Source organism: Triticum dicoccoides, chromosome 5B, assembly GCF_002162155.2.
Source record: "Triticum dicoccoides isolate Atlit2015 ecotype Zavitan chromosome 5B, WEW_v2.0, whole genome shotgun sequence".
NCBI classification, from domain to species: domain Eukaryota; kingdom Viridiplantae; phylum Streptophyta; class Magnoliopsida; order Poales; family Poaceae; genus Triticum; species Triticum dicoccoides.
Window position 1 is genome coordinate 116501762 of NC_041389.1, and position 67613 is coordinate 116569374.

General features: G+C 45.1%; 3 protein-coding genes across 4 annotated transcripts; all 3 read left to right on the forward strand.

The window, feature by feature from the left end:
- Positions 1-31633: 31633 nt before the first annotated feature.
- LOC119307711 (asparagine synthetase domain-containing protein 1-like) lies at positions 31634-37347 on the forward strand. Of its 2 annotated transcripts, none has more exons than XM_037583787.1 (15): positions 31634-31790; positions 31902-32016; positions 32104-32253; positions 32631-32834; positions 32916-33047; positions 33244-33621; positions 33718-33785; positions 33975-34089; positions 34224-34329; positions 34889-34982; positions 35941-36116; positions 36230-36329; positions 36411-36527; positions 36633-36689; positions 36986-37347. In XM_037583787.1, exons 1-15 carry the CDS (start codon positions 31692-31694, stop codon positions 37091-37093), a joined length of 2019 nt encoding a protein of 672 aa, XP_037439684.1. In that variant the 5' UTR covers positions 31634-31691; the 3' UTR covers positions 37094-37347. The 2 variants fall into 2 exon arrangements, with proteins under 2 accessions (XP_037439684.1, XP_037439683.1); XM_037583786.1 differs by having other exon boundaries at positions 32631-32830; positions 32912-33047.
- A 307-nt stretch (positions 37348-37654) lies between these two features.
- LOC119307713 (transcription initiation factor TFIID subunit 8-like) lies at positions 37655-41607 on the forward strand. The gene is made up of 2 exons (XM_037583788.1): positions 37655-39287; positions 41108-41607. Exon 1 carries the CDS (start codon positions 38076-38078, stop codon positions 39162-39164), a length of 1089 nt encoding a protein of 362 aa, XP_037439685.1. The 5' UTR covers positions 37655-38075; the 3' UTR covers positions 39165-39287; positions 41108-41607.
- A 1373-nt stretch (positions 41608-42980) lies between these two features.
- Positions 42981-49320, forward strand: LOC119307714. Its single transcript, XM_037583789.1, has 8 exons — positions 42981-43451; positions 43944-44133; positions 44266-44376; positions 44477-44631; positions 45194-45436; positions 46684-46761; positions 48534-48644; positions 48762-49320. Exons 4-8 carry the CDS (start codon positions 44500-44502, stop codon positions 48843-48845), a joined length of 648 nt encoding a protein of 215 aa, XP_037439686.1. The 5' UTR covers positions 42981-43451; positions 43944-44133; positions 44266-44376; positions 44477-44499; the 3' UTR covers positions 48846-49320.
- Positions 49321-67613: the final 18293 nt, after the last annotated feature.

Below are 67613 nucleotides of genomic sequence, written 5' to 3' on the forward strand. Positions count from 1 at the left end.
TGTCGCCAAAGGGTGAGTGCTGAAAGATATCCGCAGTGGTGAATTCCATGATCGGCGCCCAATCGGATTCGACTGGCAGGGGCGCAGGAGGTTCGGAGTCCGGCAGGGAGTCCGGCACCTCGGAGTCATGAGCTTTATGCGGGACAAGGTCAGTGTTCGGCTCCATCGCCGTAGAAGTTGCAGCTCCCGAGGCGGTGTCCAGCCATCCGTCCTCGACCTGTGTGATCGGCTCTGGACTATGGGTCGGAGCGGATTCGTGTGCGGCCTCCAAGGTGTTGTCCGGCGGCAGAGTTAGGTCGTGCCCATCGTGACAGCGCGGCACACTCGGCTGTGGCTCTGATCCATCGAAGATCAAGTCCCCGCGGATATCGGCCGTGAAGTTTAGGCTTCCAAACCTGACCTGACGGCCAGGGGCGTAGCTTTCGATCTGCTCCAGATGGCCAAGTGAGTCGGCCCGCAGTGCGAAGCCGCCGAATACGAAGATCTGTCCGGGGAGAAAAGTCTCACCCAGGACTGCGTCGTTGTCGATTGAAGAGGCCATCAAGCCTATCGGTGATGACAGAGAGGAACTCTCAATGAAAGCACCAATGTCGGTGTCAAAATCGGCGGATCTTGGGTAGGGGGTCCCGAACTGTGCATCTAGGCGGATGGTAACAGGAGACAAGGGACATGATGTTTTACCCAGGTTCGGGCCCTCTTGATGGAGGTAAAACCCTACGTCCTGCTTGATTGATATTGATATTGTGGATGTTACAAGAGTGGATCTACCACGATATCAAGGAGGCTAAACCCTAAAAGCTAGCCTATGGTATGATTGTAAGGGTTGTTGTTGTTATGTCCTACGGACTAAAGCCATCCGGTTTATATAGACACCGGAGAGGGCTAGGGTTACATAGAGTCGGTTACAATGGTAGGAGATCTACATATCCGTATCGCCAAGCTTGCCTTCCACGCCAAGGAAAGTCCCATCCGGACACGGGACGAAGTCTTCAATCTTGTATCTTCATAGTCTTGGAGTCCGGTCGATGATGATAGTACGGCCGATGATAGTTCGGCCGATGATGGTAGTCCGGCTCTCCGGACACCCCCTAATCCAGGACTCCCTCAACACCCCTTAGGTGTCCCCTCGCTTTGTTGCTGCCTCGCCTTGCTTCGACACGCGTCCAAGCTAGCGAGGTGGTCAGCGCCATGTAGGCTGGCAAGCTGCTGAGCTGGCGTGGTGGCAATGCCTTCACAAAGACCTGCATGCCACCACGCAGGTGCTTGCTGAGCTGGTCTCGGGCCTTCATGTCGCCATGAAGGTGCACGCCTGGCTGGCTGGGCTGGCAGATGCACAGGAACGGGGGTGGAGTCTTGGCGGGTGTGGGCCTGGCCGTGGCCCCGCTGTTATCCTCGGCAAGGGTCTTACCCAGGGCCCTGGCAAGAGTCTTGCCGTGACAATGTGGTCGTCCCCGGCAAGGATCTTGCCGGAGGCCTTGTGGGTTTCAGGGATCGTGCCGATGATCGCCGTCTTCTGGTCCTCATCTGATCTTGTGTGTTAATGATCTTCACAAAGATCCGCATGCCACCATGGAGGTGCCTCCCGAGCCTTGGTTCCAGTGTGGTTCATGATGTTGGAAACCTCGGGCTCAAGGGTGGCGCGCTCCGCTGGTGTTGGGCAAGTTGCCCTGGCAAGGGTCTTGCCGGGGGAGCTCACCTCGCCCTATCTGCTTCTTGTGTTTCTGGCCTTGGTGTTGCCGTCTTGTGGCTTCAACCTCCCTCCTTTGCCCTGCTAAGTGTGGCCGCAGGCGCGGCTCTGACTGCCCATGCACATGTAAAGGGGTGCAAAGTAGAGCCCCTACTTCTGTACACTGACAACAGGCAATTCATATCTAGGGGGAGAATCTTCATCATCACTTTCATTAATATCATCGGTTTCAATAGTTTCATTCTCTCTAACCCTAGCAAGTTGTTCATCATTAAATTCACCTAGTGGTACAATATTATCAAGCAGAGTAGTATCATCATAAGCATCATGCATAGCAGAAGTGGCATCATCAATAACATGCGACATATCAGAATCAATAGCAGGTGTAGGTGTCGCAAGTTTACTCAAAACAGAAGGTGAATCAAGTGCAGAGCTAGATGGCAGTTCCTTACCTCCCCTCATAGTGGAGGGATAGATCTTGGTTTTGTTGTCTTTCAGATTCCTCATAGTGATCAACAGATATAAATCCCAAGTGACTCAAAGAATAGAGCTATGCTCCCCGGCAACAGCGCAAGAAAAAGGTCTTGATAACCCACAAGTATAGGGGACCGCAACAGTTTTCGAGGGTAGAGTATTCAACTCAAATTTATTGATTCGACACAAGGGGAGCCAAAGAATATTCTCAAGTATTAGCAACTGAGTTGTCAATTCCACCACACCTGAAAGACTTAATATCTGCAGCAAAGTATTTAGTAGCAAAGTAGTATGGAAGTAACGGTAACAGTGGCAAAAGTAACAGTAGCAATTTTGTAGCAATCGTAACAGTGGCAACAATAAAATAACTTAGCAAAGATCAATATGAAATGAGCTCATAGGCAATGGATCAATGATGGATAACTATGTCGGATGGCATCTGTCATGCAACAGTTATAACATAGGGTGACACAGAACTAGCTCCAATTCATCAATATAATGTAGGCATGTATTCCGAATATATTCATACGTGCTTATGGAAAAGAACTTGCATGACATCTTTTGTCCTATCCTCCCATGGTAGCGGGGTCCTAATGGAAACTAAGGGATATTAAGGCCTCCTTTTAATAGAGAATCGGACCAAAGCATTAGCACTTAGTGAATACAGGAACTCCTCAAACTATTGTCATCACCAGGAAGTGTCCCGACTATTGTCACTCCAGAGTTGCCGGATCATAACACGTAGTAGGGTTTTTTTAGAAAAGGAGGAAGACCCCCGGCCTCTACATCTGGATGATGCATACGGCCATTTTATTAATTATTAACACAAGAACTTACAAAGTCATACAACAGTAAGACTAAAGCCACCATCTAAGCAACATCTGTCGCTGCTCCTATCAAGTTGATGAAGGGGCGTTGATAGTCTAGGCCAAATACCAAATAGACCTCGCAACAAAACCTAACATCTAAGACCTGAGGTCCCAACCAGGACGCCTGCCGGGTATGGGCACCCACCAGTCCGGAGTGCTTCTCAACCAGGACGCCTACCGGGTATGAGGCCGCCGCAGCCACCTGCCACCAATCCATCTTTAGAGTTGTACTGCTGCATCAACCTTGCCCGGTCTAGCTGCCGCCGACGCCAGATAGCGTCGACCTCCTGCGCGTGTCCATCTCCACACATCTGACGCCGAGCCTCCGCTGCTCCATGCCGCCAAGAACCGCCGCCATGAATATGTAGAGAGAAACACCGCTCACCGAAGAAGCCATCCGCTAGTCCCTCGAGCCCGAGTGAATCTCCAAGAATGCTGCCCCCAAGGGGGTAACGACACCTGAATGCCATCGTCATCCAATCAACAGATCTAGGGTTTCCCACGGAGGCAACACAAGCAAGTCAACAAAAGCTGAAGTGGCAAAGTCTTCAACAAGATAACAACGCAGAAACACCGCCATCGCCCGCCATGACCCGAGTCATAGAATGGTTTTCACCGGCAGCCTCGTCTCCCCACTCGACGCCAGGACTGGATGCAAGAATCCACAACCATCTAGCCGACCACCTCCGGCAAAGAAGATGGCCACCACCTCCATGCCCAGGGCCGGAGCCCCCGACGTCCTCGTGTCGTGGGCCTAGTCCAGAGGCCGCTTGCCGCGCCGGAACAAAGGGTGTGCATGACAGCTCGAGGAGCCACCACCTAGATCCGAAAGGGATCTAGATCGGGCACTCTTGCCACCGACGTGATCTCTTCATCACCGCCGCCAGCATGACAACCCTGGTCGCCACCGGCCTGCAATATAACTTGCAGGATAGGATCAAGAACACTCATATATTCATGAAAACATAATAGGTTCTGTTGGGGATATAACTCCTAGGTATGACCCGCCTAGGAGGGGCCGGGTCATGCCATCAGTGACTTAAGCATGAAGCTTGCAGTTCATGGATCAAGCTTGGTGAATGATGTCTACTATGCAACCTTCTTCTTGTAGACTCGTGTTGGGCCTCCAAGCGCAAAGTTTTGTAGGACAGTAGCAAATTTCCCTCAAGTGGATGACCTAAGGTTTATCAATCTATGGGAGGCGTAGGATGAAGATGGTCTCTCTCAAACAACCCTGTAACCAAATACAAAGAGTCTTTTGTGTCCCCGATACACCCAATACAATGGTAAATTGTATAGGTGCACTAGTTCGGCAAAGAGATGGTGATACAAGCGTAATATGGATGGTAGATATAGGTTTTTGTAATCTGAAAATATAAAACCAGCAAGGTAGCAAGTGATAAAAGTGAGCGAAAACGGTATTGCAATGCTTGGAAACAAGGCCTAGGGTTCATACTTTCACTAGTGCAAGTTCTCTCAACAATGGTAACATAATTAGATCATATAACAATTCTCAACGTGCAACAAATAGTCACTCCAAAGTCACTAATAGCGGAGAACAAACGAAGAGATTATTGTAGGGTATGAAACCACCTCAAAGTTATTGTTTCCGATCAATCCATTGGGCTATTATTATAAGTGTCACAAACAGCCCTAGAGTTCGTAGTAAAATAACACCTTAGACACACATCAACCAAAACCCTAATGTCAGCTAGATACTCCAATGTCACCTCAAGTATCCGCGGGTTTGATTATACGATATGCATCACACAAGCTCAGATTCATCTATTCAAACCAACACAAAGAACTTTAAAGAGTGCCCCAAAGTTTCTACCGGAGAGTCAAGACGAAAACGTGTGCCAACCCCTATGCATAAGTTCACAAGGTCATAAAACCCGCAAGTTGATCACCAAAACATACATCAAGTGGATCACATGAATATTCCATTGTCACCACACATAAGCACATGCAAGACATACATCAAGTGTTCTCAAATCCTTAAAGACCCAATCCGATAAGATAACTTCAAAGGGAAAACTCAATCCATTACAAGAAGGTAGAGGGGGAGAAGCATCATAAGATCCAACTATAATAGCAAAGCTCGCGGTACATCAAGATTGTGCCAAATCAAGAACATCAGAGAGAGATCAAACACGTATCTACTGGTACATACCCGCAGCCCCGAGGGTGAACTACTCCCTCCTCGTCATGGAGAGCGCTGGGATGATGAAGATGGCCACCAGTGATGATTCCCCCCTCCGGCAGGGTGCCAGAACAGGGTCCCTAATGGTTTTTGGTGGCTATAGAGGCTTGCGGCGGCGGAACTCCCGATCTTGGTTTTGTTCTGGAAGTTTGGGGATATATAAGAGGTGTTGGCATCGGGAACAAGTCAGTGTTGGGGAACGTAGTAATTTCAAAAAAATTCCTATGCACACGCAAGATCATGGTGATGCATAGCAACGAGAGGGGAGAGTATTATCCACGTACCCTCGTAGACTGTAAGCAGAAGCATTATGACAACGCGGTTGATGTAGTCGTACGTCTTCACGATCCGACCGATCCAAGTACCGAACTTACGGCACCTCCGAGTTCAGCACACGTTCAGCTCGATGACGATCCCCGGACTCCGATCCAGCAAAGTGTCGGGGATGAGTTCCGTCAGCACGACGACGTGGTGACGATGATGATGTTCTACCTAAACTCCGCAACGATATGACCGAGGTGGAATATGATGGAGGGGGGCACCGCACACGGCTAAGGAACGATCATGAAGATCAACTTCTGTGTCTATGGGGTGCCCCCTGCCCCCGTATATAAAGGAGTGGAGGAGGGGGAGGGCCGACCCTCTCTATGGCGCGCCCTAGGGGAGTCCTACTCCCACCGGGAGTAGGATTCCCCCTTTCCTAGTAGAACTAGGAGCCCTTCCATGTAGTAGGAGTAGGAGAGAAGGAAAGGCAAGAGAGAAGGGAAGGAAGGAGGGGGCGAATTCCCGTAACTCTCCGGTACTCCGAAAAATACCCGAATCACTCGGAACCTTTCCGAACTCCGAATATAGTCGTCCAATATATCGATCTTTACGTCTCGACCATTTCGAGACTCCTCGTCATGTCCCCGATCTCATCCGGGACTCCGAACTCCTTCGGTACATCAAAACTTATAAACTTATAATAAAATTGTCATCGTAACGTTAAGCGTGCGGACCCTACGGGTTCGAGAACTATGTAGACATGACCTAGAACTATTCTCGGTCAATAACCAATAGCGGAACCTGGATGCTCATATTGGCTCCTACATATTCTACGAAGATCTTTATCGGTCAAACCGCATAACAACATACTTTGTTCCCTTTGTCATCGGTATGTTACTTGCCCGAGATTCGATCGTCGGTATCCAATACCTAGTTCAATCTCGTTACCGGCAAGTCTCTTTACTCATTACATAATGCATCATTCCGTAACTAACTCATTGGCTACATTGCTTGCAAGGCTTATAGTGATGTGCATTACCGAGAGGGCCCAGAGATACCTCCCCGACAATTGGAGTGACAAAACCTAATCTCGAAATACGCCAACCCAACATGTACCTTCGGAGACACCTGTAGAGCTCCTTTATAAGCACCCAGTTACGTTGTGACATTTGGTAGCACACAAAGTGTTCCTCCGGTAAACGGGAGTTGCATAATCTCATAGTTATAGGAACATGTATAAGTCATGAAGAAAGCAATAGCAACATACTAAGCGATCAAGTGCTAGGCTAACAGAATGGGTCATGTCAATCACATCATTCTTCTAATAATGTGATCCCGTTAATCAAATGACAACTCATGTCTATGGTTAGGAAACACAACCATCTTTGATCAACAAGCTAGTCAAGTAGAGGCATACTAGTGACACTATGTTTGTCTATGTATTCACACATGTATTATGTTTCCGGTTAATACAATTCTAGCATGAATAATAAACATTTATCATGATATAAGGAAATAAATAATAACTTTATCATTGACTCTAGGGCATATTTCCTTCAGTCTCCCACTTGCACTAGAGTCAATAATCTAGTTCACATCGCCATGTGATTTAACACCAATATTCATATCTGTATATGATTAACACCCATAGTTCACATCATCATGTGACCAACACCCAAAGGGTTTTACTAGAGTCAATAATCTAGTTCACATCGCTTATGTGATTAACACCCAAAGAGTACTAAGGTGTGATCATGTTTTGCTCGCGAGAGAAGCTTAGTCAACGGGTCTGTCACATTCAGAGCCGTATGTATTTTGCAAATATTCTATGTCTCCAATGCTCTTCATGGAGCTACTCTAGCTAATTGCTCCCACTTTCAATATGTATCCAGATTGAGACTTTAGAGTCATCTGGATCAGTGCCAAAACTTGTATCGACGTAACCTTTACGACGAACCTTTTTTTTCACCTCCATAATCGAGAAACATATCCTTATTCCACTAAGGATAATTTTGACCAATGTCCAGTGATCTACTCCTAGATCACTATTGTACTCCCTTGCCAAACTCAGTGGTAGGGTATGCAATAGAACTGGTACACAGCATGGCATACTTTATAGAACCTATGGCCAAGGCATAGGGAATGACTTTCATTCTCTTTCTATCTTCTGCCGTGGTCGGGCTTTGAGTCTTACTCAATTCCACACCTTGTAACACAGGCAAGAACCTTTTCTTTGACTGTTCCATTTTGAACTTACTTCAAAATCTTGTCAAGGTATGTATTCATTGAAAAACTTATCAAGCGTCTTGATCTATCTTTATAGATCTTGATGCTCAATACATAAGCAGCTTCACCGAGGTCTTTCTTTGAAAAACTCCTTTCAAACACTCCTTTATGCTTTGCAGAATAGTTCTACATTATATCCGACCAACAATATGTCATTCACATATACTTATCAGAAATGTTGTAGTGCTCCCACTCACTTTCTTGTAAATACAGGCTTCTCCAAAAGTCTGTACAAAACCAAATGCTTTGATCACACTATCAAAGCGTTTATTCCAACTCCGAGAGGCTTGCATCAGTCCATAAATGGATCGCTGGAGCTTGCACACTTTGTTATCTCCCTTTGGATCGACAAAACCTTCTGGCTGCATCATATACAACTCTTCTTCCAAAAACCCGTTCAGGAATGCAGTTTTGACATCCATCTGCCATATTTCATAATCATAAAATGCGGCAATTGCTAACATGATTCGGACAGACTTTTAAGCATCGATACGAGTGAGAAAATCTCATTGTATTCAACACCTTGAACTTTGTCAAAAACCTTTTTTCGACAAGTCTAGCTTTGTAGATAGTAACACTACTATTAGCATCTGTCTTCCTCTTGAAGATCCATTTATTCTCAACGGCTTGCCGATCATCGGGCAAGTCAACCAAAGTCCATACTTTGTTCTCATACATGGATCCTATCTCGGATTTCATGGCCTCAAGCCATTTCGCAGAATCTGGGCTCATCATCGCTTCCTCATAGTTCGTAGGTTCGCCATGGTCAAGTAACATGACTTCCAGAATAGGATTACCGTACCACTCTGGTGCGGATCTTACTCTGGTAGACCTACGAGGTTCAGTAGAAACTTGATCTGAAGTTTCATGATCAATATCATTAGCTTCCTCACTAATTGGTGTAGTCGTCACAGGAACCGGTTCTTGTGATGAACTACTTTCCAATAAGGGAGCAAGTACATTTACCTCATCAAGTTCTACTTTCCTCCCACTCACTTCTTTCGAGAGAAACTCCTTCTCTAGAAAGGATCCGAATTTAGCAATGAATGTTTTGCCTTCGGATCTGTGATAGAAGGTGTACCCAACAGTTTCCTTTGGGTATTCTATGAAGATGCACTTCTCCGATTTGGGTTTGAGCTTATTAGGTTGAAACTTTTTCACATAAGCATCGCAGGTCCAAACTTTAAGAAACGACAGCTTAGGTTTACTGCTAAACCATAGTTCATACGGTGTCGTCTCCACGGATTTCGATGGTGCCCTATTTAAAGTGAATGCAACTGTCTCTAATGCATAACCCCAAAACGATAGTGGTAAATCGGTAAGATACATCATATATCGCACCATATCCAATAAAGTGCGGTTACGACGTTCGGACACACCGTTACGCTGTGGTGTTCCATGTGGCGTGAACTGTGAAACTATTCCACATTGTTTAAAATGAAGGCCAAACTCGTAACTCAAATATTCTTCTCTACGATCAGATTGTAGAAACTTTTTTTTCTTGTTATGATGATTCTCCACTTCACTCTGAAATTCTTTGAACTTTTCAAATGTTTCAAACTTGTGCTTCATTAAGTAGATATCCGCATATCTGCTCAAATCATCTGTGAAGGTCAGAAAATAACGATACCCGCCACGAGCATCAACACTCATTGGACCACATACATCGATATGTATTATTTCCAACAAGTTAGTAGCTCGTTAAATTGTTCCGGAGAACGGAGTTTTAGTCATCTTGCCAAAAAGGCACAGTTCGCAAGCATCAAATGATTCATAACCAAGTGATTCCGAAAATCCATCTTTATGGAGTTTCTTCATGCGCTTTACACCAATATGACCCAAACGGCAGTGCCACAAATTAGTTGCACTATCATTATTAACTTTGCATCTTTTGGCATCAATACTATGAATATGTGTATCACTACGATCGAGATCCAACAAACTATTTTCATTGGGTGTATGACCATTTGAAGGTTTTATCCATTTAAACAGAACAACGATTATTCTCTGACTTTAAATGAATAACCGAATTGCAATAAACATGATCAAATCATATTCATGCTCAATGAAAACGCCAAATAACATTTATTTAGGTTTAACACTAATCGCGAAAGTATAGGGAGTGTGTGATGATGATCATATCAATCTTGGAACTACTTCCAACACTCATCGTCACTTCCCCTTCAACTAGTCTCTGTTTATTCTGTAACTCCTGTTTCGAGTTAATAATCTTAGCAACCGAACAAGTATCAAATACTCAGGGGCTACTATAAACACTAGTAAGGCACACATCAATAACCTGTATATCAAATATACCCTTGTTCACTTTGCCATCCTTCTTATCCACCAAATATTCAGGGCATTTCCGCTTCCAGTGACCATTTCCTTTGCAGTGTAAGCACTCAGTTTTAGGCTTTGGTCCAACTTTGGGCTTCTTCGCAGGAGTGACAACTTACTTGTCTTTCTACTTGAAGTTCCCTTTCTTTCCCTTTGCCCTTCTCTTGAAACTAGTGGTCTTGTCAATCATCAACACTTGATGTTCTTTCTTGATTTCTACCTTTGTTGATTTTAACATCACGAAGAGCTCGGGAATCGTTTTCGTCATCCCTTGCATACTATAGTTCATCATGAAGTTCTAGTAACTTAGTGATGGTGACTAGAGAATTCTGTCAATTACTATCTTATCTAGAAGATTAACTCCCACTTGATTCAAGTGATTAAAGTACCCAGACAATCTGAGCACATACTCACTAGTTGAGCGATTCTCCTCCATCTTTTAGCTATAGAACTTGTTGGAGACTTCATATCTCTCAACTCGGGTATTTGCTTGAAATATTAACTTCAACTCGTGGAACATCTCATATGGCCCATGACGTTCAAAACGTCTTTTGAAGTCCCGATTCTAAGCTGTTAAGCATGGTGCACTAAACTATTAAGTAGTCATCATATTGAGCTAGTCAAACGTTCATAACGTCTGCATCTGCTCCTGCAATAGGTTTGTCACCTAGCGGTGCATCAAGGACATAATTCTTCTGTGCAGCAATGAGGATAAACCTCAGATCACGGATCAAATCCGCATCATTGCTACTAACATCTTTCAACACAGTTTTCTCTAGGAACATATCAAAATAAACATATGAAAGCAACAACGCGAGCTATTGATCTATAACATAATTTGCAAAATACTACCAGGACTAAGTTCATGATAAATTAAAGTTCAATTAATCATATTACTTAAGAACTCCCACTTAGACAGACATCTCTCTAGTCATCTAAGTGATCACGTGATCCAAATCAACTAAACCATGTCCGATCATCACGTGAGATGGAGTAGTTTTCAATGGTGAACATCACTATGTTGATCATATATACTATATGATTCATGCTCGACCTTTCAGTCTCCGTGTTCCGAGGCCATATCTGTTATATGCTAGGCTCGTCAAGTTTAACCTGAGTATTCTGCGTGTGCAACTGTTTTGCACCCGTTGTATTTGAACGTAAAGCCTATCACACCCGATCATCACGTGGTGTCTCAGCACGAAGAACTTTCGCAACGATGCATACTCAGGGAGAACACTTCTTGATAATTTTTAGTGAGAGATTATCTTAAAATGCTACCGTCAAACAAAACAGAATAAGATGTATAATAGATAAACATCATATGCAATCAAAATATGAGACATGATATGGCCATGATCATCTTGCGCCTTTGATCTCCATCTCCAAAGTACTGTCATGATCTCTACCGTCACCGACACGACACCATGATCTTCATCATCTTGTCATCACATGGTCGTCTCGCCAACTATTGCTCTTGCAACTATTGCTATCACATAGCGATAAAGTAAAGCAATTATTTGGCACTTGCATCTTTATGCAACAAAGAGACAATCATAGGGCTTCTGCCAGTTGCCGATAACTTCAACAAAACATGATCATCTCATACAACAACTTATATCTCATCATGTCTTGACCATATCACATCACAACATGCCCTGCAAAAACAAGTTAGACGTCCTCTACTTTGTTGTTGCAAATTTTACGTGGCTGCTACGGGCTTAGCAAGAACTGTTCTTACCTACGCATCAAAACCACAACGATAGTTTGCCAAGTTGGTGTTGTTTTAACCTTCGCAAGGACCGGGCGTAGCCACACTCGGTTCAACTAAAGTTGAGAAACACACACCCGCTAGTCACCTGTGTGCAAAGCACGACGGTAAAACCAGTCTCGCGTAAGCGTACGCGTAATGTCGGTCCGGGCCGCTTCATCCAACAATACCGCTGAACCAAAGTATGACATGTTGGTAAGCAGTATGACTTGTATCGCCCACAACTCACTTGTGTTCTACTCGTGCATATAACATCAACGCATAAAACCTAGGCTCGGATGCCACTGTTGGGGAACGTAGTAATTTCAAAAAAAATCCTACGCACACGCAAGATCATGGTGATGCATAGCAACGAGAGGGGAGAGTATTGTCCACGTACCCTCATAAACCGTAAGCGGATGACAACGCGGTTGATGTAGTCGTACGTCTTCACTATCCGACCGATCCAAGTACCGAACGTATGGCACCTCCGAGTTCAGCACACGTTCAGCTCGATGACGATCCCCGGACTCCGATCTAGCAAAGTGTCGGGGATGAGTTCCGTCAGCACGACGGCGTGGTTGACGATGATGATGTTCTACCGGCGCAGGGCTTCGCCTAAACTCCGCAATGATATGACCGAGGTGGAATATGGTGGAGGGGGGCACCGCACACGGCTAAGGAACGATCATGAAGATCAACTTCTGTGTCTATGGGGTGCCCCCTGCCCCCGTATATAAAGGAGTGGAGGAGGGGGAGGGCCGGCCCTCTCTATGGCGCGCCCTAGGGGAGTCCTACTCCCACCGGGAGTAGGATTCCCCCTTTCCTAGTAGAACTAGGAGCCCTTCCATGTAGTAGGAGTAGGAGAGAAGGAAAGGCAAGAGAGAAGGGAAGGAAGGAGGGGGCGCAGCCCCTCCCCCTAGTCCAATTCGGACTAGGCCTTGGGGGGGGCTGCCCTAGGCAGCCCCTCTCTCTTTCCCGTATGGCCCAATAAGGCCCAATACTTCTCCCGGCGAATTCCCGTAACTCTCTGGTACTCCGAAAATACCCAAATCACTCGGAACCTTTCCGAACTCCGAATATAGTCCGATATATCGATCTTTACGTCTCGACCATTTCGAGACTCCTCGTCATGTCCCCGATCTCATTCGGGACTCCGAACTCCTTCGGTACATCAAAACTTATAAACTCATAATAAAACTGTCATCGTAACATTAAGCGTGCGGACCCTACGGGTTCGAGAACTATGTAGACATGACCTAGAACTATTCTCGGTCAATAACCAATAGCGGAACCTGGATGCTCATATTGGCTCCTACATATTCTACGAAGATCTTTATCGGTCAAACCGCATAACAACATACTTTGTTCCCTTTGTCATCGGTATGTTACTTGCCCGAGATTCGATCGTCGGTATCCAATACCTAGTTCAATCTCGTTACCGGCAAGTCTCTTTACTCGTTACGTAATGCATCATTCCGTAACTAACTCATTAGCTACATTGCTTGCAAGGCTTATAGTGATGTGCATTACCGAGAGGGCCCAGGGATACCTCCCCGACAATCGGAGTGACAAAACCTAATCTCGAAATACGCCAACCCAACATGTACCTTCGGAGACACCTGTAGAGCTCCTTTATAAGCACCCAGTTACGTTGTGACGTTTGGTAGCATACAAAGTGTCGGGGATATACCCCGCGGTGTAAACCGGACGGAAGTTAACCCGGCCGGTCTGGACGACTCACTGGTAACCCGCCTGGTCTTGGCGGTTCATTAGTAACCCGGTCGGCGGATCAGAAGGATGATGAGGCCCATGGCCCAGAAGGCCGGTTCACGTTATGGTGGGCCGGTTTAAGAGAAAAGGCATGAGGAATATTTGTCTTACAAGGAGTAAGACCTGGACTTATATCCGGTTTGTATTAGAGATAGGACTAGTCCTAATCCTAATAGGACTCCACATGTAAACCGCCCCTTCAACATATATAAGGAGGGGCAGGGCTCCCCAGACAAGGGACAAGCGAGAAGAAACAATCTTAGGGCTAGACACAAAGAGGAGAGCCGGTTTATGGCGACTCCCTCGTGATGATAATGAGACCTAGCCTCAAACAGCATGTAGGGTTTTTACCGGATGATGTTTCCCGGGGCCCGAAGCTGTCTAAATCCCTGTCTTGTGTTGCGTCTCTCGATTCTGCTCAACCCCTCTCAAGCTACCACATAGGTGCGTTGGCCTCGCGACGAAGTCCTGACACTAAGGACATCTAACGTGTTAATTCCACGATAGTTGGCGCCCACCATGGGGCCAGACGCACGGTGGTGTTGAGTTCTTGAAGGGATCTTTTTCAGGGATCGAGAAGCTATTACCCATTGGATCAGCAAGAGCCAACGTTGAAGAATCCACGTTAACTGTAAAGATCATTAGTCAAGATTGAAGGAGTTTTCAACGGCGGTGCATGGAAGATTGGGCATAAAAATTTAGGGTTGCGTCTGTGTAGCGCCACGCCCCCAATCACCAAGACAGGCAGGAGATCGGTCTCGCCAGAGATAAACCGCCGACTATTAAAGCTGGCAGGTTCCATTGACAGAAGTAATCAGAGAGAGCCGGCAGGCGTCATGTGTGTCATCTGCCAGTACAAACGGCGATTAGGACAGCAGCTTGCGGCCACGTGACTTCGCCAGATCAATCTACATGAATCAAGTCTCTGCTGATTGACCAAAAACCCAAGGCCTGATGGATTCCCGAGTTATTCCACGTGAAAGATCCCTCAACTAGTACAACCACTACACACACGGACTCCAAGGAAGGATTAAATATAAAAAGCAAACCCCGATATTGATTTGGATTCAGAGAACTTTCTACGGAGCTGTCGCTGTGAGATGCTGCCGTCGTTTGTCACCGCTGCGAGCTGCCCCGACTGTCGCATCCGCCACGCTGCCGAGTCACCGTCGCTATCGCGTTTTTGCCTCGAAGCCGCCTGATGCCTCTGCTCACGAGCCGCCCCCGTGCACCTCCGTCTGATTGTTTCCATCACATCAAGCATCAATGGATTCAAATACAATACTAGTGTATATCTTCGACTAGTACATCACCAGAAGCCAAATCGGTTTTTCTTGGTCAACTCTGATTGATACATGCATACAAGGAATCTACTTAGGAAGCCAATTCGGAATTCAAAGGAAGGAAAAGTTACAACTGATACGTGTATCATTGAAAAAAAAAGAGTGGCCACGAGCCATGACCCAGGAGCGGATACAACTACGACCGGCACTCTGCTGCCGCGATTGCACGTCGCTGGTTTCGCCATAGTGATTTTCATGGTGGGTTTATTTCTGGCCAAAACGAATCAGGTGCTATCCATTTAAATTTATTTTATTAGCACATATTTTTTTCCAAAGAACAATTACTTTGGCCTGTAATATTTTTACGCAGGACGACTATTAAAAGAAAAAGGTGATGTTATACCGTGGATGCACGTTCGACGGTATTGCATGGCTTCACGGGCGCGCGTGTCATGGTCCAGTTTACATCAAACGCACCAGCTGACTCGCCCGTCGCACCGCCTTACAAGCGCCACAGATGACTCACCCGTCCGCCCTCGCGGCCGGTTCACGTGTCTGCACCGGCTTACAACGCCGTGGCTGACTCGTTGTCCACGCCGGCTTACAAACGCCGCGGCCGATTCACCCGTCCGCACCGGTTTACCACACCGCGGCCGGTTCGCCCGTGAGCGATTTAAACTTCACCTAGCGATCATCAATTTCATGGCGGATTATTTCGGCTTGGCTCATCAGGTGATATCCATCTAAAATATATTTTATTGGTACATATTTTTTGTCAAGGAGTAGTTTATTTTTTGGTCTGCAATATTGTGGATGCAGGACAATTGTTCACTACATCAAAACGACATGGTTAACTCGCCCGTCCGCGTCGGTTTACAACACCGCGGCCGGTTCTTCTGTTTGAGCCACCTCTGATGCTGCGGTCATCTTTGTCGTCCGTCTCTCGCGGCCTGGTCTACATCAACATACCGGGCCGCACCTGTCTGTATGAGCTGTTTATTGAGTATGAGCAAGTCATAGCTTGGGTAGCCCGGTTTTCTTACAAATTGGAGGCAAATTATCATATATTATCAGCCGCTGTCTGCACTGGATGTTTCAATGGGCAGGCACACAAGTCACCGCCACTACAGTTTGGTTAAACTTCAAATCGCCAATTGGAAGGAACCATTGGCCGAGTTGCTGACACGGCTCATACGGGATCATTTATAACCCGCCGCAGTCACCTCAACCTTCTGTGGATTTACATCGTGCTATCAACACCAATGATATGCAAGTTATGTCGGTTTATATCATGGTCAAATATGAAGAATTTCAAGCCAACTCCTCGAGTCACCTTTAGACTCGGGGGCTACGATGACATGACTCAGCAAATCTTGCCAGTTTCAGCAAATTTAAGAACCCCAGGACGATGGAGGGAAAGATAACCCGGTCCAGGAGGCTACTGTTATTTGAAGGCCGTCGGAAAATTTCCGGCTTAGAAAGTATATGACAGTTACAAAATCCCGGCTCAATGAAGAAGATCCGGGTCATCAGAAAGGATTTCGGTTTAAAATCCGGCTCAAGGGAAGTCAGTCTCATTGAAGCTCTCAAATATCTGGTTTACAATCCGGTTCAAGGGAAATCTGTTCTCCCACAAAGCTCTGAAGCGCCAAAATCCGGTTTAACAATATCCGGTTCAAAAAGGAATTAACTTCTCGCAAGTTCGAGTTTAAAGACCGTCAGAAAATTTCCGGCTGAAAATGAAGATTCCGGTTTAAAATCCGGGTCAAGGGAAAGATGTCTCCCACAAAGCTTTGAAGCTCTCAATATCCGGTTCAAGATCCCGGTTCAAGAAGAATTTATCTCTTGCAAAAAAGTTAAAAATTACCGAAGAGGACCTGCTGCCATGATGCGCGGTTCAAACATGGATATCCTGCCTTATTGGCCTAACATATTATTGATCACATGGGGGCTTCTGCTTCATAAAGCGGGGTCTCTGTTCTTTTTTACATCATGCGTGGTTACACGGAGGTTCTGTCTTAAAGCGGCCTCCGGTTTACCTTTTGGGTTAGCTTTTCAAAGCACCATGTTATGTCATTTGGGGGCTTGGTAGTGTCCGAACCAATGCAACACCTATTGATAGGCGAAAGCCACCAGATCACTTGGGGACATGGTCAAGTCTGAACCAGTCACGCCTCTTGATCGACCTAAGGCCACAGAGTCACTTGGGGGCTTGGTCGAACCGGAACCATTGCCACGCCACTTGATCGGCATAATGCCACGGTTTCAGTTGGGGACCTGGCTGACTTGAACCATAGCTACACCTTATTGGGAGCTTGGTCGTGTCCGACCATGGTAACACCATCTGATCGGCTCAGTAAAGCCTCTTTTTGCAAATGGTTTTATCTTTGCCTTTGCTTCTGTTTTTCTTTTGATAAAATATTTTTTATGTTGTGTTTTCACCCAACATTATTAAATCCGGTCCAACTGTCAGTTACAAATTGATGGAACACGGTCAAATCTTAATCCAGAGGCTATCTGCCCGGTTTGATTTTCTATTACCATCCTATTATGGGGTAAACCGGCGTTCATTAACCCGGCTTGACTTTCAATTACAAGTTGTCAATACAAGATCAAGTTATAATCCGGAGACTATCAGCCCGGTCTGGTTTGACTACGAGTCGCCAGTATTATATATGGTTAAACCGGTGTTTATCACAACCCGGTACGGTTTATCATCAACCGGCACAGTATGAAAGAAGTTATCATTACTCAAGATTGGGGTTATCACTCTTACTACAAAAAGTTGGTAAAACCAGCAATGTGATTTAATATCACAGGTATGATATATTTCATATTTAATTATTCTTAAGTGCAGCCTTGGTTATAAACCGAGGTTATATGTTGGGCATTATGACCCATCCGGCGGTAAACCGCCAGGACACTTTAAACTTGTTGTATGCAGAAACAAGTTGAATAAAGCATAATTATAAATCACCGATGGTTATTAATCCGGCCTGGCTTTAAGACGATAAGTCGCCAGTATATGATGGGAAATTATCCGGTGTTTATTAAACCGGCCTGGCTTTGGACTATACGTCGCCAGTATATATTTGGATTGCGCCATTGGAATCATGCGCTTATAAATGATTGGGTTATATTATTCAAATAGCCAAACTTGGCTGAATTTTCATTATGATATTGGATGAATTTTTCATACCGGATTATATTATCTTGAATAGCCAACATGGCTGGATTTTTATTATGGTTATTAATATTATGATTGAGGTTTTCAAAGTCGCTTTAGCGCAATGGCTATTATTTTAATCAAAGGATATGATTTATTCTATGATGGAAGGAATAGTCCCGAGTTGCTGCAGGCTTACAACCCGGCACTTGGGGGCTACATTATTGAAATTAAGATTACTTGTGAGTCTCATGTCGCTGCAAGCATGCACCATGACACTTGGGGGCTAATGCAAAGTCATTTTTTGCTCATCTTATTGAAGACCCGACTCATCATATCATAATGAGCCGGCCCTTGGGGGCTACCAATTGCTCCTGTCAACAACTCAAGGTACACAAGTTAAATCCATTATATTGAAGGGTCCACTGCTCAGTGGGTAAAGCACAAGGCTCTTAACCTTATGGACGTGGATTCAAGCCCATGATGGGGGTTACATCATATGATGTTATTTTCATTGAAGTATATATCAAGTCCTTGCTCATTATTGCATAAATGACTCGGCCCTTGGGGGCTACACTGGTTGAAGTTTTATGAGTATAAGGCAATTTCAAGTCCCTGGTTGCTGCAAGCATGACAACCCGGCACTTGGGGGCTACATAATATGGAGTGTTCAGTTTTTACTAGTGACTGGGATGAACAACATGGATTTCTTCATCCGAGGCAGTATTCATATTGAAGCAAGTCTTAAACCATCACTTTGTTCTGCTCAAGACTTGGGGGCTACAGGTAATATGCATATAAGGAGAAATATTTTCAAATTCTCAGTTTTGAGCAAACCAGATTGACCCGGTGTCACCAATTAATCATTACGACCCTGTGGCTGCAACCCGGCATCATCAACAATCATAACCCGGCGTCTATAAACGGTCATAATCCGGGATCATCAGTTTTTATAACCCGGCCATTTTGGTAATGTTAAACTGGCAAGTTTTTACATCTTCAAACAGGTTGAATATCAGATGAGTATTTTAAGACCAATATTTCTTAAACCGGCGCTTTGGAAGCCGACTCAAGTGGATTATTCTTCACAGTATTTTTCTATAAGAAACCAACATCAGCAATTTGAGTATGAAGCTGGTTATTAACCCGGATTTTCTAGAAGGAGGAAATGACAAGGACTTAAGGACGATCAGGTGCCGGTCTACAAGAATTCTTAACCCGGAGTACAACCTGCCAAATTTGTTCTGGTGTTTATTTTGCAGCATAAGTTTACCATGGATAAATCCAAGCTAAACTTGGGGGCTAATGTCGGGGATATACCCCGCGGTGTAAACCGGCCGGAAGTTAACTCGACCGGTCTGGACGACTCACTGGTAACCCGCCCGGTCTTGGCGGTTCATTAGTAACTCGGCCGGCGATCAGAAGGATGATGAGGCCCATGGCCCAGAAGGCCGGTTCACGTTATGGTGGGCCGGTTTAAGAGGAAAGGCATGAGGAATATTTGTCTTACAAGGAGTAAGACCTGGACTTATATCCGGTTTGTATTAGAGATAGACTAGTCCTAATCCTAATAGGACTCCACATGTAAACCGCCCCTTCAACATATATAAGGAGGGGCAGGGCTCCCCAGACAAGGGACAAGCGAGAAGAAACAATCTTAGGGCTAGACACAAAGAGGAGAGCCGGTTTACAGCGACTCCCTCGTGATGATAATGAGACCTAGCCTCAAACAGCATGTAGGGTTTTTACCGGATGATGTTTCCCGGCGCCCGAAGTTGTCTAAATCCCTGTCTTGTGTTGCGTCTCTCGATTCCGCTCAACCCCTCTCAAGCTACCACATAGGTGCGTTGGCCTCGCGACGAAGTCCTGACACTAAGGACATCTGACGTGTTAATTCCACGACACAAAGTGTTCCTCCGGTAAACGAGAGTTGCATAATCTCATAGTTACAGGAACATATATAAGTCATGAAGAAAGCAATAGCAACATACTAAGCGATCAAGTGCTAGGCTAACAGAATGGGTCATGTCAATCACATCATTCTTCTAATAATGTGATCCCGTTAGTCAAATGACAACTCATGTCTATGGTTAGGAAACACAACCATCTTTGATCAACAAGCTAGTCAAGTAGAGGCATACTAGTGACACTATGTTTGTCTATGTATTCACACATGTATTATGTTTCCGGTTAATACAATTCTAGCATGAATAATAAACATTTATCATGAAATAAGGAAATAAATAATAACTTTATCATTGCCTCTAGGGCATATTTCCTTCAGTCAGGGGGTCCACGAGGCAGCCATGAGGTAGGGGGGCGCCCAAGGGGTAGGGCGCGCCCTCCACCCTCGTGGTGGCCTTAGGACTCTTCTGGTCCATCTCCGATGCTCCGTAGGCTTCTTCTGGTCCAAAAATAATCTCCGTAAATTTTCATGTCAATTGGACTCCGTTTGATATTCCTTTTCTGCGATACTCAAAACAAGGAAAAAACAGAAACTGGCACTGGGCTCTAGGTTAATAGGTTAGTCCCAAAAATCATATAAAATAGTATATAAATGCATATAAAACATCCAATATGGATAATATAATAGCATGGAACAATCAAAAATTATAGATACGTTGGAGACGTATCAAGCATCCCCGAGCTTAATTCCTGCTCGTCCTCGAGTAGGTAAATGATAAAAACAGAATTTTTGATGTGGAATGCTGCCTAACATATTTATCCATGTAATCTTCTCTATTGTGGCAAGAATATTCAGATCCATAAGATTCAAAACAAAAGTTTAATATTGACATAAAAACGATAATACTTCAAGCATACTAATAAAGCAATCATGTCTTCTCAAAATAACATGGCCAAAGCAAGCTAACCCTACAAAATCATATAGTCTGGCTATGCTCCATCTTCATCACATAAAATATTTAAATCATGCACAACCCTGATGACAAGCCAATCAATTGTTTCATACTTTTGATGTTGTCAAACCTTTTCAACTTTCACGCAATACATGAGCGTGAGCCATGGATATAGCACTATGGTGGAAGAGAATATGGTGGTTGTGGAGAAGACAAAAAGAGGGAGATAGTCTCACATCAACTAGGCGTATCAACGGGCTATGGAGATGCCCATTAATAGATATCAATGTGAGTGAGTAGGGATTGCCATGCAACAGATGCACTAGAGTTATAAGTGTATGAAAGCTCAAAAAGAAACTAAGTGGGCGTGCATCCAACTCGCTTGCTCACGAAGACCTAGGGCAGTTTGAGGAAGCCCATCATTGGAATATACAAGCCAAGTTCTATAATGTAAAATTCCCACTAGTATATGGAAGTGACAACATAGGAGACTCTCTATCACAAAGATCATGGTGCTACTTTGAAGCACAAATGTGGTAAAAGGATAGTAGCATTGCCCCTTCTCTATTTTTCTCTCATTTTTTTCTTTTTTGGCCTTTTTATTTTTCATCCGGAGTCTCATCCCGACTTGTGGGGGAATCATAGTCTCCATCATCCTCTCCTCACTGGGACAATCCTCTAATAATGAAGATCATCACACTTTTATTTACTTACAACTCAAGAATTACAACTCGATACTTAGAACAAAATATGACTCTATATGAATGCCTCCAGCGGTGTACCGGGATGTGCAATGACTCAAGAGTGGCATGTATGAAAGAATTATGAACGTTATGAACGATGGCTTTGCAACAAATACAATGTCAACTACATGATCATGCAAAGCAATATGACAATCATGAAGCGCGTCATAATAAATGGAACGGTGGAAAGTTGCATGGCAATATATCTCGGAATGGCTATGGAAATGCCACAATAGGTAGGTATGGTGGTTGTTCTGAGGAAGGTGTATGGTGGGTGTAAGGTACCGGCGAAAGTTGGGCGGTACTAGAGAGGCTAGCAATGGTGGAAGGTGAGAGTGTGTATAATCCATGGACTTAACATTAGTCATAAAGAACTCACATACTTGTTGCAAAAATCTATTAGTCATCAAAACAAAGTACTACACGCATGCTCCTAGGGGGATAGATTGGTAGAAAAATACCATCGCTTGTCCCCAACCACCACTCATAAGGAAGACAATCAATAAATAAATCATGCTCCGACTTCATCACATAACGGTTCACCATACGTGCATGCTACGGGAATCACAAACTTCAAGGCAAGTTCTACAATCCACAATTACTCACTAGCATGACTCTAATATCACCATCCTCATATCTCAAAACAATCATAAGGAATCAAACTTCTCATAGTATTCAATGCACTTTATATGAAAGTATTTATTATATCCCTCTTCGATGCCCATCATATTAGGACTGAATTCATAACCTAAGAAAATTACCATGATGCTTAAGACTCTCAAAATAATATAATTTAAGCATGAGAGTTCATCAATTTCTTCAAAATAAAACCACCGCCGTGCTCTAAAAAGATATAAGTGAAGCACTAGAGAAAATGACAAACTACTCCGAAAGATATAAGTGAAGATCAATGAGTAGTCGAATAATTATGCAACTATGTGAAGACTCTCTAACATTTAAGAATTTTAGATCTTGGGATATTATTCAAACAGCAAGCAAAATAAAATAAATTGACATTGCAAAGATAGCACATATCATGTGAAGAAGCAAAAACTTAGGCTCAACCAAAACTGACCGATAATTGTTGAAGAAGATAGGTGGGATGCCAACCGGGGCATCCCCAAGCTTAGATGCTTGAGACTTCTTGAAATATTAATTAGGGATGCCTTGGGCATCCCCAAGCTTGAGCTTTTTTGTCTCCTTAATTTCTTTTATATCACGGTTTCCCTAAATCTAAAAAACTTCATCCACACAAAACTCAATGAGAACTCGTGAGATAAGTTAGTATAAATCAACGCAATAACCTTATCATTCTTTACTGTAGCAAATCACTAAAATTATTGTTTGATATTATCTACTAAATTCCTCTGCATATTTAACACTCCTATCCTCAAATATAATCATTAAACAAGCAAACATATGCAAACAATGCAAACATAACAGCAATCTGTCTAACCAGGACTGTCTGTAAAGAATGCAAGAGGATTCATACTTCCCTAACACCAAAAATTCTGAAAAATTACCACACCGTAGAAAATTTGTTGTTACTCATTGTGTAGAAATTTCAAGATTTTACCATTTTGTGACTATTCACCAATATTCAAAACATAACAGCAAACTTTCTGTTTTTGAAACAACAACGTATAGACTTGTAAAATAAGCATGGTAAAGGCTATACTTGACTTTTTTATTGTACTAAAATATATAAAATATGTCTCTGAATAACAGCAAGCAAATAAAAATAAAATAAAATGATGCTCCAAGCAAAACTCATATCATGTGGTGAATAAAAATATAGCTCCAAGTAAAGTTACCGATGAACGAAGACGAAAGAGGGGATGCCATCTGGGGCATCCACAAGCTTAGGCTCTTGGTTGTCCTTGAATATTACCTTGGGGTGCCTTGGGCATCCCCAAGCTTAGGCTCTTGACACTCCTTATTCCATAGTCCATCAAATCTTTACCCAAAAAAACTTCACAACACAAAACTCAAGAGAAAACTCGTAAGCTCCGTTAGTATAAGAAAATAAAATCACCACTTAGGTACTGTTGTGAACTCATTCTAAATTTGTATTAGTGTTATATATACTGTATTCCAACTTTTCCACGGTTCATACCCTCCGATACTACTCATAGTTTCATCAAAATAAGCAAACAACACAACGAAAACAGAATCTGTCAAAAACAGAATAGTCTGTAGTAATCTTGAAACTTTCCATACTTCTGTAACTCCAAAACTTCTGAAAAACTAGGACAATCTAGGCAATTTGTATATCAATCTTGTGTAAAAAATTCAGATCAAAAGCACGTTCCAGTGAATTTTCAAATTTCCTGGACTGAGCGTAGAAGTTTCTGTTTTTGCACATAATCAAGTCAACTATCATCCACACTATCCCAAAGGCTTTGCTTGGCACTTTATTGAAACAAAAGCTATAAAATATGATTACTAGAGTAGCTTAATTATGTGAACATACAAAAACATTAAGGGCAAATGTTGGGTTGTCTCCCAACAAGTGCTTTTCTTTAATGCCTTTTAGCTAGGCATGATGATTTCAATGATGCTCGCATGAAAGATAAGAATTGAACATAAACAGAGCATCATGAAGAATATGACTAACACATTTAAGTCTAACCCACTTCCTATGCGTAGGGATTTTGTGAGCAAACAACTTATGGGAACAAGAATCAACTAGCATAGGAAGGTAAAACAAGCAAAACTTCAAGATTTTCAACACATAGAGAGGAAACTCGATATTATTGCAATTAATACAAGCATATATTCCTCCCTCATAATAATTTTCAGTAGCATCACGAATGAATTCAACAATATAACCATCACATAAAGCATTCTTTTCATGATCCACAAGCATAGAAATTTTACTACTATCGACATAAGCACATTTATTCTCATCAATAGTAGTGGGAGCAAACTCAACAAAATAACTATCATGTGAGGCATAATCCAATTGAAAATTAAAATCATGATGACAAGTTTTATTGTTATCATTATTCTTTATATCATACATGTCATCACAATAATTATCATAGATGCTGAAAGGACATGCGGTGCCCCCATGTGTGGTTTTGGTAATTGATGACACTCTCTGTGGACTAATGGTTGCATTGAGTTATATCTGAAGGATTTTTCCATAGGCTCTTCTTGAAGTCCATGAGTTGGTTTCAAGGAGTTTATGAGTTGACCAAGGTGCCATTAAGGAATTATCTAAAGATTGGTCATGTGAGTGTTGTGCTTATTGCAAGCATGTCTTGAAGAAGAAGATTGTGTGATCATTCATGTTTACCTTCAGGACATCATCCAAATGAAGATAGTTGGCAAGATTCAAGGTTGATCAAGACAAAGTCAAGAGTGAATCAAGTTGATCAACTCACAAAGCATGGAAGATGTACCGAGAGGGATCAAGTGATCCCATGGTATGGTAAGCACAGTCCATTTTGCTTTCTGTACTAACCTATGGTCTATGTGAGAGTTCTATGTGAGGTTAGGTACGTGTTCATGGGCTTGCGTCAAGAGGAAGATATCACTCAACCCATGGAGAGGAAACATCAAGTGGTGATCGTCATCAAGATTGCCGTTTGCAAGTTTAAGTGGAGCATCACGAAGAGATCAAATGCTTGAAGCTTGCCGTCCATTTTGGTGTCAATGGACTTGTGAAGATGTGCCGAAGAGTGGCTCACCCATAGTGGAATATGGGGGAGCAATCATCTAGTCTTCATCGACCCAACGCATCAAGAAAGATGGTCCATCTCAAGGAGGACAAGTTCGTCATCATCTAGCTCAAGTGGACCATGTGCAAGGCAAAGGTTTGCCCTTGATAGGTTTTCTATTTTACCGGTCTCATGGTGGTAGTTGGGAGACCGGGTTTTAGGATCGATTGTCGTACTATCAAGGGGGGCTCTCGATGAGTAGCTTTATCATATCATTAGTAGAGAGCTCAAACCATTGCGTCCTTGCATCATCTTTCTTGGTACTTGTTTGGTTCTCTTTGTGAGTTTTGGAGCTTATGGTCATCTTGATGACAAGCTCGAGTTCATCGAAAACGGAGTTCACATGCATCTTCTATGATGTTTTCGATGTTGGAGGTTCTGCCGGTTCTTATCTGTTGGAGGTTTCTCTCTTACTTTTGTTAGGCATACCTCCCCTGCCTCTTCTTACTATATCCAGTTGCTGTTTTGATGCTGCTCGTTGTCTTGTGGCCAAGATGCCTTGTTTATCTGTGTTTGATTGTTAGGTTGGTTGCAGTGAGCATTTTTCCAGTTATCGAGTCGATGCCTTGTTTATATGTATTTGGTTCTTAGTTTGGTTGCAATGAGCATTTGTCCAGTTATCAAGCAGATGCCTTGTTTTATCTGTATTTGGTTGTTAGGTTGCTTTTTTAGCATTTGTCCAGTTTTCAAGCAGATGCCTTGTTTATCTGTATTTGCTTGTTAGGTTGGTTGTAGTGAGCATTTGTCCAGTTTTCAAGCATATGCCATGTTTATCTGTATTTGCTTGTTAGGTTGGTTGCAGTGGGACTCTGTCAAGTTTTCAATGGCTATATTTGGTTGTTATACTGATCATTTATGCCTTGTTTATTTCAGTCATTCACAATGTGTTGTTCATTATGTGCAAGTCAGAACTGTGCCGCTCGACTGCATCAATACCAGTTTGAACGGCTATATTTGGTTCCAGTTATGTCTGGTGTAGTTAACACATGCCCTTTATTTCAGTTTTACACATTTATCCAGTGATGTTTAAGCATTACCTACGTTCTATTCATTTTCAATAATACCAGTTTGAATTTGCAATATTTGATGGCTACTACCTGCTGTCGGTAACATTGCCTTCCATTTTATATATGCTTTAATAACATGTTGAAACCAACACATTCAAGCTATCATTTGGAGATGATATTGTTTACCTTTGCTATATTTGTTTGTTAAGGTTGTTGTACTTATCATGCCTTTCCACTACTTATGCAGGACAACAACGGGAGTGACCACCATTTTCCGGCGAGGTTAGCTTCATCCCTCGGCTTGTACTCCCCGTCGTTCCATAATGTAGTGCGTATAGATCCAGGCCTGGACACTTGTTAGCTTCTAATATTGACTTGTTGCTTGTAGGTACATATGCCCTTGGCAAGGATCCACGCATCGATCCTTTTTGCGTATGTGGCAATGAGATATTCATGAACAACCATCAAGTGAGGAAACTGATAAGGATTATTAGCAAAAATATACGAATGGTGGCAAGAAAATTATTTGTTTATGCTCTATCCAACACAACAGTGAGCTATAGGATGGTAACTACAAACTCCTCTCTTTTTACTGCCCATGATGAGTTGTTAGACAACAATGTCTGAATCTTTTTCGTTCGCAGTGGTTCCCAAAGCAGTTCACTCAAGATTACCTCGCAAAGTACATGATTGGTGGACACGCAATGAAGGTTAAAGTATTTCATCCATACTACAATGAGCATCGAGAAGTCGTAGTGAAGACAGTGAAGGATGGAAGGGCAACCATCACATGGGGTTGGCCTAGAGTCGTGCGCGCATTAAGCATGGAGGAGGGCACAATATGGGCATTCCGCTTCAGCTTCTCCAGCAACCAGAATGTCTTTCGCCTCTCTCTTTACAGTATTTAGTACAATTGTGGTTCATCATTCTTTACTTGGTGCTTCTGTAGTTCTTCAGTATATGTACCTGTGCATCGAATTATGCATTCATGGTTGAACCTATATTTGTAATAAACATGGTTGGATATGAAATAAGTGATTGCCTACTATCAAATTCAAAACATATGATTTTTAAATTAGGGATTAATTACAGATTAATCAGGGATTACACTGCACACTAGTGGTGAAAGCGAAATGTCTGCGATAGACGTGGGGATCAGACATGTTTCTAGGATCCACTACGTGTGCGATCAATCTCCACTGCACACACGATTATCCAAGAAAAAACGTGTGCGATCAATCTCCACTGCACACATGATCAGCCAAGAAAAACGTGTGCGATTAACAATAGCATCGCACACAGTTCTTTCTTATTGAATGTTTGCGGTAGTTACCTTATCACACACGCTTCGAAATTATAAACTGTTTTGTGATGTTGTGCGCATCGCAAACGTTTGATACTTCTTAGATTAACGGTGTGGGATGTACATACTAATGGAAACATATTCCTTGGATGGACTGTGTGGAATACATACGGACGGAAACATTTAGCGGGACTGACTGTGTGGGATGTACTTATGACCGGAAACAAATTCGCATGTATAATTGTATTTTTAGGACTACTATATGTATAATCGTATTTGAGCGCCCACCGGTCGCACACGACCTCATTTTGCCGAGCGTGTGTGCCAGGTGGGCATATCCCCAACGGTTTATGGGTCGTGTGGGAAGGACCCCCATATCGCCCACACTCACTTGGCGACGGTTCCAAATGCCGTCGTAGAAAGGGGTTAAAACCGTTTCTATAGCACTGACGTATAACAGTGCAAGTGCAGAGATAGATGGCAGTTCCTTACCTCCCCTCGTAGTTGAGGGATAGATCTTGGTTTTGTTGTCTTTCAAATTTCTCATAGTGATCAACATATATAAACCCCAAGTGACTCAGAGAATAGAGTTATGCTCCCTGGCAACGGTGCCAGAAAAAGGTCTTGATAACCCACAAGTATAGGGGATCGTAACCGTTTTTGAGGGTAGAGTATTCAACCCAAAATTATTGATTCGACACAAGGGGAGCCAAAGAATATTCTGAAGTATTAGCAGTTGAGTTGTCAATTCAACCACACCTGAAAGACTTAATATCTGCAGCAAAGTATTTAGTAGCAAAGTTGTATGGAAATAACGATAACAGTGGCAAAAGTAACAGTAGCAGTTTTGTAGCAATTGTAACAGTGGCAACGATAAAGTAACTTAGCAAAGATTAATATGAAATGAGCTCGTAGGCAATGGATCAATGATGGATAATTACGTCGTATGGCATTCGTCATGCAACAGTTATAACATAGGGTGACACAGAACTAGCTCCAGTTCATCAATATAATGTAGACAAGTATTCTGAATATAGTCATACATACTTATGGAAAAGAAATTGCATGACATCTTTTGTCCTACCCTCTCGTGGCAGCGGGGTCCTAATGGAAACTAAGGGATATTAAGGCCTCCTTTTAATAAAGAACCGGACCAAAGCATTAGCACTTAGTGAATACATGAACTCCTCAAACTACGGTCATCACCGGGAAGTGTCCCGACTATTGTCACTCCGGAGTTGCCAGATCATAACATGTAGTAGGTGACTATAACTTGCAAGATAGGATCAAGAACACTCGTATATTCATGAAAATATAATAGGTTCAGATCTAAAATCATGGCACTCAGGCCCTAGTGACAAGCATTAAGCATGGCAAAGTCATAACAACATTAATCTTACAACATATAATGGATACTAGGGATCAAACCCTAACAAAACTAACTCGATTACATGGTAAATCTTATCCAACCCATCACCGTCCATAAGCCTACGATGGGATTACTCACGCACGACGGTGAGCATCATGAAATTAGTGATGGAGGATGGTTGATGATGACGATGGCAACGGATTCCCCTCTCCGGAGCCCCGAACGGACTCCAGATCAGCCCTCCCAAGGAAGAATAGGGCTTGGCGGCGGCTCTGTATCGTAAAACGCGATGAATCCTTCTCTCTTATTTTTTTCTTCCCGAACGTGAATATATGCAGTTGGAGTTGAGGTCGGTGGAGGTCTAGGGGTCCCACAAGGTAGGAGGGCGCGCCTAGGGGGGTAGGGCGCGTCCCCATCCCTCGTGGCTAAGGTGTGGCCCCCCTTCGGCTGATTCTTTCACCAATATTTTTTATTAATTCCAAAAAGTATCTTCGTGAAGTTTCAGGTCATTCCAAAAACTTTTATTTCTGCACAAAAATAACAGTTCTCCTGAAAACAGCGTCAGTCCGGGTTAGTTCCATTCAAATCATGCAAATTAGAGTCCAAAACAAGGGTAAAAGAGTTTGGAAAAATAGATACGATGGAGACGTATCAGGCGGCGGCGAAGTTTTACGACGGCACGGACGACGTCTCCAGCTCCGCATCAGCCACGTCCCGTTGCCACAACGGCGAAGCAGGCACGTCTGCAGACGTTGCCAATGGTGAGGAAGAGTAGAGCATGGGAGGCCGCAGATACTTGGGCCCCACGAAGGCCACTACTCCTCCCCTCCTCGTTGAAGCTAAACTCGACGCGCTCATCATCATCGATCGATTAGCCGCTTGGCCGCTTCGTGGAGGCGGACTGGGGCTCATGGCGGGCCAATGATCAATTAGACTTGGTTAGAATAGGGGTCAACTCAAATATGTCAAAAATCATCCGTTTTTGCGTAAAATTTATCCAAGTTTGAACGAAATTTATTCAGTTTGTTTAAATTTGCATAGATATTTTAATCATTCAAAATGTAATCGGATGGCCAGCTCTCGCATCATTGTCATGGACTGGTCCCTACTCATCCGCGAATGGATGCGGTGTGTGATTTAAAGAGTCAACCTTGGAGATGTCCTTATGCTTGTTTTTTATTTTTTTGAGGGGTTATCCTTATGCTTGGCAGAGCAACTAGTTAAGAGCGCTTCTTTGGGAGCCTCGCAACAACAGCGCCACTTGGCGTGCTCTCAGTCATTCGCCACGTGTCGCGCTCTGGGTGCTCCCTTCGGATTTTGCTTTTTTTATTTTTCCACATGCGTTTTCGGCTTTTTAAATGGTTTTTTCCGGGTTTTTTTTCGATGTTTTGGTTTTCCACTGGTCTTCCTTAGCTTTTCGATCAAAAATAAGATTTTTGCGCGAAAAAACGCATTTTCTTTTTTCCCCCTTTCACGAGAGTCAAGGTTTTGCTTCCGCAAGAGGCACGGTTTTGCTTTCGCGAGGGTCACGGCCGTGCCTCTCGGAAACGGGAAAAAACGCGTTTTTTTCCTTTCGCGAGAGTCACAGTTTTGCTTCCGCGAGAGGCGGGGGTGTGCTTTCGCGAGAGTCACGGCCGTGCCTCTCGGAAATGGGAAAAAACACGTTTTCTATTTTTTTCTTTCACGCGAGTCACGGTTTTGCTTTCGCGAGAGGCACGGTTGTACTTTAGTGAGAGTCACGGTCGTGCCTCTCGGAAACAAAAAAACACGTTTTCTGTTTTCTTTCTTTCGCGAGAGTCACGGTTTTGATTCCGTGAGAGGCACGGTTTTGATTCCGTGAGAGGCACGGTTGTGATTTTGCGAGTCACAGCCGTCCTCTCGGAAACGAAAAAAACGCGTTTTCTGTTTTTTTTCCTTATGCGAGAGTCACGGTTATGCTTTCGCGCGAGTCACGTCCGTGCCTCCTCGGAAACGAAAAAACGCGTTTTCTTTTTTTTTCCTTCCGCGAGAGTCACAATTTTCCTTCCGCGAGAGGCACGGTTGTGATTTCATAGGAGGCACATGCGTGCCTCTTCCGGAAAGGGAAAAAACCCGTGTTTCTGGTTCGGTTTTTTCGTCCGGTTTTTTCATGAAAAAAAAGTTTGTCAAAACCTATCAACATATGAGATCTAGTTTTAAAAATCTCGACGCGAGGAATCCAACGGTGAAGGCGCTTCGAGATTTGGACGCACGATTTGAGAGATAAAACGTTTTGAATAAACAAATCTATGAAAAAGGGAAAACTTCCCGGTTACAACAAGTGGCGTGCTGCATGTGGGCCACTTCTTGTAACCTGGGGAACTAGAGTGGTCTTACAACAAGTACTCTTCAACTAGTGATTTCATTGCTTGGTGAGTAAAAAAGAAACTGAACACACACTTTGTTGGGCCAAGCCCCCAACCAAACCCAAGGCCTCGTGCTGCGAAACCGGTTATGCACGTCGCCGTCTTCTCTCAATAAAAAAAAGGTACCCCAAAGAAAAAGAAAAAAAAGGTTATGCACGGCGCCGGAGCGTGCGATTGCGCTCCACTGGCAAGCGGGTCCCGAAGTCAGCGATGTGCGGCATAGCCCTCGTCCTATCCGGCGACTGCCTAGTCGTCGTCCCCTCCACCGCCGCCGCCGCCGCCGCATCTGGAACACCGTTCTCCGACGAGGTACTGTCACTAGCATCCGTTAAAACCTACAAAAGCAGAGTTAAATCCCTCCTCGTTGTGGTTTCCCAGACCCTAAACCCTAATCGAGCCAAGCTGTACATGCGAGTGTAGGGGAAGGGCGTGTCCGTGGGTGAGCTCAAGGAGACCCTGCGGCGGCGAGGCCCGGACAGCCTTGGATGCCATAGGCTCCACCTTTACGCGGACGGCACCATCGTAGGTGCTACAGGTGGCGGTTCCCTCACTAATGCTTTTGTAATGCTTTGTAATTTTGGTCGCTTTGGCCATCGCTTATGACGACTGTTGTATGTTGCAGATGGTGTAGACTGTGACGGTGGAGACGGGGTTGGTGGTGGTGTTGGTGCCACGGAGTTGTGCTTCATTGGGGCGACACTGCAGCTCAGGGGAGCTGAGCCGGTTTCGCAGCCACTGGTGGCGCAATCAGGAAGTGTTCTAGTGTATAATGGTAATGCTGTTAAACTAAAAAGACGGTATTGTTTTTCTTTTTTCTTTTCTTTACAAATCAATGTCTTCTGATATGTTTCATATATGCTGTTATATGCTGGGACATCCACATTTTTGGTAGTGCTTACAAATTTAGTTGATTATTTTTCTTAAATGATTTGTTGATCAGACTTGCATTCAACAGCAACCGTAATCCCTTTTGCATGGTGCACATATATCTGACTTCAGTACACAGGAAATGCTTCTGATTTTCAGTTTAAATCACACATCGATGTATCGATGGCATATTATTGTTGCTTTCCTTTAATCCAAGTATCTAAGGACTGGACTGATTATGTTACATGAAATTCACACTGCTCTTGTTATTTTCATTATAAGGTGAGATATATGGAGGAATTAACATTGCCAATGATCAGAATGACACACAATCACTCTTGTCTTCACTGGAATCTTGCTGTTGCTGTGACCTCCATGTTGCTGATAGAGATGAAGCATCCCCTTGCCGTGAGAGCGTAGGGAAATCAGTTCCACAGATCCTCTCCACTATTAAAGGACCATGGGCTTTGATATACTGGCAGGCAGGTAATTGTGATGTTTGGCTTGTTTTCATTTCATTGTAGACTCTGTTTCCTAACATCAATGTCACATTGAACTTCCAGACAGACTCAAAAACATTGTGGTTTGGCCGGGATGCATTTGGGAGAAGAAGCCTGTTGGTACATTGGCCCACTCCTGATGATTCACGCTTTATATTATCATCAGTATCACCCCCTTCGTTTTCAAGGAATAACTCTGGTAAGATAAGCGTGAATTCATGTATCTTTCTTAGTATCTTATCAATGTTTTGTTCATCATCTTTTTCGAAAGGTGAAAACATTCCTGAACAGAAAATAAACTGTGATGTTTCTGAATTTGTACGTGCTTTCAATGTTGTAACTCATATCTACTTGTGCATGTCCATTCTCATATATACTCCTCTTCACTCCTGCAGCAACAGAAGTAAATGGTTTGGAGGCAGGAGCAGACCCTGATTTTTCTGACCATACCAAAGTTAGCTACTGGGAAGAGCTTCCTTGTGGGATATACAGCATTCACCTGAAAGACCTTGATAATAATGCCGCATGTACGAAGGAAGGATGTGTCGTCGAAGTTAGAAAACATGATTGGACGGATTCTTCGTTGCATACGTTAATACAATGGGAGAGAAAATCAACAGTTCCTACTGTAACTGTGGATGGCTTAATTTCGGCCATGGGTTCTGTTGACAAAGGGAACCATCACTTGTCTTCGTGTTTCAGAGAAGCTGAAGACAGTACAAGTAATGGGTTTGAGAAAAGAGATCTCCCATCAGATATTTGCTTATCTCCAGGTATACAGTAGGTGCATCAGATGTTTGCTAAAAATTACCCGAGATAATTTAAATTTACGAAGTTACTAATGCTGATACTTTTCTATCATGTTTCAGCACATAGAGTATTAGTTGCACTAAGGGAATCTGTAATGCTGCGAACCAATGTGAACATACTGTATCAGGTGAGTAACCAACATATTCGTAATATTGCCTTCTTTTTTTACAACTCCACCAGTGTAATAATGATTTGAGACCTTCATTGAAATGGTTCTATCTTCTTTCTTGGAAGGAAAATGCTTCTACCTTTTTCATGTTGCATTTTCTGTTACTAGTCTATCAGGCCAACTTTACAGAGTCCTTGCTGTGGACAGGGTGATCTGAATAAACTCAAGGAAGCGGAGTTGGCCCCGATAGCAATCCTTTTCTCTGGTGGCTTGGACTCCATGATACTTGCAGCATTACTAGACCAGTGCCTCGATTCCAAATGTATGTTCAAGTGTGTTGCTACTACATTTTATTCATCACTATCATCTTTTTAACATGATAGCAAGGAAGTTAGCTGCTTCATAGTACACCACAAACTTTGGTTTTTGAGGAAAACTAACTAAGATTTTGCGCAGGGACAATTGATTTGCTGAATGTCAGTTTTGATGGGCAGCTAGCTCCAGATAGAGTTTCTTCACTGGCAGGACTGAAGGAGCTTCAGAGAATCTCCCCTCTGCGGAGGTGTTTTGACCTGAACTTTCGATATTCTTTGCCTTGACAGCTTGTATCTGGTGCTGAACATAGATGATTTTGTATTGATGCTGGTTTGAACATATCAAAAGACAGACAGTACTTCCATCATGTTTCTGTGCAAAATGAACTCTGGACTCAAATTCTTGCACTTGTGGTTATAGCCTAATGAATTCCTCATACATGATGAACCTTATGATGTTTACTTTGCAAGCCTTCTATCCATCAGATGATCAATATGCTCTAATGTGCATAATCTGTCATCTGCGTCTTGCATTATTTTACGGTTGTGCTTTCTTAGTTCCTCGATCATGCCTATCATGCACTGTAAATGTTCTGTTGCTTTAATTGGAGTGATTGATACTGTATCCTTGTGTTGCATCGTTCACTTATCGATTAACTTTTTTTGTCCTGCATTTTTGTTTTACCATGCTAGCCAATATTATGCTCATGCATTGGTCTGGTCATGTAAAAGAAATTTTATCAGAGTGTCGGACTAATACTAAATGAAGTGTTCATTATGATATTCATTTCACCGTCTTATTTGCAGATGGCGTCTTGTTGAGATTGACAGTAATTTGGCCAACTTGAAAGAGGAAAGTGAACACGTGATGTCACTGATATACCCTTCAAACACCTATATGGTGTGTACCTTCTTATATCCCACTAATGCTTCATTAGGTTAGTTTCCTTGGTTTACAATGCTGAAGGCCAAACAACGTATGAACGATCGAGTCATCCATGCAGTGTCACTCGATTTAATTCATCTTGGATTTGGATTTTGGAATGGTGTTGTAAACTTCGAATCATGCATTTTTTTTTTTGCATATGACAATACAAGAAAAGTCTGTCAAGACTCAAGTCCATCTTTTCTTTTGGGATCACATTTGGCATATAATAAAAGATAAGAGTTTAGTACTGGTCTCATGGACTAGACCTGTTTGTTAATAATTGGGGGATGGAGTTTAGAGGAGGAAGTTTAAGGTAGGATTTGACATGGGTGTTTGCTTTTAGTCCTGGTCCCCTGTTTTGCAAGAGACGAGAAACTCTTGAGGAATTTGATTTGTAGTTTTAAGACATCCCAATTTATGATGAAACACTAAGATTTATTAAACATTCTTTGAGCAACGATGCACATTTGGACCGTTAAACTTCCAGTACTCATCTCACTTACATCCGCATGCCCATCAACTCCCGATCCCCCGAATTCCCCATCCCTTCTAACCAAGCTTATATTTACTTATAAAAATACCTGGTTATTATGTGCATTCGTTATGGTGGTTGCATCTTCCTAGTGGTTCTGTGGGAGATTATGTGTAAGAGGCTGCAGTAAGATTAGTGGTGGACTGGTGGGAGTAGAAATCTGAACACCCTTTGGCATCCTTGAGACCACAGTTCACCATAGTTCCGTCATATGACACAATCGTCTTCATGTGTGTGCACCATGTACTGGACAATAGAAGATAATATTTAGCACTTCTTCTCTATTCATTCACACATATCTGTTTAATTTGAAAATATGATGGACTGTTGGAAATTTTTACTATGCTCTTTTGCTCCTGTTAGATTTATTTGAGTTAAAATGCTGGATCTTTTGCACAGGATTTGAACATTGGTATAGCCCTATGGTTAGCTGCTAGCGGGGATGGTTGGGTGAATGGGCAAGATGGTGATCGCTACAAGCACAAGTCAACATCTAGAGTCCTTTTAGTTGGTTCTGGAGCTGATGAGCAGTGTGCTGGTTATGGTAGACATCGTACTAAATATAGAGTTGGAGGGTATGTATGCATTGATTTATTGTACTGCATGCTAAATAATGTGACTGTCGTTTGAGATATTTTTGCAGATGTTGCAAAAACAAATTAAATTCATGTTTTATACCCCTATTTAGATGGGTTTCACTGGACGAGGAAATGAGACTAGATGTGCAAAGAATTTGGAAAAGAAACATGGGAAGAGATGATAGGTGCATTTCTGACCATGGCAAAGAGGTAATCTTCGTCATGCTTTTTTTAGTTCAGCTTTGGCTATAGGCTTGTAGTGGCTGATGTGTACCCATGTGCCCACGACAGGCTCGTTTTCCATTTCTTGATGAGAGTGTGATCAGAACATTGTTGGAAATTCCACTATGGGATATCGCTAAACTTGATGAACCTGTGGGGAAGGGTGATAAGAAGATTCTGAGAGAGGTTTGCATTTCGTTTTTCTTAACTCTTATCTATATTTAAGTTGTTACACACTATGTTCTGATCTCCATCTCCTTTTGCTGATTAAGTAATGTGACAATGCTGCAGGTTGCAAAGCTGCTGGGTCTACAAGAAGCTGCTTTTCTGCCAAAGCGAGCAATCCAGGTACATCATTTATAACCATTTGTTTCCTTCAGTAGAATAGTTTTAGTGTTGTGTGTTAAAAAGTTACAGTATTTAGATCGCAGGCAACAAGTGAGCAAGTTAATTGTGTGAATCGAGGGCCCAATGTCACTGTTTAAACCTTTTATGAATCTGTCTCTGCTTAAAAACGACGATTATATAGCTGTTGCATTATAATTCAGCTGTATTTCGATTGTCCGCACATACAATATGCCTGAGCACTCTTGTGGTGGAAACTCATGTGTCTTCACTTCCATTCCATCTGATGCTTTGTGCAGTTTGGTTCGAGAATAGCAAGGGAATCAAACCGCAAGAACTTTGGCAGCAACCGAGCCGCGAACCTGGCGTCAGCAGGCAGCGTGGAGGTCCACAAGCGTAACCACTGACGGGGTAAACAAACCTAATTCGACGTGCCAGATGCTGCATTGCCACATGTTTCCAGCGGCACGGATGCCGGTGATCGGTCCGGTTCCTCTCTTCAGTTCATCCTGTTATGGGTTGTAGTCATGTTGGCATGAAGCATGCCATGCTGTATCACTGGCTGTTCAGCCATGAAATTTTTGTTCTTTCTCATACCTTCTTATTCATTGCAACCATGGATAACAAAACAGAGGAATCTAGTTTTTATTTTACCAGTTCATCTCTGTACTATTTTTATTTTTTTTGAGGCAAATGTCTGTACTATTTTAGTGTTGTCCTTTGGCATATTTCACTTGTAACTGGGCCAGTTGGGCCGCCTTCCTCTGCGGAGGCCCGAGCAACAGAACCCCGTCGTGGAGAACACGGCGTCCACGCTGGAAAGAGTCCACGAGGCGGAACCAACCGTCCATCGCCACGTGTCCTCGCCGAGCTCCGCGCACCCGGCTCGCGCACACGGGATTTCCACACGCCCTCCTCTATAAAGTCAAGCGGACGCGTTCTTCCCTTCTCCCCAAGGCCTTCGTCTCCACCTCCCCTCGCCCGCCCGCCCGCGTGCTCGGATCAGAGAGAGCCCCACCCAAACCCCCGCGCGTGCTCCCCTCCCCAAACCCTAAATCCCCAACGGTCTCCTGCTTCCAAACCCACCCCGCTCTCGATTTCCCGCCCAATCCCCGCCCCCCACCACCGCGCGATCCCGCCGCGTCGTCTCTTGCCGACCGAATTCGAATCCCGCCGGGGGCGCGAGCTCGAGGCGGGCGGGAGGGCGGTCGGGCGCGCAATTCCGTCGCGCGGCTGCGTCTAGCTCCCCTCGGCTCGCCCTGGATGGTGGCGCGGACGGCGTGGCCCGAGCAGAGATCTAACCCTAGCTCCGGATCTGGGACCGCCACGCCCGCCAGGTGCTCGACGGTATGACCGGTCGGGAGCGGCGGGAGGACAAGAGGGAGCAGTATGAGTGACCGCGCGGGCAGCAGCGGCAGCGGCAGCGGCAGTGGGGACGAGTTCGGGAGGGCCGTGGCGCGGGCGGCGGTCGCGCAGGCGCTCGAGGCCGCGGGCTTCGACTGCACGCACCGCTCGGCCGTGGACGCGCTCGTCGACGTCCTCCTCCGCTACCTCACGCACCTGGGAAGGGCCGCGGCCTTCCACGCCAACCTCGCCGGCCGCGCTCTCGCCAACGAGTACGACATCATCCAGTCCCTCGAGGAAATCGGCACCGACTTTGATGGCTTCGCCGGGGCCGGCACCTCAGGCCGCTGCCTCGTCGGCTCAGGCGTCGTCAAGGACCTCATGGCCTTCGTCGACTCCAAGGACGAGGTGCCATTCACGCGTCCATTGCCCAAGTTCCCTATACCCCGCGCTCCGCAGCCCACGCCTAGCTTTGCTGTGGCTGAGAGAGAGTCTGGGATGAGGCATGTGCCCGAGTGGCTACCGGCCTTCCCGGACCCGCACACATACGTCAGGACAGAGGTGTGGAGTGAGCAGGCGGCCAAGGACAGGGTGGACATGGTCGAACAAGTGCGGCAGCGGAGGAAGGCCGAGAAGTCGCTGCTCAGCTTGCAGCAGCGATTGGCCCTTGCGGGCGCTGATGGGTTTCGGCCAGCGGTTTCTGAGGATAGTGTAGCCAAAGGGAAGGAGATACAACCAGCTGGGAGCAAGAGAAATCCTTTTCTTGAGCCTGCTTTGCCGCATGGAGACAAGGAGGTGTCAGAGGTTGATATCCCTTCTGAGCGGAAGAAACTTTCTGTCCTTGATGCATTTGCACCAGCAATTCAGGGTGCAAATGCTATGGAGCTTGATTCTGGGACAGGTTGGGACCAGAATCAGAACCAAAAGAGCATTGTTCCAAAGGTGAGGGCACCAGTGCACCTGAAGATTGGAGTAAACAAGAAGCCCCTGGCAGTGGCCCTCAATTCAAATTCCATGGATCTGAGGGAGGACCCGTCGTTTTTGAAGGAGGAACAAAAGGATGACCGGAAGCGGAGGGCTGGGATGATATTGAGGGCATCAATGGATAACCCACAGGAACTGCCCCAGATTTAATATGGTTGGTGGAAGAAGTGCAGTGCCCAGAATGGAGTTGCATTATGGCGAGCTGGGGTGTGGGAGAAGGGATCTATGATCATTTCAGTTTGACGGTGGATCTCCAATATGTGGAATCTTGAGGTATGTTGAAATGTTTCACTTGTGATAATTGCTGCTGGCTATCAGTTCCTTACTTGCTTCGGAGTTTCATTTAAACTGAACATAATCAAATGAGATTGAGCCCACACCAGTTTGTTCTAGGCAATGCAGCGCACGTCTGTTTTGGTTACCTGAAAGTCGGACAAGGATACCCAACTGTAGTAAATAATCTTAGGGTGTGGCTAGGACTCATCTAGATGTGACATAACTATGTCACATCTAAGCATGACATCACACAACATCAGCAAAAACACAATTAAAAAATATTTTGTACAAATCTTGAAGCCCCTTATTATGTGATGAACTACTTAGATGTGACATCCTTAAAAAACATCTAGATGTGAATTAGTCATTCTGATAATCTTATGTAGACTTTGCACTACATGTCGTACGGTAGAAACTTTAGATTGGGAGTTTTATGTGTTGATATGCGTCACAGCCTGCTTTTAAACTAAGGGCGCCTGGATTATTGTGCCCTATGTTTGTCAGTGATGAGAAGAAATTTTGAGCAATAGCCAGGGCCTAGGGTTTCCGATGGTAGTAAGCATAGTCATGATTACTCTCTGTTGTTGGGTTTCTGATGATAGTAAGCATAGTCCTGATTACTCTCAGTTGTGGGTTAAGACCAAAACAGGTACAGTAGTATTTTGACCAACTACTTAGAAATTAGAAATGTGCTAGTACTTGATTATTAAGAGAGAGAACATTCTATGTTGGCTGCATCAGCGACTCTGCATGAAAGTTGTGTGAGTTTAAGTGGGAAAAGGCACTAGGCATGCGTCTTGAGCGCAATTATGCGCACATTAAACGCCTGTCTGGGCGTGCTTTTTTCTTTTATCAATAGCACAGTAAACACACGAAGAGAGTTGGCCTCTGCCTATATGAAGATTAGTGACTAAGTTCCTACTAGACAGTATCCTGGAGAGATTGAGGGAGGGAGGTACTATTCACAGCAGAATTTCTCCTTTATGTTGCTTGTTACATGTATTTTGTTTGAGTTTGATTTTTGTAGCCTTGGCGCAGCGGTGAAGCTGTTCCTTGTTACCATGAGGTCACAGGTTGAGTCCTGGAAACAGTCTCTTGCAGAAATGCAGGGAAAGGCTGCATACAAAAGACCAAAGTGGTCGGACCCTTCCCCGCACCCTGCGCAAGCGGGTGCTACATGCACCGGGCTGCCCTTTTTATTTTTAATTTTTGTAGCATGCTAGATTATGTTAGTACAATCTAAAATAAAATAGAACTTTCAATAACTTTTGGTAGCATCAGAAGATTTGGTGGCACTAGAATCCAATAGGTCAGTTCTATCCTTAGGTAGTTAGGCACCCCTGTAGGCCTGTACGTACTGCATGTAGCAGAGTAAGCTGTTTGTGCTCGAGTGTTGATGCTGCTTTTACTAATAACTCGTCAGGCTAGCATGTCCTTTTTATCCCACGAGTGTTAGCTCAGCAGTATAATTTGTGGGATGTCCTTGCATATATAATCATATATTGCCATACATTTCTGCTTTGGTTTGGCTCTATGAAAAAGTTACGACTTCCCATTGAAAATTATGGAGTGGACAGAAATTAACTGGGAACTGGCTTTGGCATCCTTTCAGAATTCAGATGACAAGTGCACAGTTAAAGCAGTTATAGTAGCTGGCACAGTATTTAACACTTGTGTGTGCAAGTGACTGAAAAATAACAAGCAGAATAGTTGAGAACCATTCTGAAATATGATGTCATCTTTGTATGCTGCTTCACAACTTAGTTATAGGAAACTAGTTGGGTCATTTCTGACTAGATGTTTGGTGATTTGTGCAGGCCAGGTATCCTACGATGCAACCTTCGGCCTACTGGCAAGCTCGAACCTTTGTAACCTGCACCCAGTCTCTCCTGTCAGCATCAGCATTGGGATCCCCAGAGATTATTAGGTTTGTAGTTCCTGCTCGTTCCGACATATCACTGGAATGAAGCAAGCCTTTTTCGTAGGGAGCTGATTTTGGAGACCATCCAAAGGCATGATGCTCCTCCTTTGTAGCTAGGAAGACAGAGAGGAGATGTTTGTACAAAAGCTGACTTGATTTTTCTGACCAACGCTCCTCTCAACAAAGAGGAAGGGGTGTACGTGTTGATTTGGTTGGCTTATCCAGCTGCATCCGTGTAATGGTGATCACCCATTCGTTGTATTGCTTTCTGTGATTGGAGCGTGTTGATTAGTGCGCTGAGGCTGTAACGGCATTGTACTATACATCATCATTCTTTTGGCCTGTTTCATTCAACTGTGTATCTGATCCGAGCTGGGCACCCCTTGATTCTTCATATATGTTGATTCCATCTCTGTCACTCCTATCTGCTCTCTTTTAGATGGTTTATGTATGTGCTGATAATCTGGACTGGATATTTCTGTGATATTTGCTGCTGATTTGCAGTTCTTTATGGGTTCTCTTCTTCCGAAGGAAATTTAATCAAGATCCCAAGTGATGTCTACGCGGGATTTGCTGCTTGTATGGGCTGCTCCTTGCCCATTTGGTATCTGTCAGCTGGTATGTGAATCTATTTTGTAGAAAGGTTCCGAGCTTAGTTCAGTTCTACTTGGCGTGACAACATTTCACTCTGAATGTGTCATTCTATTCCCAAGCTCAAATGCTCCTACCATGAATAGTAAAATCCACAAAGATGGCGAACAATTCATTTTCATTTTTATGGTAACAAACATTCCTTTGTTTTCTACCTATATGCAAAATTTTGTGATGTAATGGCATTCGTAGCTGTCTAGCAAAAAAGAACAAAATCGGTGCACTAAAATGTTTTCAGAAGCAACTTTTTGGAGCATCCATTATGTTATTGTTGCACATAGCGTTATAAATGATTATTTCTTCATGAAACTTTGTACGCAGATGAAACATGTTAATCACACAAAAGTTCAGAATTATTTAATGTTTGTTGCTATTTTCCCTTAATTTACTGTTCATGCGATGCATGTGAGAAAGAAAGCCGAGCATACTCGAGAGTTGAAAGTGAGCAAACATACAATGGGCCGCAAATCTGTTTAGCAGAGCGGGTCATAGCGGACGTACAGTGGGCCACAAGTCCATTTAGCAGGGGATGACCTGCTAATATTTATAGGCGTTCTTTTTCAGAAACGGTGGGGTACCAAGTTTTTTTTTTTTTTTGAAACAAGGAGGGGTTGGGGCACAAACCCTAAGTTACCCGATGTCGAAGGTTGATGAGTTCTTTTGGCAAGGCGATGATAAATCATTGTGTGCATGATATAAACGAGTGTGCTCATACTATTGCTCGTTTAGTTCTTTGGGTCAGGAGTCATGGGTGTGGCATGATAAACCCCCTGATTTCCTTATTCCTCTTATTGTTAAGGATATGATTATTAATTAAATAAAGTCACCCAAGTTCAAAAAAGTTACTCGATCTTTTTGAAACCTAGTCACTTTTAGTCTAGCTATTGGATTTGCCTATGACAAATGCTATTTTGTTCTTTTCAATTTAGTATTAAGTCAAGCTTTTACAATTGTTTTTTACGAGCTCCAACACTCAAGGACGAGCTATGCCAATAAGCACTCACAAAAAGGACGCATTAAACCCTTTAACAGTCGCGGTAAGGGCGCCTCCTCGCCTATGCCACGTAGATTTTACTGTGCCGAAGGAAAAAAATAGAAAATGCGGCTCCTCTCGTCGATCCCTGCTCTCATACGCAAACGCAAGTCTTCTCTCTTCTCTCCCCCCGCGGCTCGCCGCCGCCGCCATCACCACTCACGACGGCCGATTCCGGCGAGCACCGGGGGCGGGTGGCAGATCAACGATCTCCCCACGCCCCGCTCCTTCCTCCCATCCCTCCAGATCCAACGGCGCCGAAGCCGAGGCCGAGGGTGGAGGCGACACCTCGTCCTCATCCTCCTCGTCCTCCGCCGCCGTCTCCTCCTCCTCTAGTGCCCCTCCAGCGGCCGCAACAGCAGCCTCGCCGGCGGCGATGAGGACGAGGACGGCGTCGACGACGGGGGCGGCGGGGAGTACGAACTCGTTCGGCGTCGTGCCCGTCAGGCCCGCCGCCGGGTACGGGGACCAGGAGGAAGAGGAGGCGAGAGATTTGTTCGACTCCGACAACGAGGAGTACGTCAAGACCCTCCGCGTAGCAACTACCTAATTCCAGGTCCGCCTCTCACTACTGAATTAGCCGCTAGATTCTCCTAGGCCAAGTTATCTCCTCAGTATTTGGTGAGCAGAATTTCTTAGGAGATTGCTACATAACCCTACCCAGTTTCTGTATGATTGGCTGGTTTTGTTGATCGTGGGGCTCTGGGAGCTGCAGTGAACATTTGGTCTGTGGCAGAATTAACCTTCTCACTTGAGTACACGTTGAACTCTTCATGCTGCAGACTTGTGTTTGAATTATTGTTCCAAATTTCAGCAGTGTATGTCAGGCTAAGTAGAGCATAATGTTGGATGAAATTCTCTGCTAGCATCTTCCGGTTCTTGCTTGATTTTGAAGAGTCAGAGAGACTTTGAGTTACAAAAGCATTAAGCAGAACTACTGAAGAGAGTATAAGAACGAACCATGAAACCATATATATAATTGGGTGGCTGTGACTTGGAAAGATACATTCGCTATCTTCATTTCCTTTTTTGGTTGAAACTTGTTCAGCGCGGGATGCGACAACGCATTTGGCCGGAGGAGAACGTGGCAGCGGCATCTCCTGGCGATGGCGGTGGGCAGGCAATGCTTCAAGGCGACGGGCTGAGGCGGCGGTGCAGGGATCCGCTCGATCTGCTGTTGCTGCTGAGGGCGGACGGGGGAGCCGGGTCGAGGTGGCAGGTTCGTCCATGATGCCAACGTAAATTTCTCTGAATCCTTCTCCCCCTTGCCCCTGATCTCTATCACTCTTTCTCTTTCTGCCCATCTATGCAGTATTGTGTAAGTGTTGTGGTTCCTTTCTTATTTTTTTGAATGACCTCTGATCCTCAAGGGAGCGAGACCAACGGGGAAAGGAACAGGGCGTGGCCTCACATGGTGGCTTGCCGTCTGCTTCACTGTTTCATACCTTTCTCTGTACAATTTCTTCAGCTTCAGAAACTATGTACAAGTCTCTACATCTATTCTTCAAATTTTCAGATCCACCGCCCCTTCTAGCTCTCTACACTGTACCCTGAACCGTTACTGATGTGCACTTTGTTCAGTTTATTTTTAGAAGGGATTTGAGATGGTGCCCGACATTATAGTAAGTTCAAGACTGTTGCTGAATGATCGGTGTGTGCAACCAGACCTCCGTCCACTTGTTTCTATGTTTGAATATTCACCGGTTCTTGAGAATCTGACGCTTCAATTGCGCAAGGTATATCTTTTCTAAAAGGATAGTCGTGGAGTTGCTGTAGTGTTAAGGTTTCATGAATGATTGATGAAATATTTTTTCAGTCACAAATTAGAATGTTGTGCTAAAAACATAATCCCTGTACTGAACATGTGGCCGTTAATTTATAATCTATGCAGTTACAACTAAGCCTAACTCATCTGGTTCCTGTAAGTTGTCGCTGGTGTGATTCCCTTGGCATTGCATACAGCTTTCCGTTGGCACGAATCTAATGTAAATCTTTCCGGTGGCACTTGGAGATTCAAAGATACACATGTGGCCACTCCAAAGAGTAGAAATAATGGTACATAATGATCCATGAACTTGCAAGCTATATATTTCATTGGTTCATGGATCATTAGGAGGCACATAATGGTAGAAATAATTAGCTTGCAAGTTCTATATTGCCAGAGGAGTCATAATTCGTGTAGGGTAGCAAAGCCATACATGATAAGCAAGGGGAACATGCAACATACGTAGCTGAGCGTGTCAACACCAGCTCTATCCAGCAAATTTTCTTATGATTTTGCTTTATTCTATTGATCAGATTTGCCAAGTCATTTTTCCTTCGAGGTATTTAGCATTGCCAAATTTATATATTTACCTAAATTTAATCTTGACCCAATTTGCTCTGGTCAATACATGCATGATGCCTTTTCTTTTCTATAAACTGGATGTAGGGTTAGTTTACTATGCCGATCCGAGCCAGCATCAGGCGCGCCAAGCTCGCCGTCCACATGCCTCCTCTTCGTCTGCAGCCGCAGTGCCAAATCGCTCCCCATCCGAGCAGGTAGCACCCAGTTCCCACCTTGTAACCGTTCGCTTTTATTCTGTCCGTGTTTCCGTCCTCTCATCTTTGCCGGTGGGTCAGGCCTCGGTTGCTATTGTTTGATTCTGTTGGTCAAAACTATTTCATAGGCACTTCTATTACTTTGGGTTAGTATATATGCTAGAGGTTTAGGGTACCTTTTACGAAGGTTATATTATTTTAGGTTTTGGCGAAAGACAAAAATATATAATATTTAATTAAAGCTTAGTTCATCACTGAAATAATTATGAATATCAATCCAGTAAAGGTATGATGTACTCATGACTTTTCTTCTTTATGTTTGGTCTTCAAGATATGTATGCCACCATGTAAAATATTTATCTAATAACTTCTCTATTGTCGTGCAACTATATCTTAACTTCTTGATAATGCAGTAGATGAGGTTTGTAATATCTTCTAACATCTTCTATGAACTAGATAGTCACTAATTTAAACTGTGTGATAATACCCAAATGTCTGAAACACTGAGTATTCTGTTGTAAGCTGAAAATTTGAAATTTCACATTCCTGTTTCTGGAAAAACCATGCTATGCTGCTATCTAACACAATGCTCTGTTGATCGATGTTTTAGTAACTTCGTGTATTATACTCTGTTGACGAAAAACCATGCTAAACCCTAAAAAACATGCTATACTACTACTACATTTATTTATTTTGTTGTATTCGTGTATTGTAACACAATGCTTTGTTGATCAGCATGTTAATAATTTCGCTTCCTAACATATGCCTCATCACTAATGACAGCGACATGGAACAACACTTCTCTGATGTTAGTACTGTAAAGTAGAGAAATTCATTTGCAAGCATGTGCCGTCGCAAATTTGGTGGGTACATTAGACATTAACAATTTGTATGACCTCACATTCGTCGGTGCTAATATTTTATGAATAAACATGAGTGTAAAGGTGGTTAAGAATTCTGATGGATAGTGATGGGGAGATATTTACCGAGGTTGCTAGGCGGGAGGACTTCCCTTTTCTGCAAGGACTTCTCTAGGTGGGTCGTTCTGATTTCATAAGATTGAAAGAACTGGACATTGAGCTAATTAGTCATGTGATTGGGCACTGAAAATGTTTCTCATATTAGTTTGTTAATATGCTTTTACTTGTTGCAGTTTAGAAATTTGTGTTTGTCTTGAGTAATTTTCTGCTCTGCTTACGTTAAGATTTTGTCTGGAAAATTTATGCAGCTCTTTGTTTGCACTTTAGATGACTGTGCGTGAAGCACTGAGTTGCGCCCTTGATGAGATGTCTGGCAATGCTTCTGTTTTCTTAATGGGAGAAGAGGTACCACGATACCACCTGGAAGACTAAGTAGTAATATATTTTTCTTTCCTTTATTTGTGCCTCTAAATACTTGTTATTTCTCTGACAGGGTGGTTTGAATAAAAACTACTTCTCAGTTTCCATGTTTTTCGATATTTTGGTGCCTGTTTTTTATATTCAGTTTTGCAGATTTTAATTATGGATCTAAGGATTCAAATTTGTTCCAAGCTTTTTTCTTGCAGTAAAACTCTTACTAGAGACAACTGGAAATAGGAAACCAAGTGAACTACCAGTTTTGTCTTGAACAATCACTACTCTGGTTTTATTATGGCATACCTAAATTTATTCTTAGAGAAAGCTTGACATGCATATTGGATTTGCTTATGTATTGTTTCAGTAACATGATTATATAGTAATCTGTTTATAACTATGTAAGAGCCAATAGGAGACAGAACATTGTAGCTTTATACTACTATTACAGTTATACATGATTCTATATAGCTAAAAATATGTCCTGTTGTATTCAAACGACAGATCCTTCTAATACAACAGCTATACATTGGCAGAGAGATAATATATACTGGTTTCAGTCAGATTTTGTTCTTCATGTCCATATATAAGTTCTCTTATTATCTCTTTGTGTACATCTTCAAATAGCAACTTAATTGGTGTGGAATTTATGTTCCTGGTTTATGTAGCTACATAAATATCAGGAACTATGTTGCAGTGTTTATTCCTTAGCACTTTTGATTTACAAATAAGTCTACTATTGTATAATCCTTGTAACTGAAGTTGGTTGTTCAAGCAAACACAATGTGCACTGACAGAAGATGGCAGGAACAATGGTACACATTCAAGTATGTATCTGCCAAAGTTGATTATGTTTAACTCTAGGCATTGCTATGTAATGGTGTACTATTCTTTGAAGAATTTGTAGGAGGTACTAGAAAAGTATGACTTGATGAGGGATGCCTTGATTTCAAAAGACATCCTGAAAGAATTTAGTTTAGTAAAATATTGTATAGCCTTCTCGTAAAAGTTTGATACACTTTTCAAGAAAACAAACTTTGGTTAATCATTAAGATATAACTTTTCTCATATTTGAACAACAAGGTTATTTGAGTTCTGCTAAAAAAGGTTATTTTTTGTAACTTTTGCGAACTTTGTGGAAAGAAGCTGCAAATAACTGATTTCGCTGTCAAGTCTACAATTCAATGTTTAAACTTCATTGATGCTTTCTTGTCCGTTTTGATCTAATATCTGTCTGATGTGGTTTGTATAAAGCTTATGGTGGTATAATTAGTTTTGCTTTTTTTAGGATATAATAAGGTTGTAGATAGACGGAGACTGAATTAGTTCACATTACTTTGATGTCTATCGAGCCAATGGGACAACAAAGGTAGTTCCTTCGCACAATTTGAAGAATGTTATTTCATATTGCATGATATATCTGACTCATTTCAGTGGGCCTTCAGTTAATTTGAGGCATCCTTTCCTAGGATCTTACCTTGATATTCCTCTATTTTCTCCTATTCGTCCCATGCTTTTTTAAGAACTGAAATAATTATAACCAGTGTTACAAATGTTTGCTGAGGAAAAGTCCTTGCAAAAAAGAAGAACCGGAAGAAGGCTTTCTATCTTCACCAGTATTTCCTTTTGTTTCTAATTGTTGGCTCTTTCCTATGGCCTAAGAGTAAGGATTAATGCTTTTGATATCTGATTTGAGAAAACAGCATCATAGAACGTAAGTAGAAGGTAGACTGTAGCATTGATCATTGCTATTTTGTACATAGACAGTTCAACGAACTGCTCTGAGAGGGGATGTTGAGGGTGACGACGCCGACGAGCAAGTCGGCGTCTGTAAAGCTTCGCCGGAGCCATTCCAGCTCTTTCAAAGCCACAAGGTGAGCCGGAAGTCCGTGTATATTTGATCGAGCACACTCGCTTCTCTCATAATTCATATAATCATTAGAAGCTCAGAACCAGTCATGCCACAGATATGAAGTGGAATTCATTTGCAGGCAAGGAAGCCGAGGAACCAAGACGCCAACGGTGCGGAGCCGTTTGCCATCGAGAGGACTAGGGCTGCCATCAGGGACCTCTAAACCAAGCTCAACATCTCCCTCGCGCCTCCATCAACATCGTGTCCCGGAGGGTCGTCGCCGTCCGTGACGGCGAGCTACTGCCGCCGCATCGTCAGCCGCACGGTTAGAGGGAGGCATCAAGGGCCTGCCACCGCTGTCGGGGCCGACATGCGTGCAATTTCTATTAATGCATCTTATGTTGCCAAACAGCAACATGCTCCTGTCGATCCTATATCATTGTGGGCGTGGCATACCAGTTTCTTCCTCAGATGATGTTCCAATATAGTAAGTTCCATCAAGAATTGCATGTACATGTGCCGCTATCTTGATCCAAAAAGGAAAGTAAAAAGGGTGTTCATCTACCTGGCACCGCCCAGATGCCCCTTAAGCGGCGCGCCCGTGGCGCGCCCCAACTACTAGTTCTTACTAAACATGGCTAGATTGGGGGCAATGGAATTAACTTCTTTTCTAACTTTATCAATCAAGTTTTCCTTGTTTTTTGACCGAATACATTTTTTTCTTCTTGCGAACCAACCAATGGTTTGATGGCTAGGAGGACAGTGGTATCAGCAGCGCACGAGAGTTCGAGTCATGGACTTGACATTGGTGCTCGCATTTTTCTGAATTTATTTCATGTCTTTCGGCGATGTGCGTTCAGTGGGAGGAGACGTTCCTGTCGACAACGAAGGTGTCGGTGTCAATTTTGTCAATCACAAGATGATACGCCGGCTCAGTCTCTTGGCGGTGCTCATAAGGATAGGGTGTGCGTGTGCGTGTTTATGTGGGTGAGTGTATGCTTGTGTATGTGAGCGATTTTAATTGTAACGTGTTCAAAAAAATATGGATTTTTTCATTCATAACATGCCTACGAAGCTAACCCAAAATCTGACCTACATAATAAAAAATGATGAGCACATATTAGTTGAAACAAATCATATCTATTTTTTAGAAGAGATATATTATATCTATAATATATAGATTTCCTGGACTTGACATACCTTTATAGAAAAATAAAAATAAACAAGTCACAACAAAAACAACATGAACCATATAATTCATTATATACAAGTTACACACAATATTCATAAAATTTGCTTTGCTCGACTACATGGAAGAACCAATACAAGCTAGTGTAAATTTTAAATAACAATGGGTTCATCTTCAATTAATGCTTGTTAAGTGTTTAGGACATGGTTAATGTTGGCTGAAACTTGATGCTAATCAACTGCAGCATACGGTGCTAAGAAACACTTATGCCATCGTCGTAGACTTAATTTCTTTGACATATTGCACCATGCAGTTGGGTCACTAACATGTGAGCCAGCTTGCCCGCGGGCCCAAATTTCAGCAGCCCAAACGCACCCAACAGTATGTTAGAGTACCTTATCCCTTCTCATTTCCACCTATGGCCAAGCAAGTATAAAAAGTTACAACCTTTCTGACATGTGGGACGTACCTGGGAGGCTTGGAGGAGCTAAGTATTGGAGAGCAATTCATTTTCATAGAGCATTTACATTAGTAGAACAAAATTCTGGCTATCTAAATACATTTTTAGGTGAGGAGAGAAGATTTATGTAGGCAAAACAATTATGCCTTTACATCAGACCTAAAACTGGATGCCTAAATTTCAGCTTCTACACAAGTCAAATAAATCTCACACAAATAAATCACAAACAATACTTAATTATTACATAGTTCATCAATCTACAACCTGAAATTCAACACACTTTTCCATCAAACATAACACAAAGCGCATCAAACATAACACAAAACATAGAAGTAGAGCTAGTGTCTTGTTACCCATTCCATATCCACCACCCCTCGATGAGATCTTGTTGAAGACTTTCATAAGTATTCACAACTCATATTTCTTGGTGAACTTGAAGAAAGTGTGGGATGCGGTCGCCTCTCCTACATGGATGCGCCGCCCGTCCTATGAAGTCATAGTAGGAGTAATCCAACTTTTGGCCACACTCATTTTCGATGATCATATTGTGCAAGATCACGACGACAATCATGATGTACTAATGAATATGTTGGTCCCAAAACCGATCCGGTCCTCGCACAATAGCAAAATGGGCTTGCAAAATCCCAAATGTCTTCTCCACATCCTTCCTAGAAGTTGCTTGAGCATTATGAGAATGAAGTTGTTTCTTACTTTGGGGGTTGAGAATTGGCATCACAAAGGTCGCCCACTTTGGATAAGTCCCATCCCCAGATAGTCCATATTGTATGTGTGACTGTTTGTTTGAAACTCCACCGGTGGTGATTCCTCATCGGTTAACCGTGCAAAGAGTGGTGATTGGTGGAGCACATTGATGTCATTGCAAACTCCAAGCATTCCAAAATAGGCGTGCAAAAACCATGTCTCTTGGTCTGCAATGACTTCAAGAATGATGGTGGGATCCTTCTCAGTTGGAGATATGCCCTAGAGGCACTCATGTATGATGATATCTCCTATGTGTTTATGGATTAATATATAGTCCGCGGGCATTATCAATGATGTGTGTCAACATGCGACTTGTTTGTGAGACTATGCATTGTATGTTGATTGTTCTAAATGGCCCCTAGCCGAAAGGATTGTGTGGACTCACAACCGACTAGACTAGCATTTGACAAGGTGGATGGACCAGAAAGATCTGGAGTCGGATTCAACATAGTCGAATCCGAGTTGAAATAAGGCCCGAGTCGGACAGATCCAACCATGAGACGCAACGACATGTCATTTGTTAGTCTCTAGTACGACATGTGTTTTGTGTCCTAGACCTAAGGTTGGTGCATCGGTACAGGATGGTGATCGACCTGCTTTGGGTTGATCAAACACTACTCCATAACTGGCTTGCTATAAAGGCCGGTTTAAGGCTTGTCTAGATCCATGTCGTGAGAAATGGTCGAGCAAGATGGGATTTCCCCGTCCGGGTAGAGACATACTCTTGAGCCCCTCGTGTGATGTCAATACGTGACTGGACTAAGCATGGCTATGCGACAGGGATTTTGAGGTAATCCAATTTTGGCAGTCGAGATCATGATATGAGGAAGAGGTCTGGCTGGAACAATGATGACATATTCGACTTGAGCCCGGAAACATATATCGTGAGGCAAAAGGAACATGAGCTAGATGTGTTGTACAAGTTCGATGAACCGGCTTCATCGGACACTTGGAGTTGACACATTTTGGTAGAAGCCGCTGCCGACCGGACGAGCAGGATGCGATCCGACTTGTGACCAAGTGGACAAGAACCTAAGGGGTCACGCGTATAAGTAAAGGAACCCGTGAGGCCGAATCCGACTTCAGTAGTCGGATGTGATCCGACTGGACTTGGATCTAGGCCAAACATATTTTGGGCATTAGGATCCATGCAAGGCCATGTGCTGAGCCTACAATGGAAGCCTATACATAGTACAGGTGAGGTGGGGCAGAAGTACCAATTGATTACTTTGGTGTCGTCATTAGGGCTTTGCATGTGCTGCAACTAACCACCTCCACTCACCGCCCGACTGTGCGATTGGACCTAATAGCCTGCTGCACGTCATTCCTCATGCATGCGCGAATACCATTAGAGGCAATGCACTTGCATTGCATAATGAACCTGTTCGAGGGATCCATCGATCGACCGTTCGAAGTAGATCACAAGGAGGAGACGACTCCGGCGATGCGCTACTCTGACCCCTCTTCCGCTACGAGGACTGTGTGTCTAGTGGTAACCTCGTGATCTATCTCCTAAGCATGCTCCTGGGTGATCTGTGCAATAGTTTTTTTGGTTATGTAATAGTTGCATGCCGCGTAGCCCAACATTCACATGGCATGTGAACTGACCATATACCATGTTGAGAGGTAGTTCTTCCTCATCCAATGCATGCAATCAACTTAGCCGAGAATCCCTGGAAATCCCCTTGCTTTGTCCAGCTAAAATAACCTTCGAGTATCCTGAGAATTGTGTGCTCTCAAATACTGTTGCCCATAGACTTCAACCACCGCCTTCGCAAATGGCTTCACACACTTGATGAAAGTGCTCTCTCCCATTGCCAGGTGATCATCAATCAAATCTACAAGAATGCCATAGGTCATCATGTGCAGTGCTGCAATCACCTTCTAGATATTGTTGTGTCCAAGGTCTCCGGTACAATTCCTCCTCTACACAAACAATTTATCATGCTGTTTGACGAAGTTGGCAGTATGGATGTCAGTGTTCTAGGAACGGGGGTCCCCAGACTTGCCTGCCTGCGGCCTGCAGCGTGGCTCAAGTGGGGGCCCAGTGCAGCCCAGCTTCATCATCTCAAGCTCAAGACCCTCGCGAGGGGCCAAGCCTCGCGGGGCGGACGACAGGAAGCTTCCTCAGGAGCAGCCTCATCAGGCAGGCTCGTGAGGGGGCGGAGAGATCAAGGAAGGGTACCTCGCGAGGTGCCCGTGACACAAGCCATGACGATTGAGACCAGTCGGGCGCTAGGCGGGCGCCGGCCTGCGCAGTGTCCTTGTTTCCCCTTCGGTGCAAAGGGGGCAAACGCAGGCCAAGGCATCATGCAAAGGTTACCGTTTCGGTGCAACAAGACCAAGACCAGCGGAGCGGCAGGATGGAGGTCACCGTGGAGCCCAGGACGGCGTCACCACCAGAGTCTTTGGCAGTCGAAGACCAACTTTAGTCAGGATAAGTGTACTAGATGTTCCCCTTCAAAATGGCCAATTGTTGGCGCCCTTCCCGCTCAATATTTGGGAAGAGGCCCAGGGCCTCCCTCTATAAATAGGGCTAGCCACCACAGAGTGGAGCAGGAGAGAGTTTTCGGGCAGACCAGAGAGAGAGAGAGAGAGGCGACTGAACTCACCCAAGCAGTTCATCGCCCCAGCTCAAGAACAACCCCTCACGAGGCTGTTCTCCCCTTGTATTGCTCATCATCAGCCCCTGAGGCAATCCACCACACCACACACCGGAGTAGGGTATTACACCACAATGGTGGCCTGAACCAGTATAAACCTCGTGTCCCTTGTGTGTTCTTCTTTCTAGCCTAGATTCCTTGCGAGGCTTCGAGACGTGAGTTGGTAGGGGAAAGATCTTCGTGCGCACCCCAGAGTTCGAACCTCAAGGGTCTACCGGAACCCGAAATCCGACAGTGGAGGAACTAATCCAGAGACATATGAACCAACTTTGAAAGCATCGGTCTGGATACACCGGGTTTGCATAGATGCAATCAAACATGAGCCTATTATGGTGGTCTAGCCTTGATGCGGAGCATCTCATGGTCATCCCCATGGACCTACCATTGTCTCGCCGAGTGCCAAGAGGACCTATGACATGGGCACGAGCTAGATCTCTCGAGACCAAGGTGACATCTCTCCTTAGTGATATACCATATGATCCTCTCATGACATGGCTACTACCTAAGTCCAGAATGCTGTGCATGATCAGGTACCAAGAAGACCCTCTCGAAGATGCACGTGAAGATGGACAAGTCTACAAGTTCATGGACGAGGAGAACCAACAGAAGGAACCGAGAACAACTCCCAGGATCCGGACGTCCGACCCCTGGAGGTGTCGGCAACAACATCGGCCCAACAACCAAGTCTATAGGGTCCGGACATCCGGCCTCCAGCCTGGAAATCCGGACCCCAGCCCGGACATCCGGACACCGCCTATCCAGAGAGCACAGAAACCGACCTGCCAGCCCAGACATCCGGCCCACACACTCGGACATCTGGCACCTCGCGAAGGCCCAGACATCTGGCCCGACGCCCGAACGTCCGACTCCTCCTGTCTGCGCATAGTGAAAGGGCCGAGGCCCATGTACCCCTTAGCCCCTAGACTATTTATATTCTCCCTCCTCCCGCTTTCTAGATTTCTTTTGCAAAAGTCCCTCTTTCTAGGGTTAGCAAAGGATTAGCTCATTGGGAGATAGAGCTTTGCTCATCCACTTGACACCTTCTCCTTCGGATACCACGGCCTCTACGAAGAAGATCCCCCAAGTGGATTCAAGACCCCATCACGGGAAGACCTTCAAGAACTCCTCATGAAGAAGAACTTGCTACTTGTATCATCCTTAGTTGACTTGGATCGTGTATCTCTTCGTGTATTCAGATCTAGCACATGTGTAATTGAATCTTGCTGGTTTGAGTGAATCCTCTCGTGTTTCCCCCTCGTGTTCGTCGTGTTCTTCGCGGGGTCCGCTCCATTCATGAAAGATCGGGCACCTAGGGTTCTACCCTACATCATCTTGGTACCACGAGCCATGTTGATCACGATTTTGGAGCCCCCCTCTTTGTTTTCTAGCCTAATTTTGTTGTGTTCTTACCCAATTTCAAAAATCCCCACAAAAATAGCCCTCCCATTTTTTTGTGATTTTTTGGTGTGATGAAGTTTTGTTGGATTTGATCCTTGGATTTCGTGTGTAACAGGTAGATCTAGCTTTCCCCCATCATTTCCCCAATTTCCTTTTGTGAAATCTCTTGAATTTTGCTCTAGAAATTTCATTTCCCTCGCGATCCACCGAGTTCATCCACGGATCCAGGACCCGGACATCCGACGCGACAACCCAGACATCCAGCCCGCAAGCCCGGACTAAATTTTGCCAATTTCGGTCGGGCCTACACCAATACTTCCGCATACCACCACCGCTTTCTGCAACCACCATCGCTCACCCGCTTCCAACCATCGACAAATTTTGACACATTTGCTTTGAGAATTTGAGTTGCGGTTCTCGTTTCCTAATGTGTTTCGGCTACTTAGGGACGGTTCAACAACGACATCACCGCCGCTCATCTTCGCCGCGGACTCGTCATCGACAACGATCACTTCACCATTTTGACACCCTCAACCATAAGCAAGGACGATAACTTCAACGAAAACTTTGTGTACTCCTTGCCATTGCATTGATAACCCCATAGCCTTCCTTTTGCGTCACTTTATCAGGACCCCGACTCAAAACCACACCGATCTAGCATGTAACACCTCATACCACTGCGGCCTCACGCACGGTATTCCCACAGGTGTCGCCTTACCTTGCCGGGGACCGTTTGCGCCTTTTGGCACACGTATATGATAGTGTCGCTAGCATCCATATGACAAGGAGCCCGGGCTGACATGGCTAGTCGTGAACCTAAAGTGGCACTAACTTACAGGGACAAGCATACATGACCCAGCAACGAGCGTGTCGGTCATCAGTGAGTGAATCCGGGCTATAGCAGCTGGGCTAGCAGGACTCCAGTAAACCGGGCTGTAGCAGGCTAACAGGACTCCGGTAGACACAGCGTGACATTTCCACGAAGGGACAGACACATGAACGAAGAAGGACACATGCCGGCCAGCCTAAGTGTTCCAGAGCAGTAGCAAGCTACCAAGGCTCAATGGAAGAACTAGGAGACATTTCCCGGTAAGAGAGGCTACCAAGGATAAACAACTAGATAGTCAGATCCCACACATACCAAGCATTTCAATAATATACACACAATATGCTCGATATGTGCAAATACAACATGGCATCACAACATGACTCTATAACTCAAGTATTTTATTCAATAGGCTTCGAGGAGCGAGATATTACAAACATGGGTCTCACGACCCAACATTCAGAGCATACAAGTCAAAGCACATGCGGAAGCTTAACATGTCTGAGTACAGACAACTACAAATGAAAAAGGCTGAGAAGCCTGACTAACTACCAGATCCTGCCGAGGGCACAAGATCGTAGCTGAGGTAACAAGCTAAATGTCGAAGTTCACGCGGAACTACTAGTGAGTCTCTCTGCAAAAACATAAAATAGGCAAACATGAGTACAAATGTACCCAGCAAGACTTACATCAGAACTAGCTACATATGCATCATTATCAACAAAGGGGATGGTGGGGTTTAACTGCAGCAAGACAACTTTGACTCGGTGGCTATCCTGAACTACGACTGCAAGTAACTCTTTGAGGTGGCGCACACGAGTCCACATATTCACCATATCAATACACCACTATGGATCCGCCCCCGTCTCCCTACGAGAACGCCATCCATAGCACTCACACTTATCTTGCGCATTTTAAAGTATCCACTTTCACTTGTCTATGAACTGTATAGGCAACCCAGAGGTCCTTTACTGTGGACGCGGCTATTCGAATAGATGATGTTAACCCTACAGGGGTGTACTTCTTCATACATGTTTCCACCACTTAGCGTCTGCACACGACATGTGCTCGGCAGACTTCAAGCGAAAGCCGACGTGGTGTAGACCACGACCTACCTAAACACTCAAGTCTCTAGTCCAGGTTTATCGCCTAATCAGGTTCCATCCGCAGGGAGTCCGGCCAAGGTTTCCATGTACGACCCTGAACGATGTGTACAGGGTTCCGCGACACCAAACGGGCGCCCGGCATACCCGGCCACGTGCCTACCGCTTCACAGCCCACCCCTCCGGTGAGCGCTGTGCACGGCCTCCAGCATACTACAAACACCAGAAACTACTTGCAACTCCTGGACATAGGACAAGGGTGAGTAAGAAGTCGAGCGGGGTCATATTTCAGGGCCCAATGCATGGTAGTAGCTGTTTCATGGATCACAAACACAGAACTCAGTTCCTGAGGACAGCTTCAATGAGACAACCCACCATGCACTCCTACATGGCCTCTCACCGATACCTTTACCAAATCGTGTTCACACACTTAGCACTCAACAGTAGGACATGTTCACACACCTCCGATTCATCCCTTATGAATCAGACCTGACACAACTCTAAGCAATAGCAGTCACAACAAACAAGCATGAATGAGTAGGCACATCAGGGCTCAAACAACTCCTACTCATTTTAGTGGGTTTCATCTATTTACTGTGGCAATGACAGGTCATGCAGAGGATAAGGGGTTCAACTACCGCAGCAAGTAACAGATGAATCGTTGTTGTCCTAATGCAGTAAAAGAGAGCAGGAGCGAGAGAGTGGGATTGTATCGGAATGAACAAGGGGGTTTTGCTTGCCTGGCACTTCTGAAGATAGTATAGCTCTTCATCGGTGTCATCGAACTCATCATCGGAATGTCGTCTACTGAGAGGGGACAAATACCGACAAACAAGGAAGAACACAATCAATGCAATGCACAATATGATGCATGATCATGACATGTCAATATGCAGTGATTTGAGCTAATGCAGCTAGCAAGAGATTAAATGGAGTTTGTTTGAATCCGAGATCCAAATTCAAACTCCATATGTGGATATTCAAATGCCATTTATATGATTTGTCCTAAATAGTAGCTATAAGTTGTTCTAACATGCGTGAAAATTGTACAGATGGAGAGGTTGGATTTTTCTGATCATTTTTCATATATAACTTATTTCATTCTGAGTTACGGTTGATTTTATATGAATTTTTGAAGTTTATAACATTTTCTGGAATTTCTAAATTATTTTAAATCCAGAAATCAAATACTGCATCAACATTGCGTCTGGGTGACGTCAGCAGGTCAACTGACCCGGTCCAGGTCAAACCTGACTAGTGGGGTCCACTGGTCAGTGACTCAGTCAACTAATAGGGTTAATTAGTACTAACTAAAAGTTAATCTAGGCTATTTAGTCCCTGGACCCACACGTCAGCTACTATGGGATTAAATTTAAGTTAATTTAACACTTAGCTAATTAACAGGGGCCGAGGCCTGCATGTCAGTGAGAGAGAGGGGTCAAACCCCTGGGCAGATGGGGTCAAACCCCGCCGGTCAAAGCGGTCAACCCGCCGGCGTTTAGCCGCCGGCGAGGCCAGATGCGGCGGCGGGCTTCGAATTTGGTCCTCTGTCGACCAAATCGACGGCGGAGATGCGCTACGTGCAGCTAGGCATGCGCCGCATCCAAAGGTGCTAGTGGCTGTACGCGGGGAGGCCGGAAACAACGCCGACGACGACCTTGGCGGCTGCCGGAGCTCGGGTGAGCTCGGGGTCATCGCTGTGACGGTCGTGGTAGCTCGTGCGGGGAACCTACATGCACTACGCAGCATGGGGAGGAAGTTGGGCACGACGGCCGGACCATTAGATGGCCGGAGACACGTTGGCGGCGAGCACAGGTGGCGGTGCGTGCGGACGAGCTTGAGGCGGCGCACACGGTGCACGAGAGCAAGAACGGAGAGGGGGAGAAGGGTCAGTGGCTCACTGCGAGTGCAGAGGTGGCCTCGGCGTGCTCGGGGAAGCACCAGAGCGAGCGGGCCGGCGAGAGGGATCTCTGGCGGCTGACGACGAAGGTGATGAAGATGGCGTCGATGCAGGGCCTCCGGTGAGGCGTGGCAGGACGGAGAGGACGCGGGAGGCGTGGCGATGCTCGTGGACACGTCGGGGAGGCGAGGGGAGCACAGAGGCTGCGTCTACGGCGTGCGGCGGCGACGAGCTCCGCTCGGGCAGAGAGGGAGAGAGAGCAGAGGAGGGGGAAGGGGTCGGGAGAGAGTGAGAGGGTTCCAGGGGGTGGCGTGGCACCGTGAGAGACGTCCAGGGGGAGGAGGAGGCAGCCAGGCAGGGAGGAGGTGGCCGGCGTGTGGCTGCGCGCGCCGGGCACGCGCCCCTGCCTACTGGCGCGAGGAGGAAGGCGACAGGGAGGAGGCGGTGGTGGGCTGGGCCGGCCAGCTGCAGTGCTGGGCCGGTTGGTGGCGCCAGGTAATATTCTTCTCTCTCTCTCTTTTATTTTTCTTTTCTATTTTTGTTATTTTGTTTTGATTTGATTTAGAACATCAAATCATTTTTATAAACTTTCTGTAAATTGTTATGTGAGCTCAAAACTAGCCCAAGGTCACATGCAACTTACAAAAATGTTTGAGCTTTATTTCTTATATAATAGAAATAAATCCAACTCAAATATTTCATTGATTTAATTCAAAAGGCCCAAAATAAATATTTCAGTCACTTCAAAAATATTGGTTTGCATTTTACCTCATGCCAATATTTTTACAGAATAACAGGAACATTTTCTTATACTCATTCGATGAGATTTGAATGTTGGTTATTTTTAGAGGTTTTCTGAGGCTTTTGAAAATTCCTCAATTCAAGTTTCATTTGAATTTAAACATGATTCTCACATGGAAGCTAGCATAGGTCAGGCCAGAATTAGGGATGTGACACACTTACCCATCGAGACTAGCCTTTGAGTATTGCCAGCAATGTTCCTTGTGCACATTAGTGATCATTGCATATATCATCATCTTGGTGTCCATATCTTGGTATCATCTCTTGTGTCACAAGGTTGTCATAGTATATACGCAATTGTTATCTTGGTTCGTGAAGTTTTTCATGAGAAAGATCTCAAAAGATAAAGAGCCAAACACGCTTTTAAGCAAAAGAGGAAGATAAGCAAAGAGCTTTCAAGCAAGAACAATAGCATCATACTACATTAAGATTTTCATACTCGATCATCTTGGATCATACCATCGGAACAACATACATATAGCATACTTGGGATAGAAGTCATTGCATTTTTGCTTTGTAGGTTGTGCACAAGTCTCGTATCCGCCTATTGAGCAATCGTGCTAGCGTCTCTCTAGTGTTGTGCAACAAGAGCATTTTTCGTGGATTCCACATTTTGAGATCATTTTCGGTTGCACGACCCCATTTATCTTTCCGTGTACCGGTACTTGCTATTGGTCTACTTGTTGCATTTGCAAATTTGTGAATCTTTTCCAACACTATTGTGTCGTGCTAACATCCGCATCAAATTTTATGCCACCATCCTCACCAAGCTCCACCAAAGGCTTTTATTTGTGTAGGCGTGTGATACGTCTCCAACGTATCTATAATTTATGAAGTATTCATGCCATGTTTACAATAGTTTTATATGATTTTGGTATGATTTGATTAGAACTAACCCGGACTGACGCTATTTTTAGCAGAACTACCGTGTTGTTGTTTTTGTGCAGAAATAAAAGTTCTCAGAATGCGCTGAAAATCAACAGAGATTTTTTTTGGAAAATATAAAAATACTGGAACAAAGAGTTACTGGAGGGTAGGCCCGTGGGCTCCACGAGGGTGGAGGGCGCGCCCCTATGCCTCGTGGACTTTCCATGATGCCCCCTAACTTGTTCTCGACGCCAACCTCTCCTATAAATGCCCAAACCTCCAGAAAATAACCTAGATCGGAAGTTCGGCTGCCGCAAGCCTCTGTAGCCACGAGAAATCAATATAGGCCCTCTCTGGCACCCTGCCGGAGGGGGCCATCATCACCGGAGGCCATGGGGGAGGATCTTGGAGGGGCCATCATCGCCATGGAGGCCAAGGACCAGAGGGAGAACCTCTCCCCATTCAGGGGGGAGACCATGGAGGAGGAAGCACAAGGGGGAACCTCTCCTGCTCTCTCTCGGTGGCGCCGGAGTGCCATCGGGAGGGGAATCATCGCTGTGGTGATCGTCTTCATCAACATCACCATCATCATCACCATCCTCATCTCTTTTACGCGGTCCACTCTCCCGCACCCTGCTATAATCCCTACTTGAACATGGTGCTTTATGCCACATATTATGATCCAATGATGTGTTGCCATCCTATGATGTTTTGAGTAGATATCCTTTGTCTTTGGGTCGAGTGATGATCTAGATTGGTATGAGTTGTATGTTTTATTTTGGTGTTGTACTATTGTGCCCTCCGTGTTGCGCGAGCGTGAGGGATTCCTGCTGTAGGGTGTTGCAATACGTTCATGATTCGCTTATAGTGGGTTGCTTGAGTGACAGCAGCATAAACCCGAGTAAGGGGGTTGTTGCGTATGGGATAAAGGTTTTTTTTTTACCTTAATGATCTTTAGTAGTTGCGGATGCTTGCTAGAGTTCCAATCATAAGTGCATATGATCCAAGAAGAGAAAGTATGTTAGCTTATGCCTCTCCCTCATATGAAATTGCAATAGTGGTTACCGGTCTTGTTAACAATTGCCTATGACAATTCCGCACACCGACCCATCATGATTCCACACTCGCTATTTATAATACTTAAGTAATATATTCTAACTCTATGATAACAGCACCTACTTTTATATTTTAGCTCACCGATATCATGCAAAGTTATCCTCTTCATACCCACAACGTAGTTTTATTTCTCGTTTCTAGTTGGTAGCAAACGTTCGGTGTACATAGAGTCGTATCAGTGGCAGATAGGACTTGAGAGAATATTGATCTTGCCTTTAGCTCCTTGTGGGTTCGACACTCCATACTTATCACTTCCACCTTTGGAAATTGCTACGATGATTCCTTGCACTTGGGGATTATCAGCGTGAGAATCGACAAGAATTGGTACCAATTGTGTTATTTCCTTACTACACATTTTAGTGATCATTGATCCATTCTCAACATCATTCAAGGTACATTTGGTATAGTTCTTCTCTTTCTCCCACTCACAAATTTACTTGGAATGATGGATAGGCCAAGTACTTCTACCAACCCACTCTTCCTCAAGCAAGACGACGACCCGAACAACTTCGTCACCAAGAACCACCTCTTCGGCGCACAAAGAGATTTGCATCAAGAGAATGAAGCATTGAGCGAGCGCATCGACATACTCGCTTCTGACTTGAGACAATCCAAGCAATGTACAAGATACTACTTCGATAACAAACTTGATGCGCAAAAGAGGGCCACCGACACAAGGATGGACGAAATTCGCGCCTTGTTGGTCAACCGTTCTTCTACCTCTTCGTCCTATTCAAGAAGGAGCCACTCAAGTCGATGCACCTACAGCACAATCTCTGGCTCAAGTACACCGACATCGAACACTCTTCGACGAGCCGTGCGCCAAGACCGTCAAGCAAGCCACAATCCACTACATGGCAATGATCGACGACAAGAGCAACTTGAAGAGCAAGAACACCGACATCGTCAAAATCAAGCTACCCTTGCCCAAGCACAAGAAAGGCAACGCCAATGCCACCAAGAGGAAGAGTGAGCATGCCAACACCAAGACAAGCAAAACGCGGGAGCTCTCCGCCAACAACAACAATGGCATGAAGCACAAGCCCTTGAGGCGCAATGTGCCCTCCTCGACACCAATCGTGTCATTCCCGCCCGTAACCGACGTGTTCGAGAAGAATAAGAAGAAGAAGCACTTCGCAAGGAAGTACAAGAGCGATTACATCAAGCACGATTGCACCGACAAGTACCACAAGCAGCTCCACAAGCTCGACAAGAACCACGAGTTCACCAAGGTTAACAAGACAATGGGAATCCTCCACACCAAGAGCAACTTGAGGTTCACAACCCTCCACATAAAGGGTGTCATCACCCTCGACCCCAACACAACGAAGAGCAACGCTATGGCAAGCTCAAGTTCACCATGCCCAAGTTCACCGGAAGCAATGATCCCGAAGAGTATCTTTCATGGGCATTGAAGGTTGGCAAGATCTTTCGTTTGCACAACTATGAGGTAGATAAGAAGATCACCATGGCATCCCTTGAGTTCCCAGACTATATCCTCATTTGGTGGGAGCAAGTCCTTGAGCGCCGAGACGCAAGAGGTGAACCACCAATCACAACTTGGGATCAAATGAAGGATGTCTTGAGAGTGCGCTTTGTGCCAACATACTGTAATCGTGACCTATTCAAGCGACTACAACTCCTCAAGCAAGGAACACAGAGCGTTGAAGAGTACTACAAGGAAATGGAGATTGCCATGATACGAGCCAATGTCATGGGAAATGATGAGCAAACAATGGCACATTTCTTGAATGGGCTCAATTACCCTATCAAGAAGATCGCCGACTTCCAACCTTACTCTAAACTCATCGAGCTAGTGCATCAAGCTACCAAGGCGGAACATCAAGTGCAATATAACTTCAAGTATGCCAAGTTCTCTTCCAAGACCTATGGCTCATCCTACAACCAAGCTTCAATGATTTCGATACCTCCTTCTACGATAAAAGCTTCACCAAGCAACGACTACAAGTCAAGTTCCAAGAAAACTTCGATAACCTCAAGTCGTCCTCCTACTACAAGAACTTCAAGCTGAGAGCTTCATCATCTACAACTCCACCAGATGATACCATCAAGACAAGTTCCATCAAATGCTTCACATGCGGCGGCCGAGGCCACAAGTCCTTCGAGTGTACCAATCGGTGCACCATGATCCTCAACGACGACGACACATATGACTCCATGAGAGAAGACAAAATGGAAGCCCTTGAGCACGTGGCCATGCACCGGCAAGTGAATGAAGATGAAGATGACCAAGTCTTTTGTGACAATGATTCGAGCCCTGCTCTCGTTGTGCCCAAGGTCTTGACACTTCAACATCAACGAGAAGAAGACCAAAGATGCCATATCTTCCACACCAAGGAGGGCATCAATTGAAGGTCCGTGAAGGTCATCATCGATGTAGGAAGTTGCCACAACTTGGCAAGTGAAGAGCTATGTTCCAAGCTCCAATTGGTCAAGATGAGGCATCCTCGTCACTACATGGTTCAATGGCTAAGCAACTCCGGCACCATTCAAGTGGAGCACATGGTTCAAGTATCCTACAAAATCAGAGCATATGAAGACACTTTGGAGTGTGATGTGGTTCCTATGTACGTTTCCCATCTCCTACTTGGACGACCTTGGCAATTCGACCGCGGTGTCATCCATAATGGACGGACTAATCACTATAGCTTCAAGATGAAGGGAAAGGAGTACGTGCTACGACCTATGTCACCAAGTCAAGTAATCGCCAACAAGAAAACATCTACCCATCATGGAGACAATAGTGAGAGAGTGAGCCACCCAAAAGGGAGTGAGAGCTACAAGCCCAAAATGAGTGCCTCCACGATGAGCGACAAGAAAAACTTAGTACTATTTGCTGCCAAAAGTGAGATGATAGAAGTGTGTGAGAACCCATCAAGTGTTATGCACTATGTCCTTTTGTGCGAGGACGAGGCACCAAAAGCTAACACCTCTCACAACCTACCTTTAGTGTTGTCTTCTCTATTGCAGGAATTCCGAGACGTTTTCCCCGATGAGCTACCTCTGGGACTACCTCCACTATGAGGCATCAAACACCGCATCGACCTCATACCCGGAGCCCCTCTTTGTCTGCATTCTGGGAACGGGGGTCCCCAGAATTGCCTGCTTGTGGCCTGCGGCGTGGCTCAAGGGGTGGCCCAGTACGGCCCATCTTCATCAACTCAAGCTCAAGACCCTCACGAGGGGCCAAGCCTTGTGGGGCGGACGATGCAAGGCTTCCTCAGGAACGGCCTCACCAGACAGGCTTGCGAGGAGGCGGAGAGATCAAGGCAGGGGTACCTCGCGAGGTGTGCATGAAGCAAGCCATGACGATCGAGACCAGGCGGGCGCCAGGCGGGCGCCGGCCTATGCAGTGTCCTTGTTTCCTCTTTGGTGCAAAGGGGGCAAGCGCAGGCGTAGAGTACCGAGGCATCAAGCAAAGGTTACCATTTCGGTGCAACAAGACCAAGACCAGTAGAGCGGCAGGACGGAGGTCATCGAGGAGCCCAAGACGGCGTCATCGCCAGTGCCTTTGGCAGCCGAAGACTAACTTTAGTCAGGATAACTTGTACTAGATGTTCCCCTTCAAAATGGCCGTTGTTGGCTCCCTTCCCGCTCAATATATGGGAAGAGGACCAGGGCCTGTATATATAGAGATAGCCATCACAGTAGAAGGTAGCTGGATCTCACCTAGAGCCAACCGAGATGGAGCAATTCTTCTCCAAGCACACCACCACAAGAACACCCCTCACGAGGCTGTTCTTCCTCTGTACTGTTCCTCATCAGCCCCAGAGGCAATCCACTACACCACACACTGGATTAGGGTATTACACCACAACGGTGGCCCAAACCAGTATAAACCTTGCGTCCCTTGTGTTGTTCATCGTGTAGCTTAGATTCACAGCAAGGTGTTGGGACGTGGATCAGTAGGAGGAAGATCTTCGCGCGCACCCCAGAGTTCGAACCTTAAGGGTTTTGCCGGAACCCGATATCCGACATTTGGCGTGCTAGGTAGGGGTGTGCCGGAATCTTTCTTCCGCCGTCCCGTGTTCCACCGCTTCATTGCCTCCATGTCCGGCGACCCGACAGCCAACGCTGACCGCTGGGTGGCATGGCCCGCCAACGCCGCGCCGCCTGCCCAAGGTGACCTCAACCCCACACCTCAGGCAGCCCGCACTCCGCAGAATGCTGCGGGGCGCGGGCGACGCGGTCAAGTGCCGCCTGCCCTCACCCCGCGGCAGGTACGATCAGTAGCAAGGGCCTCAAACCACGTCGCGGCCACAACACCGCACACCCGACGGGAGCAGGCGAACATGAAGGCCGCGCTCACGGTGGCTCGAGAACTGCTACGGTGTAGGCTGCAGGAAAGCGGCCATGACGTGCTGCTGGAGCGCATCGCTGAGCTCCTGGATGCCGCTACTTCAGGGGCACCTCTATTCTGCGTCCAGCTGCCACCCTAGGCCCCGGGTGGATCACACGGCGGGCCCATCCGTGCCCGCGCGCCCCCAGACGTACCTCAAGGCTTCATCAACACCAGCTTGGCCGTCAGCGCCGGGCGACAAGCTGCACCAGCATCGCCCCTGGTAAGCGAGGGCATGCACATTGCTGCCTGCGGCCCGGGCGGGCCGCCGCCCTACCACCCCCAAGATGGTGCTTCAAGCCAAACCGCGTGGAGTGTGGGGCACTATGGAGAATCCTTTGGGGCGGCGACCCCGGAGGCTTATGTGCCCCGCATGGTGGATCGGGAATACGCACTAGAAGAAGACCACGGCTCGTTCCTCGGGCCAGGCTGGGAGGAAGAGACGCCAGAAGTCGAGCCCTTTCAGGAGCCTCAAGGGAGCCTCGCCAACCGCGCCGGTGGCAGCAGCTATCGGGTACCACTAATCCCTCAGGAGAAAACTTATGCTAACCATGGGTCGCAGGAAGTCCAGGTCACTGCAACGGAAGGCTGCCTCGGTGCGGCAGCCTCCCTCCCCTCAGGAGGAGGGCACTTGGGGCTGCAGGAGAGGGGTCGGGAGCCAGGCCCCTCCCCCTGGAGCGCGGATCAAGGTTTTCCTCGGAGGTAGGCCCTCTGCTGGGGAGGTGCCGGAAGGCCTGCCCCCAGCAGAGGACCCGTGGTCGTCGGGGGAACCGCTGGCGTCCCCTTTTCCACATTGGCGTCGTCCTTGGTTTCCGGTCGCCGTCAGTGGTGGTCAAGGGTGGCGCAAGGCAGGCCCCTCATCTGGCGATATGAAGCAAGGCCGGTACCTGTGAAGGTCCAGTGCCTGTGAAGCTCGCCGCCCATTACACTCTCACGTAATAATGAGTTGGGGCTGTACACGCCCCGGAGTCTCCGGAGAGCTGCCCTCAGGCCTCGGGGGCTCCCTCCCACGCCCAATGGCAGCACTTAGCTCCGCGTTGGTGAGAATACGTCGAAGACTAGACTAGGTTCCAGACGCGGCCTTTTGCTTTTGCTTCCTTTTATGTGGTCAAGCTTTCTCGTTTCAGATCTAAGTTGAAGTTGAATTTGTGTTTGCGTATGCGGGGAGGGGTGTTTTGTCTTGTTCGCGTGCTTTCTCGTGTTCTGGTTTCTGCTCAAGTTGGAATTCGCACTAGCTGCCTCCCCCTCGCAAGCCCCTCGCCGGCAGGGCTGGGCCCAACACACATACACATGCCGTCCCGCGGCCAGCGCTCGCTCTCGCAAGGCTCTTGCCGCAAGGTCAATAGGTCTCCCGAGGGATCCTCGGAGAGTCGCCACAAGCCTACTCGAAGCTCGCCCAAGGTAAAGGTAAAATCACAGCAACCAACTCATCACAGAGCCCATAACATCATACAGGCGCCCATTCGGTGCCGACCTTAACAACGCGTGGACAACAATCCTTTTTACATGAGGGGATTCCCCTCCCAAAATGCTCTTACAACCTTCA

Bases quoted from the DNA above. Each gene is read 5' to 3' on its own strand.
- LOC119307714 (XM_037583789.1), top strand. From the start codon at position 44,500: ATGGTGCCCGACATTATAGTAAGTTCAAGACTGTTGCTGAATGATCGG. The intron at 45,437-46,683 runs GTAGCACCCAGT...TTTGCACTTTAG, and splicing joins ATCGCTCCCCATCCGAGCAG to ATGACTGTGCGTGAAGCACT. The intron at 46,762-48,533 runs GTACCACGATAC...TTTTGTACATAG, and splicing joins TTTTCTTAATGGGAGAAGAG to ACAGTTCAACGAACTGCTCT.
- LOC119307713 (XM_037583788.1), top strand. From the start codon at position 38,076: ATGAGTGACCGCGCGGGCAGCAGCGGCAGCGGCAGCGGCAGTGGGGAC.
- LOC119307711 (XM_037583787.1), top strand. From the start codon at position 31,692: ATGTGCGGCATAGCCCTCGTCCTATCCGGCGACTGCCTAGTCGTCGTC. The intron at 31,791-31,901 runs GTACTGTCACTA...ATGCGAGTGTAG, and splicing joins GAACACCGTTCTCCGACGAG to GGGAAGGGCGTGTCCGTGGG. The intron at 34,090-34,223 runs GTATGTTCAAGT...GATTTTGCGCAG, and splicing joins CCAGTGCCTCGATTCCAAAT to GGACAATTGATTTGCTGAAT.